Source organism: Mobula birostris, chromosome 11, assembly GCF_030028105.1.
Source record: "Mobula birostris isolate sMobBir1 chromosome 11, sMobBir1.hap1, whole genome shotgun sequence".
NCBI classification, from domain to species: domain Eukaryota; kingdom Metazoa; phylum Chordata; class Chondrichthyes; order Myliobatiformes; family Myliobatidae; genus Mobula; species Mobula birostris.
Window position 1 is genome coordinate 3,770,465 of NC_092380.1, and position 60,948 is coordinate 3,831,412.

Consider the following 60,948-nt stretch of genomic DNA (forward strand, 5'->3'; position numbering starts at 1 on the left):
TACATTATGTCCGTATCCCTCCATCTTCCTCACATCCATGTATCTATTTGAATGTCTCTTAAGAGCTTCTAATGTACTTGCTTCCACCAGCATACCAGGTAGCACATTCCAGGCAACAACACCACTCTGAATAAAAAACTTAACCCTCACATCCACTTTGAATCTACCCCCGTTTCACCTTCAATGCATGCCCTCTGGTATTAGACACTTCTACCCTGGGAAACAGATAGTCTCCGTCTACTCCATCTCTGCCTCTCATAATCTATAAACCTCTATCAGATCTCCTCTCAGTCTCCGACACTCCGGAGAAAACAACCCAAGTTTTTCCAGCCTCTCGTGCTAACACATACCCTCTAAGCAGGCAGCGTCCTAGTAAACCTCTTCTACACCCTCCCCAAGGCCTCAAAATCTTTCCTGTAGTGGGGCGACCAGAACTATATACAATACTCCAGGTGTGGCCTAGCGTCGGGAAGGAGGTACAGGAGCCTGAAGACACACACTCAACGATTCAGGAACAGCTTCTTCCCCTCCACCATCAGCTTTCTGAATGGACGTTGGACACTACCTCACTATTCTTTTTGCTCTCTTTTTGCACCGATTATTTAATGTAATGTTTTTGTTTCTAAATATATTTCTTATTGTAATTTATAGGTTTTTTTTGTGTACTGCACTGTACTGCTGCCACAAAATAACAAGCGTCATTGTATATGCCAGAGACGTTAAACCTGATTCCAATTCGCCTCTGCCCACTGCTCTAGATGCTCTGTTAACGATATACTAGGGAACCGAAACCCCCTCCCATTGCTTTAGAAAGGGTTCCTCAATCCGCCCGGAGGGCAGGATACACGCGGCCTCCCTGAGTGATGAGGGAGACAGCAGGGGTCGGCAGGGTTGGTAGTCAGCGACTAGTGGGAGTGGGGGAAGCGGCAGGCTGCGGCCACCCATTCGACGAGGAGCAAGATGCCTTCCCCTCTCCCCTCACCTCCCTCGCCTGCTCCACCCCTCCGCCCCTCCGTGACCCCCCCCCCCCCGGCTCCGACCGGAGCTGGCCATACCTTCATGTGCCAAAGTCCTAAGCCCAGGAATTCTCAGTAGCAAACAGAATACCAGCCATTCCTGACGATAGCAATGCCCAGAACTTATCACCGAGGAGATAAACGTTCTAGCCCCAGCACCTGATACAATCATTGCCAGATAAGAACCACTCATTTGTGAATTTTTTAAATGTTTTTAGATGATTGGATTTTCATTTTTTTCTTCTGTTATGTGTACCTCCTGTGTTTGTTGCCCTTCACTACGCTCCTACCCCACCCCTGAAGTTCCACGGCACCTTGGATTCCTTCATACAACTTCGCTTCCATCACTGCAAACCCCTCTCACTGTTTCCTCCTTCCAGTTTGCAGAACCAACCTTGTTCAGCTTGAACTAAGACCATCAGACCAAATGACATAGAAGCAGAACTAGGCCATTCGGTCCATCAAGTCCAGCATGGCTGATTTACTATCTCTCTCAACACCATTCTCCTCCCTTCTCCCCATAACCTTTGATGTCCTGACTAATCAAGAACCTATCAACTTCCACTTTAAATATACCCCATGACTTGGCCTCCACAGCTGTCTGTGATGATGAATTCCACAGATTCACCATCCTCTGGCTAAAGAAATTCTTCATCAACTCTGTTCTAAAGGGACATCCTTGTATTCTGAGGCTGTGTCCTCAGGTCCTACACTCCCCCACTATAGGAAACATCCTCTCCACATCCACTCTACCTAGGCCTTTCAATATTCGGTAGGTTTCAATAAGACCCGCCCCTTCCATCACCAGTGATGTTGTGGGGATGGAACTGGACTCTCCCACGGTGGTGTCTGAAAAGAGGATGCTGTCTAAGTTGCATGCCATCTTGGACAATGTCTCCCATCCACTACATAATGTACTGGTTGGGTACAGGAGTACATTCAGCCAGAGACTCATTCCACCGAGATGCAATACAGAGCGTCATAGGAAGTCATTCCTGCCTGTGGCCATCAAACTTTACAACTCCTCCCTTGGAGGGTCAGACACCTTGAGTCAATAGGCTGGTCCTGGACATTTCCTGGCATAATTTACACATTACTATTTAACTATTTATGGTTTTATTACTATTTAATTATTTATGGTGCAACTGTAACAAAAACCAATTTCCCCCGGGATCAATAAAGTGTGACTATGACTATGACTTCGTTCTCCTAAACTCCAGTGAGTACAGGCCTAGAGCCATTAAATGCTCCTCATACATTAATGCTTTTATTCCTGGGATCGTTCTCATGAACCTCCTCTGGACCCTCTCCAATGCCAGCACATCCATTCTTGGATAAGAAGCCCAAAACAGCTCACAATATTCTAGACCCAGTCTGACCAGTGCCTTACAAAGCTTCAGCATTACACTGACAAGAAAGTCTGCAGATATTGGAAATCCAAGCAACACACACAAATTACTGGAGGAACTCAGCAGACCAGGCAGCATCTAGAGTCGACGTTTCGGGCCAAGGCCCTTCAGCGGGACTGGAAAGGAAGGGGAGAAGTCAAAGCTAGAAGGTGGGGGGAGGGGAGGAAGAAGTACAAGGTGGAAGGTGACAGGTGAAGCTGAGAGAGGGGACAGAGCTGAAGTTAAGAGCTGGGAAGTTGATTCGTGAAAGAAATAAAGGGCTGAGGAAAAGGGACCACAGCAAATTCCTAATACATGTAAAATCTTCTTCTTGGGCCCTTAGCTCCCAATGGATGACTGCCCCCAGTGGACGGTAGTTTATCAGTGTTTCTGTAATCCATTCTACCCATACGGCTTCGCCAGAGCCCGGTTGGCCAGCCTTACCCAACATGAGGACATAGGGTTGGGCTTCAAGAGACAGTGAAATCGTGATTGGCAGATGTTGACATGGGAGATCTCTGGCAGTCCAACTATTGGCGAAACAGTATCCTGGACGAAACTACACCCTGAAGACAACAGAACACTCCAAGTAACCCCACAAAAAGATTATTGAAAAGCACAAGTCAGGAGATGGATAGAAGCAAATTTCCAGGTCACTGAATGTCCCTTGGAGTACAGTTAAGTCAATCATCAAGAACTGGAAAGAATATGGCACAGCTGTAAATCTGCCTAGAGCAGACCGTCCTCAAAAACTGAGTGACTATGCAAGAAGGGGACTAGTGAGGGAGGCCACCAAGAGACCTATGACAACTCTGGAGGAGTTAGCCAAGATGGGAGAGACTGTGCATACGGCAGTCTCCGGGTACTTCACCAGTTGCAGCTTTGCGGGACAGCGGCAAAGAGAAAGCCGCTGTTGGAAAAAAAAACTCACATGAAATAATGGTTAGAGTTTGCCAGAAGGCACGTAGGAGACTCTGGAGTCAGCTGGAAGAAGGTTCTATGGTCTGATGAAACCAGAATTGAGCCTTTTGGCCTTCAGGCTAAACTCTATGTTTGGCGTAAACCAAACACTGCACATCATCAAAGACACACCATCCCTACTGTGAAGCATGGTGGTGGCTGCATCATGCTGTGGGGATGCTTCACTGCAGCAGGCCCTGGAAGCCTTGTGAAGGGAGAGGGTAAAATGAATGCAGCAAATACAGGGAAATCCTGGAGGAAACCCTAATGCAGTCTGCAAGAGAACTGTGATTTGGGAGAAGGTTTGTCTTCCAGCAAGACAATGACTCAAGCATAAAACCAAAGCTACACAGGAATGTCTTAAAAACAAGAAAATTAATGACCTGGAGTGGCCAAGTCTTCAAGCCACTCCACCCAGCAATCCCCTGATTTAATCCTAGCCTACTCAAGGGACAATTTACAATGACCAATTAACCTACCAACTGATACATCTTTGGACTGTGGGAGGAAACCGGAGCACCTGGAGGAAACCCACGCAGTCACGGAGAGAACATACAGACTCTTTACAGACAGCTGCGGGAATTGAACTTGGGTCGTTGGTACTGTAGAGCCTTGCTCTAACCACTAGGTAACCGTGGATCTATTTCCAAATCAGGGATGGGACAGAGTCAGGCTAAAATTGACGGGACAAAACCAAGTGTATCTGAAACACGTGGTACCAACTCTCACCCAGCAGAACTGTACTTGTTCACCGTCTGTAACCTCAAGGCCCAACGTATCTCCTGCTTTCGCCAACAAGCCAGGAGACCAGCTCTGGTTCGATGAGGCATGTAGAAGAGTACCACACACAAAATGCAAGAGGAACCCAGCAGGTCAGGCATTGGAGCCGACGTCTCATCATTCCTGAAACATCGTCTGTTTATTCCCCTCCATAGATGCCGCCTGACCTGCTGAGTAACCCCTAGCATTTTGTGGGTGTTGCTTACGGTGGCACAGTATCATAGAAGTTGAGGCATTGCGTTACTGTGCCAGTGATTACCGACTGGGGTTCAATTCCCACTGCTGTCGGTAAGGGGTTCGCACATTCTCGTGCACGTTGAAACACAGAGTGAAATGTATATTTGTGTCAAATCAAGTTGTTAAGGATTGTGCAGGGAGCGGCCCACCAGTGTTGAAATGTTTCCGGTGCTGGCACAGCATGCCCGCAACACTCTAACCCTAATGCGTGAGGGAAGCAGAGTACCTGGAGGAAAATCACATCGTCAGAGGGACAATGTACAAACTCTCTATGGTCAGTGTCGGGGATGGAACCCAATCGCTGAACGCCAGCGCTGTAAATCGTTGCGCTAACGGCTATGCTACCATGCATCACTGAGTGTCTCAACGCAAAACGTCTTCACATCAATTAACTTCAGTGTATAGCATGGAGCGCAATGTTCCCCTTATTTTTATTTACAACCATTGCTCTGAGCAGGAAATTTTTACACGGCCTGAAAACTGCATGGCGCTTTGATAAAACATTAAATAAACGGTGGCACGCTAGTGTAGTGGTTAGCACAACGCTTTGGATCCAAATCCCACCACTGCCTACGAGGATTTGTACGTTCTCCCCATAACCACATGGGTTTCCTTCGGGTGCTCGGGTTTCCTTCCCACAGTCCAAAGATGTACCAGTTGGTTGGTCATTGTAAATTCTCCCCTGGTTAGGTTAGGATTAAATAGGGGGTTGCTGGATGTCGCAGCTCAAAGGACCGGAAGTGTCTATTCCGTACTGTATCTCAAAGGAAAGTCCCAGCTGCGTGGCTACAAAGGCTATGTGCACGGGAGCATTTCAGTTACCGTGCGGCCACACACCCACGCAGCTTAGGGGGAACAATGATGTAGGGTGGTACAAAAGTATAGAGGTCAAATTGACTTTTTGCAGACACTCAGTGAGGCCAAAGTTTTAGCTTTTTTTAAAATTCATGAAAGAAAAAATCGAAGTATAAATGGGCATTCTGCTTGAACAAGGTCTGAGCTGAGTAATGGAGGAATAGGCTTATAGTTAGAATGTTCAGCTGGAGTGAACCAAAATGTTCTTGCAGGATTGACAGTGATGAGTACAACCAATTGAAAAAGGACAAATCATCGTGTAGAGTGCACAACTGTACTGGAACTGGGAAATACTGCTGGTTAGCCCGTTTAGTTCTAAGGCTCACAGGCTGAGCATTGGTAATGATGGATATTTTAGTTGAGTTGTTCTCTGATCTGGCCAATTCATCTGCAAATGTTTTGTCACTGTAGGAGGAGATATTGTCAGAGTGTTGCTCATTTGTGGCATGTCCTCCAAATACTTGGCCATTATGTGTGTATTAATCAGCTGATTGGCCATCATTACAGAAACTCATTACAGATGTAGGGAGGAGATCTTGTTACTGATTGGTTGCGTGGCCAGCTCTGTGCATTGTCGTCTGGAGCTTTGTCCGCATTGGTTCAGACCACAACTCACGGGAGTTCGCCACGCAACTAATCAGCAATGAGGTACTCCCCCTACATCGTAATTGAGTTTCTGTATTGACGACCAATAAGCTGATTGATAAGTATATAAAGGCCAAGCATTCGGAGGACTCACCACAAGTGAACAGAGCACTGACGATGTCTCCTCGTGTGGTGAATTGCCAAAATCGGAGAACCACTCAACCCCACCATCGACCACCCGAGCTACACACTTTCTGAATTACGAAGATTTTTGTCACAGAGGCCTAGGGCACAGAAACAGGTCCTTCACCTCACCGGATCAACACTGACCCTCAAGCACTAATGAGCAGCACGGTCGCGCCCCCGTTCGCACAACGCTTTACAAGGTCAGCTCGAAGATCGGGGTTCAATTCCCACTGCCCGTCCGTAAGGAGATTTTACGTTCTCCCGGTGACTGCATGGGTTCCTCCGGGTGCTCTGGTTCCCTCCCGCAGTCTAGACGTGTACGGGTTAGGGTTAGTAATTTGTGGGCACGGAATGTTGGCGCCGGAATGTCGGCGCCGGGAGCGTGGCGGCCCTTGCGGACTGCCCTCAGCCCAACGCTCAGACTGTGCTCATCGTGGACAAAAACAAAGCATTTCACAGTACGTTTTGATGTTTCAAAGTACATGAGACAAATAAAGTTCATCTCATCTTTAATCCTACATTAACCTTCTTGTATTTTTTTCCCACATTCCCAGCAGCAGCGGACTGATTCCACCGCTCCCCTGCGCACTGCAGATAAGTTACAGTGGCCAATGAATCCAGCACTTGGTGGGATGTGGGAGAGAAACCCCAGCCCCCGAGAGAACCCACCTACAGGATGCAATGACTCACCAAGACCCCTCAAAGAGCATCTTCCAAAGCCACCACCTCCAGTGACAAGAAGGATAGGGGGAGCACAGAGAAGCGAGAATGTAATGCTGAAACTTCATAAGGCATTGGTCAGATAACGCTTGGAGTATTGCGAACAGTTTTGGATCCCTTTTAAAGAAGGGATGTGCTGGCATTAGAGAGAAGGTGTCTTGATGGAGTTTATGTGGGAGTCTAGGTTCAAAGTTCAAAGTACATTTATTATCAAAGTATGTATACTATTATACAACTGTGAGATTCATCTTCTTAGAGGCAGCCACAAGACAAAGAAACCCAGTAGAACCCATTGTAAAAGGGGACCATCAATCACCCAGTGTGCAAAAAGAAACAAATTGTGCAAGCAGTAGAAAGTAAGCAAATGGCATTCATCGAAAGTGAGTTCACAGCCACAAGGCCGGTCCGGAAACCTGTTAGTTGCAAGCCGCAGCTTCAGTTCAGCGCAGGGGTGAGTAAACCTCGCGGAGTAGTGAGCTGAACATTGGCCCATCCCTCGCCTCCGTTCCCAACACCCCAAACTTTTCAATCTGGCCTAGCACTTAAATCAGCCAAACCTCCAAACGCAAGGACACAGCCTTCGAAAAGAGGGACATCCATTTAGAACAGAGGTGAGGAGGAATTTCTTTAGCTGGAGGGTGGCGAATCTGTGGAATTCATTGCCACGGACGGCTATGGAGGCCAAGTCATGGGGTGTATTTAAGCAACACACACAAAATGCTGGAGGGACTCAGCAGGACAGGCAGCATCTATGGAAATGAATAAACAGTTGACGTTTCAGGTTGAAACTCTTCATCAGGACTGAAGAAAGAAGATGAGGAGTCAGAGTAAGAAGGGTGTATTTAAAGCGGAGGTTGATAGGTTCTGGATTAGTAGGGGGTGTCAAAGGTTATGGAGAGAAGGCAGTAGAATGGGGTAGAGAGGGAATACGAATTGGCCTCGTTTGAATGGCCGAACAGATCAATGGGCTGAATGGCCTAATTCTGCTCCTACGTCTTATGGTCTTAAAAGCATAGGGAACACCACTAGCTCTCAAAGTCTCTCAAGTCGCTCTCAAAGCCACATGGTCGAAGTCTTGGAGCTCGCTCCTTAATATTTTTGCGGGTATATCCACACCCAAAGGACTGCAGCAGCTCACCAGCACCATCTCGAGGGCAATTAGAGAGAGGAGCTGGGTTTGGTGAGGAACACAACCTCACTACTTGTTTATTTCTGGTTTTGCACTATTTATTTAACTTAACTATTTAATATATATACTTACTGAGATTCACAGATTTTTTCTATTATTATTATTATATATTGTATTTTACTGTTGACACCAAGAAAACAAATTTCATAACATACGCCGGCGATACTTAACTTGATTCTGATAATGAAAGGTCAATGAATTGAAACTATAGGCACAAGAGATTCGGCAGATGCTGGAAATGCAAATCAACACACTCAAAATGCCGGAGGAACTCAGTAGGTCAGGTGGCATCTGTGGAAAGGAATAAGCAGTTGGCATTTTGGGCAGAGGTGAAACATCACCTGTTTATTCTTCTTCATGGATGCTGTTTGACCTGCTGAACATTTCCAAATCTTTCTGTTTTACATCTATTTAGATTAGATTAGATTATGAGGACACGCAGTCCTCTTTTACTGTCATCTAGTAATGCATGCATTAAATGATACAATGTTCCTCCAGTATAATATCACAGAAATACAAGACAAACCAAGACTAAAAAAACTGACAAAAACCACATAATTATAACATATAGTTACAACAGTGCAAAGCCATACCGTAATTTGATAAAGAACAGACCATGGGCATGGTAAGAAAAAAGTCTCAAAGTCTCTCAAAAGTCCCACCATCTCACACAGACGGTAGAAGGAAGAGAAACTCTCTCCCTGCCACGAACCTCCAACGCCACACACTTGCCAATGCAGCACCCTGGAAGCACCCGACCACAGCCGACTCTTGAGTCCGTCTGAAAACTTCGAGTCTCCGACCAGCCCTCCCACACCGAGCACCGAGCACCATCTCTGCCGAGCGCTTTGACCCCGGCCCCGGCAACAGGCAACAGGCAAAGCTGAGGATTTGGGGCCTTGCCTCCGGAGATTCTCAATCGCACAGTAGCAGCAGCAGTGAAGCGGGCATTTCAGAAGTTTCTCTAGATGTTCCTCCGTGCTTCTCACATCTGTCTCCATCAAATCAGGATTGTGCACGGCCCCTATTTAACAAATACAATATCAGTTCGGAGCGGCCGCGCACGCTGCGTCATGCCACCATCTTCTCCTCCCCACCGATATTTTGGAAATTTACTGGGTTGCTTGACAGGAAGGAGAAGTCAGAAAAATGCACACCAGTCCTCATTGAGAGGGCAGCAGCGGAGAACGTCACGATGATAGCTGTCATCGTCTCTGACGATCTATCCTGGGCCCAACACATTGATGCAATTACAAAGAAGGCATACCAGTGGCTAAATTTCATGAGGTGAGCGGGCAGGAGTCCAATGCCAGGGAAAAAGCAAGCCGGCTGGCTCTCCCGTCCATTCCGCTCTCCAATGGACATTAAATGGACTATATCGGACTCCAATGAAATACTCGGCGGGAGTACAGAAACTGACGGAATCCTGGACACCGTCATTCGGCTGTTCATTTATGTAACAGTTTTTCCCCCAAGCCATCGGACTACCAACCAACTGCCCTCTACTGAGCCTATTGTCTTGTTTCTTATTTATTGTAATGCCTGCACTGTTCTGTGTACTTTATGCAGTTCCGGGTAGGTCTGCAGTCTAGTGTAGTTTTTGTGTTGTCTTACCTAGTTCAGTGTAGTTTTTGTATTGTTTCATGGTTCTGAAAAACGTTGTCTCATTTTTACTGTGTATTGTACCAGCAGTTATGGTCGAAATGACAATAAAAAGTGACTTGACTTGACTTGATTAGGAGTATGAGGAGATCGGGTATGTCACCAAAGTCACTAACCAGTGTACCGTGGAAAGTATCAGTTGGATCAGCACCTGGTATAGAGTCAATGAAGCACTGGGTCAGGAAAAACCTGCAGAGGGTTGTAAACTCAGCCAGCTCCATTATGGGTAGCAGCCTCCCCACCATCGAGGACATCGTCAAAAGGCGATGCCTCAAGAAGGTGGCGTCCATCATTAAGGACCCCCACCACCCAGGACATGCCCCCTTCTCATTAGTGCCATCAAGGAGGAGGTCCAGGAGCCTGAAGGCACACACATAACATTATCAGAAGAGCTTCTTCCTCTCCGCCATCAAATTTCTGAATGATCCATGAACCGATGACCTTAGAGTAGCTTCAAGTTTGGCACAACATTGTGAGCCCCAGGGCCTGAACTGTGCTGTAATGTCCTATGCTCCAACCCGTGAACACCTCCTCAATATCTTCCTCTCCTTATTCACTTCTTATCATAATTTAAAGACACTTTTATGCATCGCACTGCACCATTGCTGCAGAACAGCAAGTTTCACAACGTACTCTACGTCGGTGGGAATAAACCTGGTTCTGATTCTGATTCTATAAGCCATGAAGGAGGCTCTTACATAGAACATAGAACAGTACAGCACACAATGTTGTGCTGAACCAGCCAAAAAGTAAATAAAAGCCCCCCAAAAACTCACCTCCGCGAACTACAGAATGACCCTATCCCTCCATCTTCCTCACATGCATGAGCCTATCTGAACATCCCTTAAAAGCCTCCAATATATTTGACTTTACCACCATACCAGACAGCACATTCCAGGCATCCCCTCTCACATCCCCTTTGACCTTACCCCTCTCACCTTTAGGGCACACCCTCTGGTATTAGATATTTCTACCCTGGAAAACTTCCAAGAGGACCGAAACTTTGTCGTAGGATTTGGAGGCTTGCGTGTCTCAATGACCCGGAGAGCTATGTTGGCTGGAGTCAGGGCTTTATGCTTTGGCTCTTGGTGGGGTCACCCATAGCAAACAGGTCAAAGGGTAGAGGCCAGACTAAAAGAGGTCCACCAGCCCTCCAGGTTCAGGGGGTTCAGCTCTGGGCTAATAACCCCGACTGGTAAAACAAAATTTTTATGGAAACAGCAATGGAGACTCCTTCTGCATCGGAGTGTGATGGTATTCCTGAGTCTCCACTCGGGATTTTCATGACTGACAGGAGTGAAAACCAAGAGGAAGCTACTGACGCAATGAAGAAAGCCCTGAACACCACCAGAGATGGAGGACCTTCATTGCTGCCCTAAACGCCAGCAGTGTAACAGGCAGTAAGTACCCTGGGAAAAATATACTCCGTCTACTCTAACCAGGCCTCTTATAATCTTACAAACCTCTATCAAATCACCCCCAGCCTCCACCATTCCAAAGGAAACAACCCAAGTTTGTCCAACTGCTACTTAAGTCTTTCACACATAAGTTAAATAGCTTGTGTGTGAAATCAAAAACAGGCCACACCGAAGTGAGCAAACTTGGAAAATGTACTGGGAATTGTTTCTCTGTTATTCAAGACTGCATGTGAAATATGTCTGAACATTTCCTTAATCCGATACTCTTGCGGAATGTTTTTGACAAGGACACGATCTACTTAATTGGACCAGACTTTCCTGATTAGACATCATGTTCCATTTATTACATTAGAAATCAATAATAACGAGGACTAGTCATCAAAATAACATTGGACCATTACTTATATGGTTATCATATTAAAATTACTTCCTCATTTTAACAAATAATAGCAATTGGATTTAAATATTTGCACCAACAGAGTCATTAGATGTCTTTTATTGTATGTCGATTATCTTCATCTCCTGGGTCGGGGGAGTAAACCACAGCCCACTTCTAATCGCTGTTCTCTCTGCCTTGTTTTGGTGAATAAGCACTTTGACATTTGTGGTTTATCTAACCTTGACCTTCCAGGAGCAAGATAAAAGACAGTTTGCTTGTCAATTATGGGAGTGAATCAAAGAAGCAGCCTTTGAGTGAGTGGATATATCCGGTGATCTCAAGATCAGGAGAGTATATAGAGGAAGTTCGTTGGATCTTAGGAGTCAAAAGCATTAGCTGGACTGTTCCTCTCATAAGCGAGGTACCTGCTCCAGAAACACTGTAAGTAAAAATGTATTTTCTTCGTTTGGTTAGTGGCCACTTGTTAGGAACCTCCTGTACCTAATCAAGCAGCCGTTGAGTATTGTTGGACTTTTGCTGGTGTGGCCCCTCCACTTCAAGGTCCAACATACTCTTTGGAGAGAAGGAGGATGAGAGGAGACATGATAGAGGTGTACAAGATAATAAGAGGAATAGATAGAGTGGATGGCCAGCGTCTCTTCCCCAGGGCACCACTGCTCAATACAAGGGGACATGGCTTTAAGGTAAGGGGTGGGAAGTTCAAGGGGGATATTAGAGGAAGGTTTTTTACTCAGAGAGTGGTTGGTGCGTGGAATGCACTGTCTGAGTCAGTGGTGGAGGCAGATACATTAGTGAAGTTTAAGAGACTACTGGACAGGTATATGGAGGAATTTAAGTGGGGGCTTATATGGGAGGCAGGGTTTGACGGTCGGCACAATATTGCGGGCCGAAGATCCTGTACTGTGCTGTACTATGTTCTATGTTCTATGTTGTGCTTTCTGAGATACTCTTGTGCACACCTCTGTTGTAACACATGGTTATTTGAGTTACTGTCACCTTCCTGTCAGTCTGAAGCAGTCTGGCCATTCTCCTCTGACCTCTCTCATTAACCAGGGGTTTTCACCCCCAGAACTGCTGCTCATTGGATTTTCTTATGATTTTCACACCATCCTCTGTAAAGTCCAGAGACTGTTGTGTGTGAAAATCCCAGCAGATCAGCAGTTTGTGAGATGCTCAAACCACTGCATCTATCACCAACAATCACCCATAGTCAAAGTCACTTCGATCACATTTCTTCCCCATTCCGATGTTTGGTCTGAACAACAACAGAACCTCTTGACCATGTCTGCATGCTTTTTTGCATTGAGTTGCTGCCACAGGATTGGCTGTTTAGATATTTGCATTAATGAGCAGATGTACAGGTGTACTTAATAAAGTGGCCACTGAGTATACCTTTCTGCTGTGTGAAGCAGGGATCTGTGTACATTCCTCCAAGAGATGGGAAGAATCATGTTGGAAGGTTGAATTTGAAGGTAGAATAGAAGGTTAATAGCAGGATTCTTGATGGTGTGGAAGAACAGAGGGTTCTTGGGATCCTCATCCATAGATTCCTCAAAGTTGCCATGCAAGTTGATAGGGTGGTTAAGAAGATGCATAGTGTGTTGGCCTTCATTAGTTGGGGGGTTTGGGTTCAAGAGCCGTGAAGTAATGTTGCAGCTCCATAAAGCCCTGTTTAGATCTCACTTGGAATATTGTGTTCAGTTCTGGTCGCCTCATTATGTGAAGGATGTGGAACCTTCACAGGGGGTGCAGAGGAGATTTACCAGGATGCTGCCTGGATTAGAGACCCTGTTTTATGAGCGAGCTAGGGCTTTTCCCTTTGGAGTGAAGGAGGATGTGAGGGCTATGTGGGAGGGAAGGGTTAGATTGATCTGAGTAGGTTAAAAGATCAGCACAACACAGTGGGCTGAGGGTCTGTACTGTGCTGTAGCGTTCAATGTTCTAAAGCAGGCAGATCGGCTATGAGATTAAGTGAATAGTCCATTTTTCGGTTTACTTGGAAGGACGGCACAGAGAGAGGTTACATTAATTCCAAGTCATCATCATCGTCATTATGTGCTGTGTCGTACGACATGGGCGATCACAGTCTCATAGCCATGATTGCACCTGGCAAACTTTCTGCAGAAGTGCTCTGCCATTGCCTTCTTCTGGGCAAGACAGCTGAACCCAGCCACGATCAGTACTCTTCAGAGACTGTCTGCCTGGCGTCAGTGGCCGCATAACCAGGATATGTGATGTGCGCCAGCTGCTCATATGACCATCCACCACCTGCTCCCATGGCTTTTCATGACCATGATTGGGGCTAAGCAGGTGCTACACCTCCCCAAGGGTGACCTTCAGGCTAGCGGAGGGAAGGCAGTGCCTTACGCCTCCTTTAGTAGAGATGTATCTCCATCCCGCCATCCAAAAATTTCAAGTGCCCCTTTAAATAATTGTTTCGAGTCTTCTCAACACCTCTCTATAGTTGACTGAACTGTATCTTCATTTCAGGGCATTTAGGGCTGGGTGATAAATGCCATTGCATGAAGGAAGAACATTTTTAGAAATCTAGTTCAAGAAGTTGAGCAGTAAAATCAGCTGATTCATAATATTCCAAGAAATGGGCCAAGTTATTTATTGGCCTGTTCTAGACCTGGATCTGAATCCTAATCTGCCCGATTCTTGTGAAGATGGTTGGGTAATGGAGCAGGAAGGTGACTGCAAGAAAGTAGGAACAATTTCCAACAGTCTTGAGATTCTAATCGATTCTACCTTTGCAGGACCATGGCTGGGAGACCCTGGCTCAAAGTTCAGATCCTCCTGATGGTGGCTTTCATTCTCCAAGTGGCACAGTCCTTCCCGACAGCACGCAGGTGAGCACAGATCTTTCAACAGTATTCACGTTCCTCTCTTTCAAGGTGTTTTCAGAGACACAAAACTCCTTGGTGCTTCCACTCACTTTGCAGAATCTTACAGCACTGAAGGAGGCCATTAGGGCCACTAATGCCTGCACTAACTTCGTATTTTATTTAGAAATTTTTTTTCAAATTATACTTCATTCAAAAATAAATTATGTAGAAACATAGAAAATAGGTGCAGGAGTAGGCCATTCGGCCCTTCGAGCCTGCACCGCCATTCAGTATGATCATGGCTGATCATCCAACTCAGAACCCTGCACCAGCCTTCTCTCCATACCCCCTGATCCCTTTAGCCACAAGGGCCATATCTAACTCCCTCTTAAATATAGCCAATGAACTGGCCTCAACTGTTTCCTGTGGCAGAGAATTCCACAGATTCACCACTCTCTGTGTGAAGAAGTTTTTCCTAATCTCGGTCCTAAAAGGCTTCCCCTTTATCCTCAAACTATGACCCCTCGTTCTGGACTTCCCCAACATCGGGAACAATCTTCCTGCATCTAGCCTGTCCAATCCCTTTAGGATTTTATACATTTCAATAAGATCCCCCCTCAATCTTCTAAATTCCAACGAGAATAAGCCTACTTGATCCAATACAATAAACCATTCAATAACTTTCCATCCTTTACATACTTTCCATTATAGTCTGTACCTATCCATACTTATGGCCACCCACGTGGCACTCCAGTAGTTCAGCTTACCACATCATTGTTGAGGGGTATTCTCCCCGCCCCCGACCCCTCCCACTCCCGCGGGTGGAGAAACCTATACCATGGTCCTTCCCCACCGGGCCCTTGCGTTGGCTGCACCAGGTTTCAGTGCGTCCCTCAGCACGTACTCCTGCAGCCGAGAATGTGCCAGTCGGCAGCATTCTCCCACGGACATCTCCATGTGCTGGAAGATCATCAAGTTTCGGGCCGACCAAAGAGCGTCTTTCACCGAGTTGATGATCTGCCAGCAGCACCGGATGTTGGTCTCCGTGTGCGTACCCGGGAACAGCCCGTAGATCAGAGAGTCCTCTGTTACGCAGCTGCTGGGGATGAAACGTGACACTAGCCCGTCCACCCTCCTCCACACCCTCTTTGCGAACTGGCAGTGTGCAAAGAGGTGGGTCACAGACTCCTCCTCACTGCAGTCCTCCCGTGGGCAGTGGGGTGCGGAGACGACGTTCCGGGCATACAGGAGGGATCTGACTGGGAGGGTCCCTCTCACCGCCAGCCAGCGAGGTCCTGGTGCCTGTTGGTGAGATCTGGCGATGAGGCATTTTGCCAGATAAACTGGCAATTTTATTTATTTTATCTGTTTTATTTAGAAATACAGCAGGGTCACAGGCCCTCCAGGCTAATGAACCTGTGTTGACCAACTACACCAACTACACCTACAAACCCACACACCTTTGGAACGTGGGAGCAGCCAGAGGAGATCCAGGTGGTCACAGGGAGAACATGCAATCTCCTTAATGTCAGTGACAGAATTGATCCTAGGTCTCTGCATGGTAATAGTGTGAAAGAGCAGTCCTATCCGCTCTGTTCCACTTTGCTTTCTATGTAAATTGTCCAGTTCCTCCTTGAAAGCTGCTATTGAATCCGCCCTTACAGGCATAATGTTCCCAATTCTAAATACAACATGTACATAAAATATTGCTAAACGCATCTCCCCCATTTCACGCACATCTGCTCTCACTCCAACCTCCTGCCACCCCACTAGGAATAGGGTTCCCCTGGTCCTCACCTACCACCCCACCAGCCTCCAGGTCCAACATATTATTCTCTGTAACTTCCGCCACCTCCAATGGGATCCCACCACTAAGCACATCTTTCCCTCCCCCCCCCCACCGCTTTCCGCAGGGATTGCTCCCTACGCAACTCCCTTGTCCATTCATCCCCCCCATCCCTCCCCATCGATCTCCCTCCTGGCACTTATCCTTGTAAGCGGAACAAGTGCTACACATGCCCTTACACTTCCTCCCTTACCACTATTCAGGGCCCCAGACAGTCCTCCCAGGTGAGGCGACACTTCACCTGTGAGTCAGCTGGGGTGATATACTGCGTCCAGTGCTCCCGATATGGCCTTCTATATATTGGCGAGACCTGACACAGACTGGGAGATCGTCTTGCTGAACACCTACACTCTGTCCGCCAGAGAAAGCAGGATCTCCCAGTGGCCACATATTTTAATTCCACATCCCATTCCCATTCTGACATGTCTATCCACGGCCTCCTCTACTGTAAAGATGAAGCCACACTCAGGTTGGAGGAACAACACCTTATATTCCACCTGGATAGCCTCCAACCTGATGGCATGAACATTGACTTCTCAAACTTCCACTAATGCCCCACCTCCCCCTCGTACCCCATCCGTTATTTATTTATATACACACATTGTTTTTCTTTTTCTCTCTCTCCTTTTTCTCCCTCTGTCCCTCTGACTATACCCCTTGCCCATCCTCTGGGTTTTCCCCCCTCCCCCTTTTCCTTCTCCCTGGGCCTCCTGTCCCGTGATCCTCTCATATCCCTTTTGCCAATCACCTGTCCAGCTCTTGGCTCCATCCCTCCCCCTCCTGTCTTCTCCTATCATTTTGTATCTCGCCCTCCCCCTCCCACTTTCAAATCTCTTACTCACTCTTCCTTCAGTTAGTCCTGACGAAGGGTCTCGGCCCGAAACGTCGACTGTACCTCTTCCTAGAGATGCTGCCTGGCCTGCTGCGTTCACCAGCAACTTTGATGTGTGTTGCATAAAATATTCCCACTCCCACTCTCACAGTATATCTACCAATTATCTTGAGCCTCCTGGCACTGGGAGCAGCTTCTTTTCCTTTCCAACTATGAGCACCTTCATTCAAACTAACATGGTTGGAGATATGGTCGAGGCCGTGCTCTCTTCTCACTACTGCCACCGGGAAGAAGGTACAGGAGCCTCAGGACCCACACCACCAGGTTCAGGAACAGCTATTACCCCTCAACTATCAGGATCCTGAACCAGTGTGGATAACTTCACTCACCACAACTCTGAACTGGTTCCACAACTAATGCACTCACTTTCAAGGACTCTACAACTCTTCTCCACAGTATTATCTATCAGTTCATTTTTAAATTTCCACTGTTTATCTTCTCTTGCACGTTGGTTGTCAGTCTTTGTGTGTAGTTTTTCATTGTTTCTATTGTATTTTTAAAATGATCTCGTTGGTATATGCAGACATATATGTAATTTGATAATAATAAATTTACTTTGAATTGGCTTTGCACTTTGGGATCCGTTTGCATTTAATCAGATATCTGTTTGTCTTGTTCTCAATGGTACCGTCAGGAAGGAGGTACGTGCAATGATTCAGGAACAGCTTCTTCCCCTCTGTCATCAGATTTCTGAATGGACATTGAATCCATGAACACTACCTTGCCACTTATTTAATTTAACTATTTAATATATATATTTACTATAATTTGCATTTTTTCTATTATTATGTATTGCATTGTACTGCTGCTGCAAAGACAACAAATTTCACAGCACGATATTAAACCTGATTCTGATTTGATATAAGTCAGTGCATTGTGACCAGTCAATCTTGCTCCTGTTTACAAGCCTCCCCTCCCTCTAGTGCAAGTGTGCAACAGACATAGAAACATTAAAATCTGAACAGCTCTTCTCTTCCATCTCAGACACAAGAGGCACTCAGACAGTCTGTTCACCAGTGAATTGAGTAAAGTGAGGGGAAGGACTGCAGCTCGAAACTTTCTGAACTCGATACTGGGGGCCCAAACGAGGTAAGTATTCTGGAAAGATCCAGTAACCACAATTGGTAACAACACTGGCAGCTACCTCACCGGGTATCTGCTTGATTCTGAGGCAGGAGTTTCTAGATGGGGATTTGTTTCTAGATAGGAGTTTAACTTGTAGAACTGTCAGCAGTTTTGGGCCCCTTGACTAACAAAGGATGTGCTGACATTGGAGAGGGTCCAGAGCAGGTTCATAAGAATGATCCCTGGAATGAAAGAGTTGAAAGGGTTAAGTATGAAGAGGATTTGATGGCTCTGGGCCTGTATTTGCTGGAGTTTAGTAGAGTGAGGGAGGATCTCATTGAAACCTACTGAATTTTGAAAGGACTAGATAGAGGGGATATGAAGAGGGTATTTCCTATGGGGTGGGGAGGGGGAGAGTCCAGACCCAGAGGGCTGAACCACAGAATACAAGGATGTTCCTTCAGAATAGAGATGAGGAGGAATTTCTTTAGCCAAATCTATGGTGGATCTGTGCAATTCATTGCCATGGACAGCTGTGGAGGCTGTCGTTGGGTATATTTAAAGTGGAGGTTGATAGATTCTTGATTAGTCGGGGTGACAAAAGTTACGGCGAGAAGGCAAGAGAATAGGGTTAAGAGGGATAATAAATCAGCCATGCTTGAATGATGGGGCAGACTCAATGGGCCAAATGGCTTAATTCTGCTCCTATATCTTATGCCCTTGTGATGTTAGCAGTATCTCCCAGAGCTTTACAAACAATGAATTGTAGTGGGAGTGTAGTCACTGATATGATGTAGAGAAAACAGTAGCTAGTTTATACTGGGCAAAATATCATAAAGGTCACTGTAATAATGAACAAAGAATATGCTTTTCTTAGGTCAGTTAAGTGATAAGTATTGTTTAGAACATAGAGAAGATCTCCGATATCCTCCTCCAGATTAGTGTCATGAGATCATTTACATTTACAAAACAAAGTACGGAACTAAATCCGGATCCAGATCCGGGTCCAGATCCAGGTCCAGATCCAGATCCAGGTCCAGATCCAGGTCCAGATCCAGATCCAGATCCGGGTCCATATCCATATCCAGATCCAGGTCCAGATCCTGGTCCAGATCCAGGTCCTGTTCCATTTCCAGATCCATTTTCAGGTTGAGGTTCTGGTTCAGGTCTATATCTCGGTCCATTTATATATCAGGTGTACACCAAAGCATACAGTGAAATGCTCCATTTGCGTTAAAAACGATCACAACCTAAGCATCCGCTGGAGGCAGCCTGCAAGTGTCGCCACACATTCCGGCACCAAGATAGCTCAGCAGAACAATGGAGAACACAACAGGCAAAGCCGCGGAAATGTAGCGGTTAGCGCAACGCTATTACAGCTCTGGGCACCAGAGTTCCAAGTTCAATTCCAATATCCCCTGTAAGGAGTCTGAATGATCTCCCCATGGAATGCATGGGTTTTTTCCGGGTTCTCCAGTTTCTTCACACAGTCCAAAGGTGTACCGGTTAGTAGATTAATTTATCATCATCGTCATTATGTGTTGTATCATATGATGTATTCTTGGCAAAAGTACATTAATTGGTCATTGTAAATTGTCCCATGATTAGGTTAGGGTTAAACTGGGGGGTTATGGCTGGGAGGGCTGGGACTGCCTATTTCGTGCTGTATCTCTAAATAAAAATAAATACATACATAAGTAAACAAGACAACAACATCAGAACAAGCCCCGCCCTTCCTTCCCTCCCACCCTTGGGTTAACATCTCAATTACAAGATGACAAAAGTCTTTCCTCACATACCAATCAAACCTTTTCACTGGAGGGACTGGAGGAGGCCTCGAAACCAAAAATAAGAGGCAAGCAGGCAGAGCTGAATTAAAGCCCCGCTCCCTGGAAATGAGCACAACATTGAATGCAGTGCCAAAAGCGTTTTACAAGTTGGGGGGCGCGAGCTGAGACTGGTGGGTGGAGGAGATGCGCTTGACAATGTTGATAGGGTTCTGCTGCTTGAGAGTGCTCCCTCTGTGCAAATTGTCGGCCGTCCTTACCCACCTTGAGAACATGACCGCGCTTTCTCGGAAAGGTGAAAGGTGAAGAGAAGCTTGCTGAAAGTTAGAAGTTCAAAACTGCGGTGGCTCGAAACCCGCAATAAAAAAACAAACTCAGCAGGTAGGCAGTATCAAGTGGGTTTTCAGGGCAAGTTGTGTGTCTCCTGGGTACAATGGCTAATTGTAGCCTTTTAATCCCAGGCATTACTGATCCCGCAGTTGTAGAAATTTACAGCAACACACACAAAATACTGGAAGCACTCAGCAGGTCAGGCGGTATCCATGGAGGGGAATAAACAGTTGATGTCTCGGGCCAAGAATCTTAATCAAGACCGGCAAGGAAGGGGACAGAAGGAGGTGCGGGGAAAGGGGGTGGGGGTAGGAGCACAAGCTGGCGGGTGATAGGTGAGACCAGGTGAGGGCAGGGGAGGGGAGATGAAAGAGAATGATGTGAGAAGCTAGGAGATGAAAGGCAGCTTCTCACATTATTCCCTTTCTTGCCCCTTCTCCCAGCCACCTACCCTCCTCCTCATCTGGTAAATGGCTGAAGAAGGAAGAATCTGAGTAGGCCATGGAAGTTATATTTATTTATTTTGAGATACAGTGGGGAGTCGGCCTTTCCAGCTGCTCTCAACCCTATCTTAATTATGGAACAAAGGGCTCGATAGGGTGGATGTGGAGAGGATGTTTTCTATAGTGGGGGAGTCTAAGACCAGAGCACACAGCCTCAGAATAGAGGGGCATCCTTTTAGAACAGAGATCAGGAGGAATAGCCAGAGGGTGGTGGATCTGTGGAATTAATTGCCAGAGGTGGCTGTGGAGGCCAAGTTATTGAGGATATTTAAGGCAGAGGGTGATAGATTCTTGATTAGTCAGGGCATGAAGGGTTACGGGGAGAAGGCAGGAGATTGGGGATGAGAGGGAAAATGGATCAGCCATGATGAAATGGCAGAGCGGACTTGATAGGCCAAAAAGCCTAATTCTGCTCCTATATCTTATGCTCTTATGGTCTGATTTACAATGACCAAATGACCTACTAGCTGGTGAGCGTTTGGACTGTGGGAGGAAACCGGGGCACCCGGAGGAAACGTAAACATTGACAAAGAGAACGAACAGACTCCTTGCAAATGACATTGGAATTGAGACGCTGTGCTATGTTAGCATTGCACTAACCACTGAAGTCCATGGTGCCCTTGTGGAATAAAGAGAAAGAAACCAGAGGGAATTTATTCCCAGCTTTATATAGTTATTCAAATTTGATCTCCAGAATTACCCTGGTGGAATTGAAACCACTGTCACCAGATTAGTCTGGGTTCTGGAGTTGTTCGAGCACAAAAATGAGTCTTTAGATCTACAAGTCTATGCCAACTGTCAAGAACATTATCATACTCCACTTAAGTACCAGGACTTGGTACACACCCTTATACACCTGGTGGCCGCTGTATTAGGTACACCTGTACACCTGCCTGTTAATGCAAGTATCTAGTCAGCCAATCATGTGGCAGCAACTCAACACATAAAAGCATGCAGACATGGTCAAGAGGTTCGGTTGCTGGTCAGACCAAACATCAAAGTGGGGAAGAAATGTGACCTAAATGACTTCTGGCCATGGAATGATTGCTCGTTTGAGCATCTCGGAAGCTGCTGATTTCCTGGGATTTTCTCTAGCATTTACAGAATTTCGTCTGCCCCAAGTGACTGGTTTTAAGATGCCAGCAACCCGCCTTTGCCCCCTCCTCCTGTCAGTTGAAACGGTTCCACCTGACTTAGTAGCGAAGCCACAGGAGCTGAATGGTTTTCAGAGACTATTTGCGACGAATGCTGTTGGGAGCATTTAACAGGTAGTGGGGGCTTATCCACACGAAACCCCCTCCCGGTATGATGTTAAGTGTACACCTCAATGCAATTATACCTGGAATGGCTCCAGAGTATCCCAGAGAATCGGCAATCTACAGATTAACCCTTTGAGTGAAGTTTTTGCTCAATTTCAATGCTATTTTCAGTTCCACTGCCAGGAAGGTGAAGAGACATCTCAACCACTGGGACGACATGGCTCACCGTGGCCTTACCATCACCCTGCAGGACATGGAAGAATTCCTCTCAGCCTTCCGGTCTCCTGAAAGAGGGTGAGTGCACAATGATCCAAGGGAACTCCCTTCACCCGACCTTTGGAATGCCACCCAATCTGAGGTGACGTTGATCCAGGTTCCAATTCAATTATTTATCACACATCCGCCGAAGGGCGCCGTTTGCGTTAGCATCCAACACAACCTAAAGTTGTGCTGGGGGCAGCCCGCAAGTGTCGCCACGCGTTTCGGTGCCAACATAGCGTCCCCACAATGCTCAGCAGAACAACACAGAACCCCCCGAAAACGGTACACAACAAGCAACAGAACATGCCTCCCTCCTGACAACTCACTCACACATATACAAACCCAGGACAGGCCACCCTCAGCCACCAGTGGACTTGTGAATTCACCTCAGAGCGGTGCTGAAAGTTGATAGAGTGGTTAAGAAGGTGTGTTAGCCTTCGATAGTCGGGGAATTGAGTTCAAGAGCTGAGAGGTAATATTGCAGCTCTATAAAACTCTGGCTGGATCACACTTAGATTGCTGTGTTCAGTTCTGGCCATCTGATTATAGAAAGGGTTTGGTGGCTCCTAAGAGGGTGCAAAGGATTAGATTTAAGGCATCCGTTAGTCTTGCGAGACCATGGATCTGTGCCTGGAAAGTCTTCACTCTCCAGGGCACAGGCCTGGGCAAGGTTGTATGAAAGACCAGCAGTTGCCCATGCTGCAAGTTTCCCCTCTCCACGACACCGATGTTGTCCAAGGGAAGGGCATTAGCACCCATACAGCTTGGCACCAGTGTCGTCGCAGAGCACTGTCGGCTGGGGCTCGAACTCACGACCTTCAGATCGCTAGTCCAATGCCTTAACCATTTGGCCACATGCCCACTGAGGATTAGAGAACAGGCCTTATGAGGAGAGGCTGAGTAAGCTAAGCTTTTCTCTGGGGTAACGGAGGATAAGAGGCAAATTGATGACGTGTACAAGATTATGAGAGGGATAGATAAAGCATAAAGCAGCACATTTTCCCTTTTTCCTAGCCAGAGGACATCCAATTAATGTGAGCCGAGGAATGTTTAGGGGAGATGTCATAGATCGGTTCTTTTAGACAAAGAGTGATGGGTGTTTGGAATGCAGCATGGGTTGGTGGTAGAGGTTGACTCATTAGAGGTGTTTAAAAGACTCTTAGATAGGCAGATGGTTATAAGGAAAGTGGGCTATGTTCCCTCTAATTTGTATTGACCAGTGTGTGTAAATATCTTGAGCTGTACAATTTATTTTTGCCCAGTGACAACAACAGTGTGCACTGAATTTTAAATATAGAGGTATTCATTTTAACAGCTAGCAAAACACTGTCAATAAGGTCTTTGGTTTCCTCTGGGTTTGATTGCTCTCGTTCTCATTCATCTGTGCTCTCGCAAAACATACATAGCAGGCTTGTAGTGGGTAATGAGGGATGTTCTCACTGAAGTTTTTGCACACCGTCTATATGTAATTTGCTTGCTGAATGATGCTTTAAAAAGCAAAATTTCCAAATATAACTCCTCTTCTTCCTGCTTGCAAATTCTCCAGCAACCTTTCCATTACACAAGTAACACCAGTTTCTGTATTGGACATAAATATTTCTCGTAGCTGCACGTTCCTGACCTCGTGAGCTTTCGTTGTAGCAGTTTCTACTGTTTCATTAAGCCAATCCACTTTAAATGAACTCGAAGTATTTTTGAGCATCGTGACCTTTGCTTCTTTAGAATTCGACGTAGTGAACAATAATATCTTCAATAAAAACAGTATAAGTAAGCCAGTTCTAAAACCTGCAGACAAATCATTGCAAACTCCATGTTGTCAACACTGTTCGCATCAGAAACTGGAAAAGGAAATGCAATTGTGTACGGTTGTGAAATATACTTAACATGCCAACGAGATAGAGGGTGATAACCTTTTGTGTAAGGGTAAATTCCTTTGTGTGCTAGTAACAAAAGATGTGTGCACACACACACACACCTTCGAGGGAACATTGGTTATGGGCTGTGTAGGAGGAAAGGGTTTGATTGATCATCGAGTTGTAATGAGAGAGCCTTGGACAGTGGTGATCCCCAGGTGCACAGTAAGATCTATAATTAACTCAGAAACACAAGAAAATCTGCAGATGCTGGAAATCCAGAGTAACACACATAAAGTTTGGGAGGAACTCTGCAGGTCAGGCAGCATCTTTGGAAATCAATAGATAGCCGATGTTTCAGGCTGAGATCGTTCTTCAGGACTGAGAAGGAAGGGAGAAGATGCCAGAATAAAAATACGGGGGGAGGGGAAGATGAGATGTGAAGTCAGGTGGGTCGGAAAGGTAAAGGGCTGGAGAAGAAGGAGTTTGACAGGAGAGGAGAGTGGACAGTAGGAGAAAAGGAAGGAGGAGGTGACCCAGAGGGAAGTAAAAGACAGATGAGAAGAGGATAAAGGTCAGAGTGGAGAATAGAGGAAGCAGGAGGGAGATTTGTTTATCAGAAGGAGAAATCGATATTCATGCTATCAGGTTGGAGGCTATCCAAACTCAAAATAAACAAGACGACACAAAGAAAACCCAGAGGCAAAATCAGCAACAATAGTACTGGGAATGAAACTCTTACGATTGAGATCTGAGTGCTCAGCATGAACCCTTAAAGTATAGACTTCCCATGAAGGAATGTGGCAGGCAACAGTAACTAGCAATTTGAGTGTTAAATGGACAGTGGCCGCTCACCATACTCCGCGGAACTGGAGCACCGGAACCTGGATGCCTGCTGAAGTTCATTTGGGACTGTGACAGGAGCAGGTTTATATATGTTGGCAGAACGTCGTGGGCTGAAGGGGCTGTGACGTGTTGCTCAGTTTTATTTTTTGTTCTGTGCTCTATATTTGGAATGACCTGCCAGAAATAGCGGTTGAGACGAGTATGTTAGAAACATTTAAAAACCATTTAGATAAATCCATGGATAGGAGAGGCTTAGAGGGAGATGGGCCAAATGCAGCTGATGAGACTAGCTGGCTGGGCTTTATGGTCAGTACGGACGCATTGGGCCGAAAGGCCTGTTTCCATTCTATATGACCCTGGGACTCTACTGTGGATGTTTTCAAGCTTTTGTGTCTTTTGTAATCGATAGAGGGGGAAGAGAGAATGTCCCGGGATGGGAGGGGGACCTCGATTATGTCGACTGCTCTCCTGGGGCAGTGGGAAGGGTTAGACAGGGTCCATGAGGGGAGGCTGGCTGGTTTCAGTGATGTACTAAGCTGTGTCCACAACTCTCTGCAATTTCTTGGGGTCTTGGGCAGAGTGTTTGCCGTACTCAGCTGCGACATATCTGGAGAGGGTGCTTTCACTGGTGCATCCTGAGTGGAAAGGATTAGCAGACATACAGCCATCCCATCATTAGGCAATGCCCACAATGGAAGCTGTTATGAAGCCATAAGGAGAGGGAACCCCAGCCAAGCCAGGGCATTAAAGTCAGTGCCACCACTCCCACAACAACAAAGCTGACAAGCTCGGAACTGTCTGCCTCTGGGGTACAGTACGGTACACACAGCAAGGTGGACAAGTGGACAACACCTTGCAATAGGCCGCAAGCTAAAAGCAAGGTGCTAAACCCAGCCTCGCCATCCCAGCCAAACCCCAGCAGCGAGCTCTTTTGGATTTGCACAATGCAAACTTCCTTCCCTGATCACAAAACGTGTGATTCAGCTCTGGCCGGCTGAGTTTACTTCGTTGTGCGTAACCACACAATACAAACCAGCAGCATGACTAATAACACGCACTGCTAAATACGCTAATGCCACCTCATTAGTCACACACATTAACTATTTCTCCCTTTAATTAACTCTGAATGTCACACAAATTCAGGTTCCTGGGTGTCAACGTCTCTGAGGGTCTACCCTGGGTCCAACACATTGACGCAACTACAAAGAAGGCATCTCAGTGGCTTTATTTCAATAGGATTTCGAGGAGAATTGGTATATCACCAAAGTCCCTCAAAACTTTCTACAGGTGTACCATGGAGAACATTCTAACCATCTGGTATGGTGGGCAGTGGGTAGGGGCACTACACAGGATTGGGAAAAGCTGCGGAAAGTTTTAAACTCAGCCAGCTCCATCATGGGGCTCCCCAGCATCCAGGACGCGATGCCTCAAAAAGGCAGCATCCATCATGAAGGACCCCACCACCCAGGACTACCTGGAGATACACACTCAACATTTTAGGGACGGCTTCTTCCCCTGCGTCATCAGATTTCTGGACAGTTCATTAACCCATAAACACCACCTCACTATGAATCTATTGTTGTTGTAATTTGTAATAATTTTTATGTATTGTTCTGTACTGCTGTCACAAATTTCTTGACGTATGGCAGAGATGATAAACTTAACTCTGATTCTGAACTTCCTGGCCTGGTGGGAAGCAAACAAGATCCACCGTTTCATTCTCCAAGTAGACTTCCACTGAGACCCTAAACTGAAGCCTTCACTTCCCCTGATGTTCAGGACATTATAGAAAGCTCAGAGTTAGTGGAGGAAATTTTGATCTGACATCCTGTCCAGTCCTTATTGCAAAACCACTGTAACAGATTATGAAACCATATTACCTTGTTTCTTTGTGGGATCTATCTATTTCTCTAACTTCTTGATCATTGCTGCCCCCTCTCTATTCTTTCTTTCTCCATTCCCAATTTGGGTTCCCCTTTCACCTGTTCATTTCTCCTCACCCTGCCCATCATGTCCCGCTGGTGCCTCTCCTCCTTCCCTTTCTCCCATGATCCACTCTCCTGTCCTATCTGATTCCTTCTTCTTCAGTCTTTTACCTCTTCCATCTATCACCTGCCAGCTTCTTACTTCACCCCCCCCCCGCCCACCCACGTTCCCCCTCACCTGGTCTCACCCATCACCTGCCAACTTGTACTCGCCCTCTCCTTCCCCGCCCCAGCTTCTTATTCTGGCTTCTTCTCTTTCCTTTCCTGTCCTGATGAAGGGTCTTGGCCCAAAACACATTGAATGTTTATTCCTCTGCATAGATGCTGCCAGACCTGCTGAGTTCCTCCAGCATTTGGTGTGTGTTCTTCAAGATTTCCAGCACTGTCAGAGCCTCTTGGAGTGCTACGTTCAGTTTTGGGTGGCCCTGCTGTAGGAAAGATGCCATTGAGCTGCAAAGAGTTCAGAGGTGATTTAGGAGGACTTTGCCGGCACATGGGCGACTGAGTAATGGAGAGAGGTTGGCAGTTTGGGACTTCATTCCCTGGAGCACAGGAGACCTTACAGGCGTGCACAAAACCACCAGGGGCACCGATACAGTGAATGCACACAGTCTTTTTCCCCAGGGTTAGGGAATCAAGAACCAGAGGGCACAGGTTAAAGGGGAAAAGGTCAGGATTTAATAGGGAGCTAAGGGGTGTGGGTGAGTCCGCATTGGGAGTATTGTGTGCAGTTCTAGTTGACCTGTCTAATGTCAGTAGTGGGTGAATTATAGGAAGGTATTTTAAGGGACCAGATACATAAAGATTCAAAGCACATTCATTATCAAAGTATGTATACAGAATACATCTCTAAAGTCACATTTCCTGTACGACAACAGTGAAGGAGAACACCATGAAACACGTGTTATGTCCTGGCAGTCACCCTATAAATGGAAATCTCTCTTCACATTCCTTCTCATTTTCAGTGAAGCAGCTGAGCTCTTTGTGAGAAGACATGACGTACCCACAGAACCTAAGAGACAACACATCCCTCACCACAGAGCCCATCCCTGCATGAAATGGTTCTACATCTACTACCTGGCAAAGAGGTAAGTTAACAAAACGCGAGCAATGCAGACAGACAGCGGGTCAGGCAGCGTCTATGGAGGGAAACGGTTGAGGCTTCGAACCAAGACACTTTATCGGTACAGGAAAGGAAAGGGGCAGACACACACCAGAGTAAGAAGGTAGGGGGTGGGGGAAGGAATACGAGCTGGCAGGTGACAGGTGAGACAAGGCAAGGGGGAAGGTGGGTTGGTGATACGTTCTGGTAATGACGCCCTGCTGTTTGCTCTCCCCACTTCTCTTTCTCCCATTCCCGACCCTCTCACCCCTACTCTTCCCCTATGCCGCCTTCTTGACCTACCCATCGCCCCTTCCCCTGGTTCCTCACCTCCACCCGATTCTGGTGTTTAAAGTCAAGGTTCTTTCAGAAGCTGGGAACGAGGGACAAAATTTAATGCTTCACGATTGTTTTAAGAGTTGATAGAAAAGTGGAAAGTTGAGACAGGCAGGGACAGACGTCGACAACTTGAAGAGAGAAACGAAAGACAATGAAAGGGAAGATCTAAAAGATGGCGCCTAACAGAATACAGCCATTTTTAAATCCAGAGGTATGAAAAATCCATACAGAAGAATAATCCAATTAGAAAATACTTACTCAATACGGCCTTAAAATCAGCCAATGAGAAAATACTCATTCAGAATAAAGAAGCTGAGAAGCTTCCAGAATTATACTGTGCATAGTCAATAGAAGTATATTAAACTGTTATATAGAAACATAGAAAATAGGTGCAGGAGTAGGCCATTCGGCCCTTCGAGCCTGCACCGCCATTCAGTATGATCATGGCTGATCATCCAACTCAGAACCCTGTACCTGCCTTCCCTCCATACCCCCTGATCCCTTTAACCACAAGGGCCATATCTAACTCCCTCTTAAATATAGCCAATGAACTGTCCTCAACTGTTTCCTGTGGCAGAGAATTCCACAGATATATATATATATAAAGGTTACTTAGAATACAGACAGATAACTGACTATTAAACTACAAAGCAAATAATTATAATTAAACAGTTGGATCGAATACTTCCTTCCTTCTTTTCCAGGGCCCACTACCCTCCCAGATCAGATTCCCCCTTCTTCTGTCCCTTACCTGTTCCACCTATCTTCTCACATCGACCCATTTCCCCATCCCCTTTCTCCTTCCCCCTCACCTATCTCCACCTATCTCCGACCTCATTTCCACATCCCCTTCCCCCTCACCTACCTCCTCCCAGCTTGTGCTCCTCCCCTCTCACTCCACGCCCCCACACCTTCTCATCCTGGCTTCTTCCTCTTCCTTTCTAGTCCTGATGAAGGCTCTCGGCCCGAAACGTCGACTGCCTATTCCTCTCCGTAGAAGCTGCCTGACCTGCTGAGTTCCTCCACCATTTTGTGTGTGTGTTGCTGTGGATTTCCAGCATCTGCAGAATCTCTTGGCATATGAAAATCTTCATTGAGCACAGGCTTAAATTAATGATCTTTAACACTCTAAATATAAACACCCTGTTTCTGACTACCCCTCCCACACTATTCCAGAGTGTTTAAGGGAAGTGGGTGCTTGTCCCAAGAGAGAGATTAAGTAAACGCCAGGGTAGCATTGCGGTTAGAGCAGGTCGGGCCGTTCCGGACTTCAGAGTTCGATTCCAGCACCGTCTGTAAGGCGTCTCTGTACATCTCCCTGTGGAATGCATGGGTTTTGCCTGGGTGCTCCGGTTTCCTCCCACAGTCCAAAAATGTACCGGGTAGGTTAACTGGTCATTGTAAATCGTTCTATGATTAGGTTAGGGTTAATGAGGGTTGTTGGCCTGCTGGAGCAGCACAGCCTTGAGGGGCCGAAGATGCTATTGTTGTTGCTGTTGTTCCTTTCCGTGCCTTGTGGTGCATTGGGCGGCACCATTGCTGTTTCTTTAGCATTTTTGTCCGCTTTTTATGAAGCTGAGTTGTTAGCTCGATGCTTAACTCAGCGCGGGTGGAAAGCGTTCAGGGAGCCGGTCAGATTTGAACCTGCGACCACTTGCATCGAAGTCTGGTGCTGATGGCACTACATCACCGGCTGGCTAACTCCGTACTGTATCACTAAATAAAATAAATGAATGAATGACTAAAGAAAGAAAGAAATCGATAAATAAATAACTAATTAGATAAATGGATAAATAATAAAATAAATTAATGTAAGTTGTATGATGAAATACTCCAGGTGTGGTCTCACCAAGGCCTTGTACAACTGCAGTAGTACCTCCCTGATCCTATACTCGAATTCATAGCCAGAGGATTCGAGTACAGGAGCAGGGAGGTACTACTGCAGTTGTACAAGGCCTTGGTGAGACCACACCTGGAGTATTGTGTGCAGTTTTGGCCCCCTAATCTGAGGAAAGACATCCTTGCCATAGAGGGAGTACAAAGAAGGTTCACCAGATTGATTCCTGGGATGGCAGGACTTTCATATGAAGAAAGACTGGATGAACTGGGCTTGTACTTGTTGGAATTTAGAAGATTGAGGGGGGATCTGATTGAAACGTATAAAATCCTAAAGGGATTGGACAGGCTAGATGCAGGAAGATTGTTCCCGATGTTGGGGAAGTCCAGAACGAGGGGTCACAGTTTGAGGATAAAGGGGAAGCCTTTTAGGACCGAGATGAGGAAAAACTTCTTCACACAGAGAGTGGTGAATCTGTGGAATTCTCTGCCACAGGAAACAGTTGAGGCCAGTACATTGGCTATATTTAAGAGGGAGTTAGATAAGGCCCTTGTGGCTAAAGGGATCGGGGGTATGGAGAGAAGGCAGGTATAGGGTTCTGAGTTGGATGACCAGCCATGATCATACTGAATGGCGGTGCAGGCTCAAAGGGCCGAATGGCCTACTCCTGCACCTATTTTCTATGTTTCTATGTTTCTAAATGCCTTGACGATGGCTGGATGGAGGAGACTGTGGTTAGGAATTCTCAAACATGTTGCTGGATAAATCGAAGGAAGATTGGGCTGGAGGGAAAGACTGGAGAAGTACAAGTGAGATTTAGGGTGTCAGTGCGATGGAAGTTTGGAAGTCTAAGGGCCAATACAAAGACGAGGGGTCTTGCCCTTACCTGATATTGTTAGTTGTAACAACAGATCGTGGATCTTAAACATTAACAGTGTGCCCATCGCCGCAGATGATGCCTGAGTTATATCTGCTTTATATCAGGTGCCCAGCATCTGCAGAGATTTGTTAGCTGACAGATGTTTAATTAGATAATTAATGGCCAAGGAAAGGGCAGAACGGCCATGACTAAATTAAATTGTGGGACAGACTAGAAGGGCTGAATGTCGTCTTCCTTCTCCTTTGTTCCTACTAACCTGGGGCCATCTTATCCTGCCTTGCAGTATCTCCCCCGACAATTCCAATTTTCCGGTGGCAGCACTCCTGGATCGTTCCTGTGGAATCGTCCGCCGGGTAGTCGGAAACCTCCAAGCACAAGCCTTCCGGGTGCTGCAGTAACTAGGTCTGTGTGGCCTCCCACTATTGAAAGATCCACTGTCAGAGTAGAGCAAAACTAGCAGGTAGAATTGTCCACCAGTTGACAGATTTGGGTCCCATATCTAAGAAAGAATGTGCTAGCGTTGGAAAGGGTCCTGCAGAGGTTCACCAGAATGATCCCAGGAGTGAAAGGGTTAATGTATGAGGATATCTGGGCCTGTACTCACGATCTAGAAGAACGATGGAGAATCTCGATTTGAAACCTATCGAACATCAAGTGCCCTAGATAGAGTAGACGTGGAGAGATGTTTCCGATAGTGGGGAAGCCTAGGATCAGAGGGTACAGACACAGAATAAGGGAACATCCCTTTAGAACAGAGATGAGGAGGAATTTCTGTATCCAGAGGGTGATGAATCTGTGGAATTCATTGTTACAGATGGCTGTGGAGGCCAAGCCATTGGGTATGTTTAAAGCTAAGGTTGATAGGCTCTGGATTAGAAAGGATGTCACAGGTAAAGGGGAGAAGGCAGGAAGATGAGGAATGGAGAAATCAGCCATCATTGAAAGGCAGAGCAGACTTGATGGGCCAAATGGCCTTATTGTCTTATGGGCTAGACACCAGCTATACATTGTTCCAATCTGTGTGGCAAAATTGGTAGATACTGGCAAGACAGTTTTACCAACCTGGGTGGCGTAGTTGTCTAGACATTGACTAGGCATTTTTCTCTCTTGGGAACCACATTCGGCTCAATTCTGTCTAGACAAATTGACAACCTGGAGAGCAATGGATAAGGGGGTGTCAATGGAAATTGGGAACAATGGAGGGCAGGATTTGGATTTTGACTAAGTCTCTTTGGATTTTTCTCCAGGCACAGGAGAGCAGATCGGCAGCCCGTGGGATAAAGGCCAATCAGACGTAACTCGGTAACACACCTTCTTGCCCAGGTTATATCCTGTTCATCTCCCTGTCTCTTCTCCAACACCCGAAAGCTCGGCAAGGCAAGATGGGCCTCGTGTTAAATGCGGAACTGGAATGACATGGACAGGATTGGGGTGATGCCTGGTTATTCTCTGACTGTGCCTTGAGGGAGGGGAACAATGAATGATTGGAGCTCTTTGCCCTACTTATACCAAAGAGATCATACCAACTCTCACTATAACTGGATGTAAGCTTCTCCCATAGTCAATTATAGAAGTAATCTTGCCCTCTGCCCTTCCATTTTATTTAAGGTGTAGGGTCAGCAATTGTACTGCTTGTGCACGCTGATCTCTCCATAGGAGACTGGATATGTTCTTCTAAAGCCCTCACTCACTGTTCAATGATCCTGTCTCACCAGGGTTCCTGCAGATACCACAGGGAGACTCAGTCGCTGGTGGCGACACCATAAAGTGCAGGATAGGATTGTGCTTCTTCACGATGTCTCCAGTATCTTACACCCTCCAGCATTCACTATCTCAGACTACAAAGTGAATGAGGTTATTGGGGATATCTCCAAGCACTGATTTTTGTCCATTGTCCCATCCATCCCTTGATTTTCTTGGGAAATTGGGATCCTGTATTGAAACCACAAGGATCAGACAACTTCTTTAGATGTAGAAAGCTCTGTAGAAATTCCTAACTCTTGACAACCCAAGTTTTCTTTGTGATTCTGTTCTACTACATAGGATCAAGAATGCTTTGCCCCCACTTCAGTTCTCTGGGATCAGTAGTGATTGATGAAGCTGACGTGGGAACTGTAGGCTCTTGAGTTGTTTGGTGAAATAGGAGGGTGAGCTTGTGAGGGAAGGCACTGCTTCCACCATTTACACTGGCGACTCCCAACACATAGACTCTGAAGTTCCCACCAGGCCAAGTCATTGGGTATAGTTAAAGCAGAGGTTGATAGTCAGGGTGTCAAAGGTTACAGGGAAAAAGCAGGAGAATGGGGTTGCAAGGGATAATAAATCAGCCATGGTGGAATGTCAGAGCAGACTTGATGGACAGAATGGCCTAATTCTGCTCCTGTGTCTGGTGGTCTGATCTCCACCAGGAATGGTCATGTTGAGTCAGCGGTTCCCAGGAGTCAGTAGGAAATGTCAAGAAGGCTTTCAGGACATCCTTGAACCTGTTCTTCTGTTCACCTTGCAATCTCTTCCCACATCTGAGCCAGAAGTAGAGAATTTGTTTCAGGGTTCTGGAGTTGGGTGTGCCAATGAGGTGATATACCCAATGGAATTGACTGAATGTAATGCTGGTCTGGAGGAGGACAATGACATGGGTCACCATACCTTCCAGTGGATGTGAAAGATCGTGCAGAGGCAATGCTGGTAAAATCTCTCCAGTGCCTCGAGTTACCTGCTGTAGACAGTCTAGCTCTCAAAGTCAAAGTAAGTTTATTATCAAGTGCGTATATGCCACCGTGTACTACACTGATTCATTTTCTCACAGGCATTTACAAGAAAATACAATAGGATTTATGAAAACTATATAAAAACAAAGACAGACAAACAACCAATGTATAAAAGAAGATAAAATAAATTTAAATAAATAAATAGTAAAATCACTGGTGCATTTAGACGATTTAAAAGCACGTTTCTGAAAGGGAAGTTACAAGCTGCATATTTTACAACAGACTCAAAGGCATATAGAGGTGCAGGGATCAAAAACCCAAGAGTTTTATGCCGAACTGAAACTTTAGTCTTCAACCAGACTTCCCTCAATTGGCAAAGGTCACTGAATGCAATGGCAAACATCGTCATTGGTATCTGTTGTCAGTGAGTAGTGGCTTCTGAGATCTGGGATGTGGTCTACATTTTCCAGGGCTACATCGTTGTGGGCAACAGTTTTGTACAGTGGGAGCAGGCTAGTAGAGGACTTTGTCTTGTAGACTTGGAGTTCAGGCCAGTCAAAGTTCAAAGTAACTTTTATTATCAAAGTACATATATGTCACCACACAGAACCCTGAGGTTCATTTTCCCCTGGGCATAACTCAACACATCTATAGAATAGTAACTATAACAGAATCAAAGAAAGATCAACCAGAGTGCAAAAACAACAAACTGTATATATACAAAAAGAAGAAACAATAATAGTAAATAAAGAAGCCATAAATTTCGAGAGCATGAGTTGAAGAGTCCCTGAAAGTGAGCCCTTTGGTTGTGGGAACAGTTCAGTGATGGGGCAAGTGAAGTTATCCACGCTGGTTCAGGAGCCTGATGGTTGAAGGGTAATAACTGTTCCTGAACCTGGTCGTGTGAGTCCTGAGGCTCTTGTACTTTCTACCTGGCAGCAGCTGCATGTGGTGAGGGTCCCTGATGATGTATTCTGCTTTCCTACGACAGCATTTCATGCAGATGTGCTCAGTGGCTCGGAGGGCTTCACCTGGGATGGACTGGGCTGTATCCACTACCTTTTGTAGGATTTTCCATTGAAGGGCATTGGTGTTTCCATACCAGGCCGTGATGCAGCCTAACATAATACTCTCCACCACACATCTACAGAAGTTTGTCAAAGTTTTAGGTGTCATAAGGAAGTAGAGGCATTGCCGTGCTTCCTTCGTAATTGCACTTACGTGCTGGGCACAGGACAGGGCCTCTGAAACAGTAACACCCAGGAATTTCAAGTTGCTAACCCTCTCCACCTCTCATCCTCCGAAGAGGACTGGCTCAAGGACCTCTGGTTTTCCGTCTCCTGGATTCAATGATCAGCACCTTGACATTGAGAGAGAGGTTGTTGCTGAGGCAGCACTCAGCCAGATTTTCACTCCCACACACACTGATTTGTCACCACCTCCGATTTGGCCGACAACAGTGGCGTCGTCAGCAAACGTGAGTAAGGCAGGGCAGCTGTGCCTGGCCACACAGTCGTAAGTGTAGAGCGAGTAGAGCAGGGGGCTAAGCACACAGGCCTGTGCTGCTCCTGACAGAGATCGTAGAGGAGACGTGGTCGCCAATCCGAACTGACTGAGGAAATCGAGGATCCGAGTTCCCAAGGAGGTATTGAGGCCGAGGCCTTGGAGGTATTGATTAGTTTTCGGGGGATGATGGTATTGAATACCTAGCTGTAGTCGATGCTGTATGAAAGACCCTACACCAACATGAACCCAATGCTGCCCTTTAAACGGGCAGTGGCAGTGCCCATGATACTGCCACCTGCTGGCGGTGATGATTATCTCCTCCATAACATGTCCAGTCTCACTATATTAAGCATTTTAGCACATATTTATTTATTTATTGTGCATTTTTTTTTTCTGTATCACAGGAAGTTGTGGAAATGTAATGTGATTTTGACAATAGCCCAATAAAATGAATGTGAAAACAAATAAAGATTCATTTTGCGGAAGGTTCGTACGGGAATGTACAGGGACAGCGATCGCAGAAAGTCTGTGACAAACAACATACTGAGGTGGGCGGGGGGAGAGAGAATGAGGTATGTGAGAAAATATGTATGAAAAGAACGTATGGGGAGGAGTGTGTATGTGTGCAGTATGGTGTTAAACTGTCTGGGATATGTTATTATCTGCTAGGAAGCGGGGTGGGTTTCAATAACAACTACCCAGCCAACAAGGATATAATGGGCCGAATGGCCTCCTTCTATGCCGTGAGTTCTACGGCTGGATTTTGTGTCACTGCATTGAAACCTCGTTGCACTAAGGTTAAATCAGCTCCTGATTGAAACCTCGGAATTGAGCGTGTGGAATGATAGCGTAACGCTTACAGCCAGTGGGGTTCAATCTAGACTAGGACTAGAGGACATAGGTTAAAGGTGAAAGGTGAAGTATTTAAGGGGCATCTGGGGGAAACTTCGTGGTGCAAGCTGTCAGTGGAATTGAACTGACCGTAGACTTGGAACGGAGCTCACAACACGACCGCCGTACGCTGCACCGTTTGAGTGGTGCATGGGAGTTTAGGATCGTACACGGACGGGAAGGGTTTGGAGGGATATGGTCTGGGTGCATATATATGTGTGTGTACTAATAGTTAAGTTAAAAGAAGTGGTGCAAAATCAGAAATTTTTTTAAAAATAGACCATAGACCAATACAGTTTGGTACCAAGCAAACTCACAGGAGTTGCCAGTTATCATTGAACTCAGTGCAGGACTGCCTTAGGGATTCCAGCTCCAGATTGAGTTCAAGAATAGAGAGGTCATGTTGCAACTCTACAAATCTCTGATGAGACCACACTTAAAGAGTATTGTGTTCAGTTCTGGTCACCTCATTATAGGAAGGATGTGGAAGCTATGGAGAGGGTGCAGAGGAGATTTACCAGGCTGTTGCCTGGATTGGAAAACAAGTCTTATGAGGCAAGGTTAGCAGAGCTGGGACTTCTCTCTTTGGAGCATAGAAGGATGAGAGGGGACTTGATAGAGGTCTACAAGATTATGAGAGGCATAGATAGGGTGGATAGCCAGTACCTGTTCCCCAGAGCACGAATAGCAAACACCAGAGGGCATATGTACAACGTTAAGGGAAGGAGGTTTAGGGGAGACATCAGGGGTAAGTTTTTTAGACAGAGGGTTGTGGGTGCCAGAATGACTTGCCAGGGATGGTGATGGAGGCTAAACATTGGGGGTATTTAAGAGCCTCTTGGACTGGCACATGAATGAAAGAAAAATAGACGGTTCCGGGATTGTGTGGGTTTAGTACGTTTTTATTAATGGAATATATGGGTCAGCACAACATCGAGGGCCAAGGGCCTGCACTGTGCTGTAGTATTCTAGTGTCCAGTGTCTAGAAGTCCATGAGTTGACCTCAGGACCGCTACCCACCCTCCATCCCTCGCCTCATCGACACAAGGTCTGCCTGCAGCTCTTTCATCAGCTTCTCCCCGATTCCAGCAGCGGTGACACATGCTGAGGGAGGATTTAACGGAGGAGAGACAATGAAACGAAGCAGTACTGGTGTCTCGATTCCTTTAAAACCCATTGCGCCCAGTTCATGTTTTAATCAAAATAAATATTCAAAACGTAGGAGAAAACTTTGCAATATTTCAATTCCACTGCAGTTCTGAGTTCTGCGGCAGTGATGAAAATTCAGCAAGTTTCCCAGCAAAAAGAGCCACTTTTAGAAACATCTCCCTGCGGTCTGCGGGGCGGAAAAGGACCTTACTTCCGTCCACTGACCCGCAGCATGATCGACAGCGCAACACAGCCAATGGAGGCGCGGCTTTGCGCGTAGATAGCCATTGGGAGAGGGAGAAGGCGGAAGAAAACCGGAGCTACCGGCTTTTCCTTAAAGGGGCCACGGCCTTTACTACTCATTAAACGGAAAAGGCGGGATTGCATCCGGGATGTTGGCGCGGAGCGGCCGCCGGTGTGAGAAGGGGCTGTCCTCGGCTGCATTCGGCATTTTGCAAAGGCTTAGGTTTGCATTCGAGGTGAGGCGAGTGAACAGGAGGAGAATAAATTTCTAACCGTCCACATACCCAAAGCCCCAGAATGCGGCGCAGTATCCCAGTATCTTGATCGACCGATTCCCCCGTCCTCCACCCCAAATTCCTCCACCCCTCCCCGTCAACATCACCCCCCCACGCCCCTCCCCGTCCCGAACACCCCCCCTACACCCCTCCCCGTCACCATCACCCCTCCCTGTCCCCAACACCCCCCTACACCCCTCCCCGTCCCCAACACCCCCCTACACCCCTCCCCGTCCCCAACACCCCCCTACACCCCTCCCCGTCCCCAACACCCCCCTACACCCCTCCCCGTCCCCAACACCCCCTACACCCCTCCCCGTCCCCAACACCCCCAACACCCCTCCCCGTCCCCATCACCCCCCTACACCCCTCCCCGTCCCCAACACCCCCTACACCCCTCCCCGTCCCCAACACCCCCCCTACACCCCTCCCCGTCCCCAACACCCCCTACACCCCTCCCCGTCCCCAACACCCCCTACACCCCTCCCCGTCCCCATCACCCCCCTACACCGCTCCCCGTCCCCATCACCCCCTACACCCCTCCCCGTCAACATCACCCCCCCACGCCCCTCCCCGTCCCGAACACCCCCCCTACACCCCTCCCCGTCACCATCACCCCTCCCTGTCCCCAACACCCCCCTACACCCCTCCCCGTCCCCAACACCCCCCTACACCCCTCCCCGTCCCCAACACCCCCTACACCCCTCCCCATCCCCAACACCCCCTACACCCCTCCCCGTCCCCATCACCCCCCTACACCCCTCCCCGTCCCCAACACCCCCTACACCCCTCCCCGTCCCCAACACCCCCCTACACCCCTCCCCGTCACCATCACCCCCCCTACACCCCTCCCCATCCCAATCACCCCCCTACACCCCTCCCCGTCCCCTACACCCCCCTACACCCCTCCCCGTCCCCATCACCCCCCCACACCCCTCCCCATCCCCATCACCCCCTACACCCCTCCCCATCCCCAACACCCCCTACACCCCTCCCCGTCCCCATCACCCCCCTACACCCCTCCCCGTCCCCATCACCCCCCTACACCCCTCCCCGTCCCCAACACCCCCTACACCCCTCCCCGTCCCCAACACCCCCCTACACCCCTCCCCGTCACCATCACCATCACCCCCCCTACACCCCTCCCCATCCCAATCACCCCCCTACACCCCTCCCCGTCCCCAACACCCCCTACACCCCTCCCCGTCCCCATCACCCCCCCACACCCCTCCCCATCCCCATCACCCCCCTACACCCCTCCCCGTCCCCAACACCCCCTACACCCCTCCCCATCCCCATCACCCCCCTACACCCCTCCCCGTCACCATCACCCCCCTACACCCCTCCCCGTCACCATCACCCCCCCTACACCCCTCCCCATCCCAATCACCCCCCTACACCCCTCCCCGTCCCCAACACCCCCCTACACCCCTCCCCGTCCCCATCACCCCCCCACACCCCTCCCCATCCCCATCACCCCCTACACCCCTCCCATCCCCAACACCCCCTACACCCCTCCCCGTCCCCATCACCCCCCTACACCCCTCCCCGTCCCCAACACCCCCTACACCCCTCCCCGTCCCCAACACCCCCCTACACCCCTCCCCGTCACCATCACCCCCCCTACACCCCTCCCCATCCCAATCACCCCCCTACACCCCTCCCCGTCCCCAACACCCCCCTACACCCCTCCCCGTCCCCATCACCCCCCTACACCCCTCCCCGTCCCCATCACCCCCCCACACCCCTCCCCGTCCCCATCACCCCCTACACCCCTCCCTGTCCCCAACACCCCCCCGACACCCCTCCCCATCCCCAACACCCCCTACACCCCTCCCCGTCCCCAACACCCCCCTACACCCCTCCCCGTCCCCAACACCCCCCTACACCCCTCCCCATCCCCATCACCCCCCACACCCCTCCCCGTCCCCAACACCCCCCGACACCCCTCCCCATCCCCATCACCCCCTACACCCCTCCCCGTCCCCATCACCCCCTACACCCCTCCCCATCCCCAACACCCCCTACACCCCTCCCCGTCCCCATCACCCCCCTACACCCCTCCCCGTCCCCAACACCCCCTACACCCCTCCCCGTCCCCAACACCCCCCTACACCCCTCCCCGTCACCATCACCCCCCCTACACCCCTCCCCATCCCAATCACCCCCCTACACCCCTCCCCGTCCCCAACACCCCCCTACACCCCTCCCCGTCCCCATCACCCCCCCACACCCCTCCCCATCCCCATCACCCCCTACACCCCTCCCCATCCCCAACACCCCCTACACCCCTCCCCGTCCCCATCACCCCCCTACACCCCTCCCCGTCCCCAACACCCCCTACACCCCTCCCCGTCCCCAACACCCCCCTACACCCCTCCCCGTCACCATCACCCCCCTACACCCCTCCCCGTCCCCAACACCCCCTACACCCCTCCCCGTCCCCAACACCCCCCTACACCCCTCCCCGTCCCCATCACCCCCCTACACCCCTCCCCGTCCCCAACACCCCCTACACCCCTCCCCATCCCCATCACCCCCTACACCCCTCCCCGTCACCATCACCCCCCTTACACCCCTCCCCATCCCCATCACCCCCCTACACCCCTCCCCGTCCCCAACACCCCCTACACCCCTCCCCGTCCCCAACACCCCCCTACACCCCTCCCCGTCCCCATCACCCCCCTACACCCCTCCCCGTCCCCAACACCCCCTGCACCCCTCCCCATCCCCAACACCCCCCTACACCCCTCCCCGTCACCATCACCCCCCCTACACCCCTCCCCATCCCCATCACCCCCCTACACCCCTCCCCGTCCCCAACACCCCTACACCCCTCCCCGTCCCCAACACCCCCCTACACCCCTCCCCATCCCCATCACCCCCCCCTACACCCCTCCCCGTCCACAACACCCCCCCGACACCCCTCCCCATCCCCATCACCCCCCCCTACACCCCTCCCCGTCCACAACACCCCCCCGACACCCCTCCCCATCCCCATCACCCCCCCACACCCCTCCCCATCCCCATCACCCCCCACACCCCTCCCCGTTCCCAACACCCCCCTACACCCCTCCCCGTCCCCAACACCCCTCCTACACCCCTCCCCGTCCCCAACACCCCCTACACCCCTCCCCATCCCCATCACCCCCCCCTACACCCCTCCCCGTCCACAACACCCCCCGACACCCCTCCCCATCCCCATCACCCCCCCACACCCCTCCCCATCCCCATCACCCCCCACACCCCTCCCCGTCCCCAACACCCCCCTACACCCCTCCCGTCCCCAACACCCCTCCCTGTCCCCAACACCCCCCCTACACCCCTCCCCGTCCACAACACCCCCCCGACACCCCTCCCCATCCCCATCACCCCCCCACACCCCTCCCCATCCCCATCACCCCCCACACCCCTCCCCGTCCCCAACACCCCCTACACCCCTCCCCGTCCCCAACACCCCTCCTACACCCCTCCCCATCCCCATCACCCCCCCTACACCCCTCACCGTCCCCAACACCCCCCTACACCCCTCCCCGTCCCCAACACCCCTCCCTGTCCCCAACACCCCCCCTACACCCCTCCCCGTCCACAACACCCCCCCGACACCCCTCCCCATCCCCATCACCCCCCCACACCCCTCCCCATCCCCATCACCCCCCACACCCCTCCCCGTCCCCAACACCCCCTACACCCCTCCCCGTCCCCAACACCCCTCCTACACCCCTCCCCATCCCCATCACCCCCCCTACACCCCTCACCGTCCCCAACACCCCCTACACCCCTCCCCGTCAACATCACCCCCCCACGCCCATCCCCGTCCCGAACACCCCCCCACACCCCTCCCCGTCACCATCACCCCCCGACACCCCTCCCCGTCCCCAACACCCCCCCGACACCCCTCCCCGTCCCCAACACCCTCCTACACCCCTCCCCATCCCCATCACCCCCCCCCACACCCCTCCCCGTCCACAACACCCCCCCGACACCCATCCCCATCACCCCCCCACACCCCTCCCCGTCCCCAACACCCCCTACACCCCTCCCCATCCCCATCACCCCCCACACCCCTCCCCGTCCCCAACACCCCCCTACACCCCTCCCCGTCCCCAACACCCCCCTACACCCCTCCCCATCCCCATCACCCCCCCCACACCCCTCCCCGTCCACAACACCCCCCCGACACCCCTCCCCATCCCCATCACCCCCCCACACCCCTCCCCATCCCCATCACCCCCCACACCCCTCCCCGTCCCCAACACCCCCTACAACCCTCCCCGTCCCCAACACCCCTCCTACACCCCTCCCCATCCCCATCACCCCCCTACACCTCTCCCCGTCCACAACACCCCCCCGACACCCCTCCCCATCCCCATCACCCCCCACACCCCTCCCCGTCCCCAACACCCCCCACACCCCTCCCCGTCACCATCACCCCCCCTACACCCCTCCCCGTCCCCAACACCCCTCCTACACCCCTCCCCATCCCCATCACCCCCCCCTACACCCCTCCCCGTCCACAACACCCCCCCGACACCCCTCCCCATCCCCATCACCCCCCACACCCCTCCCCGTCCCCAACACCCCCTACACCCCTCCCCGTCCCCAACACCCCTCCTACACCCCTCCCCATCCCCATCACCCCCCCCTACACCCCTCCCCGTCCACAACACCCCCCCGACACCCCTCCCCATCCCCATCACCCCCCACACCCCTCCCCGTCCCCAACACCCCCCACACCCCTCCCCGTCACCATCACCCCCCCTACACCCCTCCCCGTCACCATCACCCCTCCCTGTCCCCAACACCTCCCTACACCCCTCCCCGTCCCCAACACCCCTCCTACACCCCTCCCCATCCCCATCACCCCCCCTACACCCCTCCCCGTCCACAACACCCCCCCGACACCCCTCCCCATCCCCATCACCCCCCACACCACTCCCCGTCCCCAACACCCCCCACACCCCTCCCCGTCACCATCACCCCCCCACACCCCTCCCCGTCCCCAACACCCCTCCCCGTCACCATCACCCCCCCACGCCCCTCCCCGTCCCCAACACCCCTCCCTGTCCCCAACACCCCCCTACACCCCTCCCTGTCCCCAACACCCCTCCCCGTCCCCATCACCCCTCCCCGTCCCCATCACCCCCCCTACACCCCTCCCCATCCCCATCACCCCCCTACACCCCTCCCCGTCCCCATCACCCCCCCTACACCCCTCCCCGTCCCCATCACCCCCCTACACCCCTCCCCGACACCATCACCCCCCCACACCCCTCCCCGTCACCATCACCCCCCCACACCCCTCCCCGTCCCCATCACCCCCCCTACACCCCTCCCCATCCCCATCACCCCCCTACACCCCTCCCCGTCCCCATCACCCCCCTACACCCCTCCCCGTCCACAACACCCCCCCTACACCCCTCCCCGTCCCCATCACCCCCCTACACCCCTCCCCGTCACCATCACCCCCCCCACACCCCTCCCCGTCACCATCACCCCCCCACACCCCTCCCCGTCCCCATCACCCCCCCTACACCCCTCCCCATCCCCATCACCCCCCTACACCCCTCCCCATCCCCATCACCCCCCTACACCCCTCCCCGTCACCATCACCCCCTACACCCCTCCCCGTCCCCATCACCCCCCCACACCCCTCCCCGTCCCCATCACCCCCCCACACCCCTCCCCGTCCCCATCACCCCCCCACACCCCTCCCCGTCCCCATCACCCCCCCACACCCCTCCCCGTCCCCATCACCCCCCCACACCCCTCCCCGTCACCATCACCCCCTACACCCCTCCCCGTCCCCATCACCCCCCCACACCCCCCCGTCCCCAACACCCCCCTACACTCCTCCCCGTCACCATCACCCCTCCCCGTCACCATCACCCCTCCCCGTCACCATCACCCCCCCCACACCCCTCCCCGTCCCCATCACCCCCCCTACACCCCTCCCCATCCCCAACACCCCCCTACACCCCTCCCTGTCCCCAACACCCCTCCCCGTCCCCATCACCCCTCCCCGTCCCCATCACCCCCCCTACACCCCTCCCCATCCCCATCACCCCCCTACACCCCTCCCCGTCCACAACACCCCCCCTACACCCCTCCCCATCCCCATCACCCCCCTACACCCCTCCCCGTCACCATCACCCCCCCACACCCCTCCCCGTCACCATCACCCCCCCCACACCCCTCCCCGTCCCCATCACCCCCCTACACCCCTCCCCGTCCCCATCACCCCCCTACACCCCTCCCCATCCCCATCACCCCCCTACACCCCTCCCCGTCACCATCACCCCTCCCCATCACCATCACCCCCCACACCCCTCCCCGTCCCCATCAACCCTCTCTGTCACCTTCACCCCCCTACACCCCTCCCCGTCCCCATCACCCCCCCACACCCCTCCCCGTCCCCATCACCCCCCCACACCCCTCCCCGTCACCATCACCCCCTACACCCCTCCCCGTCCCCATCACCCCCCCACACCCCTCCCCGTCCCCAACACCCCCCTACACCCCTCCCCATCCCCATCACCCCTCCCCGTCACCATCACCCCCTACACCCCTCCCCGTCCCCATCACCCCCCCACACCCCTCCCCGTCCCCAACACCCCCCTACACCCCTCCCCGTCCCCATCACCCCTCCCCGTCACCATCACCCCCTACACCCCTCCCCATCCCCATCACCCCCTACACCCCTCCCCGTCCCCAACACCCCCCCATCACCATCACCCCTCCCTGTCCCCAACACCCCCCTACACCCCTCCCCGTCCCCAACACCCCCCCGTCACCATCACCCCTCCCTGTCCCCAACACCCCCCTACACCCCTCCCCGTCCCCAACACCCCTCCCTGTCCCCATCACCCCTCCCCGTCCCCATCACCCCCTACACCCCTCCCCGTCACCATCACCCCCTACACCCCTCCCCGTCCCCATCACCCCCTACACCCCTCCCCGTCCCCAACACCCCCCACGTCACCATCACCCCCCCACACCCCTCCCCGTCCCCGTCACCATCACCCCTCCCCGTCCCCATCACCCCCTACACCCCTCCCCGTCCCCGTCACCATCACCCCTCCCCGTCCCCATCACCCCCTACACCCCTCCCCGTCACCATCACCCCCCTACAACCATCCCCGTCACCATCACCCCCCTACAACCCTCCCCGTCCCCATCACCCCCCTACACCCATCCCCGTCCCCAGCACCCCCCTACACCCCTCCCTGTCCCCATCACCCCCCCACACCCCTCCCCATCCCCTACACCCCTCCCCGTCACCATCACCCCCTACACCCCTCCCCGTCCCCATCACCCCCTACACCCCTTCCCGTCCCCAACACCCCCCCGTCACCATCACCCCCCCACACCCCTCCCCGTCCCCGTCACCATCACCCCTCCCCGTCCCCATCACCCCCCTACAACCATCCCCGTCCCCATCACCCCCCTACACCCCTCCCCGTCCCCATCACCCCCCTACACCCATCCCCGTCCCCAACACCCCCCTACACCCCTCCCTGTCCCCTCACCCCTCCCCGTCACCATACCCCTCCCCATCCCCTACACCCCTCCCCGTCACCATTACCCCCCACACCCCTCCCCGTCCCCATCACCACCCCCCACACCCCTCCCCGTCCCCATCACCCCCTCCACACCCCTTCCCGTCACCATCACCCCTCCCTGTCACCATCACCCCCCCACACCCCTCCCCGTCCCCATCACCCCCTACACCCGTCCCCGTCACCCCCCTACACCCCTCCCCTTCCCCGTCACCCCCCTACACCCCTCCCCTTCCCCGTCACCCCCCGTACACCCCTCCCCTTCCCCGTCACCCCCCTACACCCCTCCCCATCACCCCCCTACACCCCTCCCCGTCACCCCCCTACACCCCTCCCCGTCCCCTTCACCGCCCTACACCCCTCCCCGTCCCCTTCACCGCCCTACACCCCTCCCCTTCCCCATCACACCCCCACACCCCTCCCCGTCCCCATCACCCCCCTACACCCCTCCCCGTCCCCATCACCCCCCTTACACCCCTCCCCGTCCCCATCACCCCCCTTACACCCCTCCCCGTCCCCATCACCCCCCTACACCCCTCCCCGTCCCCATCACCCCCCTACACCCCTCCCCATCCTCATCACCCCCCTACACCCCTCCCCATCACCCCCCTACACCCCTCCCCGTCCCCATAAACCCCTACGCCCCTCCCCGTCCCCGTCACCCCCCCTATGCCCCTCCCCATCACCCCCTACACCCCTCCCTGTCCCCGTCAACCCCCCTACATCCCTCCCCATCACCCCCCTACACCCCTCCCAGTCCCCGTCACCCCCGTACACCCCTCCCCTTCCCCGTCACCCCCCCTACACCCCTCCCCTTCCCCGTCACCCCCCTACACCCCCCCTTCACAGCCCTACACCCCTCCCGTCCCCTTCACCCCCCTACACCCCTCCCCATCCCCATCAACCCCCTACACCCCTCTCCGTCCCCATCAACCCCTATACCCCTCCCCGTCCCCATCACCCCCTACACCCCTCCCCGTCCCCATCAACCTCCTACACCCCTCCCCGTCCCATCACCCCTCACTCCCCTACACCCCTCCCCCCCTCCCCATCTCCATCACCCCTTCCCTACACCTCTCCCCGTCTCCATCACCCATTCCTTCCCTTACACCCCTCCCCGTCTCCATCAACCCCCTACACCCCTCCCCGTCCCCATCACCCCCCTACACCCCTCCCCATCCCCATCACCCCCCTACACCCCTCCCCGTCTCCATCACCCCTCACTCCCCTACACCCCTCCCCGTCTCCATCACCCCTTCACTGGCCTATACCTCTCCCCGTCTCCATCACCCATTCCCTCCCTTACACCCCTCCCCATCTCCATCACCCCTCACTCCCCTATACCCCTCCTCAACTCTGTCACCCTTCACTCCCCTATACTCCTCCCCATCTCCATCACCCCTCAGTCCCCTATACTCCTCAACTCCGTCACACCTGCACCTCTCCCCGTCTCCATCACCCCTCAACTCCCCTACACCAGCCCCCGTCTCCATTATCTTCTCCCCAACCCTATTACTCCCCTAAATCCCTCCCTGTCACTCCCCTACACCCCTCCCCTTCTCCATCACCCCTCACCCCCTATACCCCTCCCCATCTCCATCACCCCTCCCTCCCTTACATCCCTCCCCGTCGCTGTCACCCCCCACATCCCTCCCTGTCGCTGTCACCCCCCCTACACCCCTCCCTGTCTCTGTCACCCCCCAATACCCCTCCCCGTCTCCGTCACCCCTCACTCCTCTACACCCCTCCCTGTCTCTATCACCCCTCCCTCCCTTACACCCCTCCTCGTCTCCAACATCCATCACCCCCTACACCTCTTCCCATCTCCACCACTCCCACCCTCCCTTACACTCCTCCTCGTCTCAGCCACCCCTCCCTCCCTTACGCCCCTCCCCGTCTCCGTCCGCCCAAGCCTGTCTCCATCACCCCTCCCTTATGCCCCACTCCATCTCTGTCACCTCCTCCCCAGCCTACATCCTTCCCCAGTGGCCACACATTTTAATTCCACATCCCATTCCCATTCTGACATGTCTGTCCACGGCCTCCTCTACTGTAAAGATGAAGCCACACTCAGGTTGGAGGAACAACACCTTATATTCCGTCTGGGTAGCCTCCAACCTGATGGCATGAACATCGACTTCTCTAACTTCCGCTAATGCCTCACCTCCACCTCATACCCCATCTGTTATTTATTTTTATACACACATTCTTTCTCTCACTCTCCTTTTTCTCCCTCTGTCCCTCTGAATATACCTCTTGCCCATCCTCTGGGTTCCCCCCCCCCCCCCCGTCTTTCTTCCCGGACCTCCTGTCCCATGATCCTCTCGTATCCCCTTTTGCCAATCACCTGTCCAGCTCTTGGCTCCATCCCTCCCCCTCCTGTCTTCTCCTATCATTTTGGATCTCCCCCTCCCCCTCCAACTTTCAAATCTCTTACTAACTCTTCCTTCAGTTAGTCCTGACGAAGGGTCTCGGCCCGAAATGTCGACTGTGCCTCTTCCTAGAGATACTGCCTGGCCTGCTGTGTTCACCAGCAACTTTGATGTGTGTTGCATCCCCATTTCTGTTTCTTTTGTCTATAAGACTCTCTCTCTTCCTGTGACCAATCTCTCTGATCCCTCCCTTGCCTCTCCCTATCCCTGTGGAACGCCCCCCCCCCCCCCCACCTGCTCTCAGTTCACGCTCACACTCTCTTGCACAGGAGCAAAGTTGGGGGAGGGCAGTCATTTCTTCGTCGTCTCCCAATCTCTCTGAATCCCCTCCCTATGTGTCTCAACTACCCCCCCCATCACTCAGAACCCCTGTCATCCAGTGACCCTCTGTCCTTGGGAACGCTGTCGAGTGAGCACGGACATTTCTACCATGCCTTCTCTCTAAACCCCACTTCCCTGTCCCTCTGTGTCCCACACTCCTTTCTGACACCCCACTACCCACCACTCTCAGTCAGCACTCTGTCCTCTATCAGGAACAATATTACGCGAATGCAGACATTTCTAGAGTGTCTGTCTACCTCACTAACCCCCCCCCCCCCCCGGCTCTCTGAGTCCTCTACCCCTTTCTGACACCCCACCACCCACCACTCTCAGTCAGCACTCTATCCTCCTCGGGAATGATGGTATGCGAACCCAGACATTTCTACAATGTCTGTCTACCCGCTGACCGCTCCCCCTGTCTTCCTGAGCCCTCTACTCCTCTCTGATACCCCACTTCCCACCACTCTCTGTCCTCTCCCTCAGGAGCAATGGTGGGCGAACACGGACACTTCTACGGCGTCTACCTTCTGCTGTGCAGAAACCCCAAGTTCCAGGGCCGCGTCTACATCGGGTTCACGGTGAACCCACAGAGGAGGGTCAGGCAGCACAACGCGGGCAAGCGCCACGGAGGGGCCTGGCGCACCAGTGGCAGGGGACCCTGGTGAGCATTACCCTCCCTGCTGGCTGATGATTGTGGGTGCCTCTGGTGGGGTGCTGGGGTGCTGCCGAAACCCAGTGAATCCACGAATCCAGGGGTCTCAATGTAGAACACACAATGTAGATCAGATAATCCAGGGGTTTGGAGTTTATATTTAGTAAAACAGGTCCCTGGGAGTGAGTTGCAGGCTGGAATCTAATCCAGGACTTCAGTGGTTTATGTACATAATAACAGATCCATAAGAGATTGGAGCAGATCAGACCATTTGGCCCATTGAGTCTACTGTCATTCCATCATGGCTGATTTATTATCCCTCTCAACCCCATTCTCCTGCCTCCTTCCCATAATCCTTGATGTCTTGCCTATCAAGAACCTATCAACCTCCGCTTTAAAATATGCTCAATGAGTTAGCCACCACAGTCATCTGTAACAATTCACCAACGTTTCGGGCCAAGACCTTTCTTCAGGATTGACAGTTCTCGGCCCAGAACCTTGACTGTTTATTCAGGCCTGACCTGCTGAGTTCCTCCAGCATTTTGTGTGTGCTGCTTTCAATATTCGACCGATTTCAGTGAGGTTTCCCCTCATTCTTCCAAACTCCAGCAAGCTGAGGCCTAGAGTCATCAGACACTCCTCATATGTTAACCCTTTCATTCATGGGATCATTCTTGTGAATCTGCACTGGACAATCTCCTATACCAGCACATCTTGGATAAGGGGCCTAAAATGCTCCAAGAGCAGTCCAACCAATGCCTTGTAAAGCTACACATTTCATCCTTGCTTTTATAACCTCATCCTCTTGAAATGAATGTTAACATTGTATTTACCTTCCTTACCACCGACTCAACCTGATTTTTGAATCCTCTCGCTGTTTAGAAAATAGTCTACGCTGGAAATAATGCGTGAGATGTGGACGATGGTTGGGTTCAGCTGTTCTCCGATCTTGGCAATTTACTTGCAAACGTTTCATCGCCGTGTGAGGAGACATTGTCAGTGCGCTTGTGATTGTGTTCTGTTCCCTGAACGCCTGGCATTCCCCTTGGTTTTCCACGAACAATTCTATAAAGGAACACATAGATCTCGATCCTATTTATAAGCCGATGCGGGCAAGATTCCAGAGCACAACAAACAAAGTTTGCCACACAGGCAACCAGTGACGGGATTTCTTCCCCATGTCACAGTTTCCGTAACAGCAACCAATCAGCTGATTGAAAAGTACGTAAAGGCCAGGCGTTCAGAGCGCACCCCACAATCACCAGCGCGCTGCTAATGTGTCCTTGCATGGTCACTAAACGTTTGCAAATGGATTGCCAAGATCAGAGAACAACTCAGGCCAGCCAACAGTCCACACCTTTATTCCTTCTACCAAAGTGCAAGACCACACACTTCCTTCCACTGTATTTCATCTGCCACTTCTCTGCCCATTTTCTCATTCTCCCGATCTAAGTCCTTCTGCAGACATTGCTTCCTCGACGATACCTGCACCTCCACCTATTTTAGTATCATCTGCAAGCTTGGATTCAAGGCTTTCAATTCTGTCATGGTATTGGGGTAAGGTATTGGTGTGGGTGGAGAGTTGGTTAGCAGACCGGAAGCAAAGAGTGGGAATAAACGGGACCTTTTCAGAATGGCAGGCGGTGACTAGTGGGGTACCGCAAGGCTCAGTGCTGGGACCCCAGTTGTTTACAATATATATTAATGACTTGGCTGAGGGAATTAAATGCAGCATCTCCAAGTTTGCGGATGACACGAAGCTGGGTGGCAGTGTTAGCTGTGAGGAGGATGCTAAGAGGATGCAGGGTGACTTGGATAGGTTGGGTGAGTGGGCAAATTCATGGCAGATGCAAATTAATGTGGATAAATGTGAAGTTATCCACTTTGGTGGCAAAAATAGGAAAACAGATTATTATCTGAATGATGGTCGATTAGGAAAAGGGGAGGTGCAACGAGACCTGGGTGTCATTATACACCAGTCATTGAAAGTGGACATGCAGGTACAGCAGGCAGTGAAAAAGGTGAATGGTATGCTGGCATTTATAGCGAGAGGATTCGAGTACAGGAGCAGGGAGGTACTACTGCAGTTGTACAAGGCCTTGGTGAGACCACACCTGGAGTATTGTGTGCAGTTTTGGTCCCCTAATCTGAGGAAAGACATCCTTGCCATAGAGGGAGTACAAAGAAGGTTCACCAGATTGATTCCTGGGATGGCAGGACTTTCATATGAAGAAAGACTGGATGAACTGGGCTTGTACTCGTTGGAATTTAGAAGATTGAGGGGGGATCTGATTGAAACGTATAAGATCCTAAAGGGATTGGACTGGCTAGATGCAGGAAGATTGTTCCTGATGTTGGGGAAGTCCAGAACGAGGGGCCACAGTTTGAGGATAGAGGGGAAGCCTTTTAGGACCGAGATTAGGAAAAACTTCTTCACACAGAGAGTGGTGAATCTGTGGAATTCTCTGCCACAGGAAACAGTTGAGGCCAGTTCATTGGCTATATTTAAGAGTGAGTTAGATATGGCCCTTGTGGCTAGGGGAATCAGGGGGTATGGAGGGAAGGCTGGGGCGGAGTTCTGATTTGGATGATCAGCCATGATCATAATAAATGGCGGTGCAGGCTCGAAGGGCCGAATGGCCTACTCCTGCACCAATTTTCTATGTTTCTATGTATCACTAATCATTAGAGCCAACCAGAGAAGGCTCCTTTTATTCCCAGTCTTTGCCTCCTGCCAACCAGCCAATGCTCTATCCATACTTGTGTCTTTCTTGTAATACCACGGGCTCTTATCCTGTTAAGCAGCCTCATGTGCGGTATCTTGTCAAAGGCCTTGTGAAAATCCAAGTGTACAACTTCCTCTGACTCTCCTTTGTCTATCATGCTTGTTATTTCCTTAAAGAATTCCAATAGATTTTCAGGCAAGATTTCTCTCTAAGGAAACCAGGTGGACATTGGCCTGTTTTCTTATGTGCCTCTAAGCCTCATCATTAATGGACTCCAACATCTACCTAACCACGGAAGTCAGGATAACTGGCCTATTGTTTCCTTTCTTCTGCTTCCCCTTAAGCATCTGCAATTTTCCAGTCCACAGGAACCACTCCAGAATCTAGTGATGCTTAAAAGATCATTACTAATATCTCCACAATCCTGTCAGCTACCCCAGGAGTGGGTTACAGGGTGTGAGCTAAACCAGGGCTTCAGGGGTTTATTATATAGAATAACAGATCCCTGGGAGTGGGTTACAGGCTGGGATCTAATCCAGGGGTTCAGGGGTTTCTATACGGAATAACAGATCCCTGGGAGTGGGTTACAGGCTGGGATCTAATCCAGGGGTTCATATACAGAATAACAGATTCCTGGGAAGGGTTGCAGGCTGGGATCTAATCCAGGGGTTCATATACAGAATAACAGATCCCTGGGAGTGGGTTACAGGCTGGGATCTAATCCAGGGGTTCATATACAGAATAACAGATCCCTGGGAGTGGGTTACAGGCTGGGATCTAATCCAGGGGTTCAGGGGTTTCTATACAGAATAACAGATCCCTGGGAGTGGGTTACAGGCTGGGATCTAATCCAGGGGTTCAGGGGTTTCTATACAGAATAACAGATTCCTGGGAGTGGGTTACAGGCTGGGGTCTAATCCAGGGGTTCATATACAGAATACCAGATCCCTGGGGGTGGGTTGCAGGCTGGGATCTAATGCAGGGGTTCAGGGGTTTCTATACAGAATGACAGATCCCTGGGGGTGGGTTGCGGCTCTCTTTGGTGCTTGGTTGGTAGCGATTGGTACTTCAGCCTTTTCTCGAAGGAGATTGTGTATGTTGTGGGAGGGGGATTTTTTTTGTGGGGGTGTTCATTGGGGGAAGGGGTATTTATTGTGGAGGGGTGGTTTATTATGGGGGTTGTATATTGCGGGAGAGGGTTTATTGAGGGGAGTATTGCTAGAGGTATAGTTTATTGGGGTTATTGTGGGTGGGGGTTTATTGCAGGAGGGGTGGTTTATTGGGGGGGTTATTGTGGGTGGGTGGTTATTATGGGAGGGATTTATTGAGAGGAGTTTATTTCCAGAGGTGTGGTTTATTGGGGGGGTTATTGCGGGAGGGGGTGTTATTTTGGGAGTAATCTGATCTTGTTCCATCTGTCAGGAGCCCTGGGGAGTGATGGCCCGTGGAGCATTATGCATTTCGCTCTCCCCCCGCAGGATAAATCTGACAAGGGTTGTTGGGGGGGGGGACAGGGTTTTTTTTTCCTGTGACAGTGGAGGGGGTGAGGGAGGCTCACTTGAACGGGTGGTGGGGAGAGAGGGGGAGGCTGATCAGACAGCGCTGTGCTCCTTGGCATCCAGAAGAACAAAAGGCGCCTCTTTGAAAAGGGACAGAAGATTCTCATGGGGGGGTAGGATGAGGGGCAGCTGGTGGGGAATGGAGAATAGAGGGAGATTGCCCACCTCCCCTGGCTGAGGAGCCTCCGCCCCCGCCCAGGGGCCTTGGTCTGAGAAGAAGGCAGGTCCGGAGATTGGGGTAGGGTTTCACCTCGAGGAAGTAATGAGTCCTTGTGTTTCTCCCCCCGGACCATCGCTGAGTTTGTTCCAGGGGTCCCTGGATCTGCTGGTGCTGAGGAGTGGGAATCAGCCCGTGTCTGGTTGGGGGAGGGAAGGGTGGAGAGGGGCCGAATGATCTCCTGCTGGCTCTGACTCATTTCCTCTCCCTCAGGGATATGGTGTTGATTGTCCACGGATTTCCCTCGGCAGTGGCTGCACTGAAGGTGAGGGGGGGGGAGTGATGGAGTGGGGGGGAGAGTAGGAGTGTGGGAGGAAGGTAGGGAGGGCGGAGAGCAAGGCAATGAGGGGTAGAGAAGGAAGGGAGAAAATACAGATGGGAAAAGGGGGAGAGAGAATGTGACAAGGGTGTTGGGGGAGTGAGGAAAGAGAGAGAGAACTGGAGGGAGGGAGAGTGTGGGGGGGTCACAGGGAAGATGTGAGTCAATAAGAGAGGGAGGGTAGAGGCGTGTGACCATGGGGCTGATTCTCCCTCCCTTGCTGATCCTCCCCTCCCCAAGGATCCAACCCTTTCCTCTTCCCTCAGCCTTTCACCTCAAATGCCACTCAACCCGACCTTGCCGACCCCTGACCTCTGACCCCACCAGCAATGCTGACCCCTGATCTGTGACCTCTCTCCCCTCCCCCCAGTTCGAGTGGTCCTGGCAGCACCCATCCAGATGCCGGCAGCTGGCGGGGGTGAGGGGCCGCAGCCGGGCGGAGGGCAGTTACCCCTTCCACCTCCGGCTGCTGTGGGAGCTACTGCGCTGCCCGCGCTGGGGGCGCTTCCCCCTCACCCTCCGCTGGATCCACCAGCAGCATCGGCAGGAGTGGCCCCCCGGCAGCGCGCCCCCACCCCACGTGGCCCTGGCCTTCGGAGAGGTGGGGGGCGGGCCGGCTGAAGAGGGGAGTGAGACGGAGACGGGGATGGAGATGTGGACTGGGACTGGAGGAGAGTGCAGCGTGTGTGGCAAACCGCTAACGGTGAGTGACCCCCGATGGTTGGGTGTGTTTGTCAGTGTGGGTGGTGTTACATGGGGAAGCCATCGATGGGTTGTTGTTGGGAGGGGTGTGTATTCTTGGGTAGGTCTTGCTGAATCGTGCTGTGAGTGTTTGCCTGTTGTAATGTTGGTGTTGGGTGTTGGGGTGCTGAGTGGGGTTGTGTTGAGATGCTATCTGTCTTCTGTTGGGGTCCTGTGTGGCATTGAGTTCATGTTGGGGTGCTATGTTGGTTTGTGTTGGGCGCTGAGTGAGGTTCTTCTCCATCTTGTTTTACGGTGGTTGGCACCCAGCTTGATGGTGCATTACCGCCACGATGAGTGGGATTGTGTTGAGGTGCTGAGTGGGGTGCTGTGTGGTGTTGTATTGGTGTTGGGGTGCTGTGTGGTGTTGTATTGGTGTTGGGGTGCTGTGTGGGATGGTGTTGGGGTGCTGTGTGGGATGTTGTTGGTGTTGGGGTGCTGTGTGGGATGTTGTTGGTGTTGGGGTGCTGTGTGGGATGGTGTTGGGGTGCTGTGTGGGATGGTGTTGGTGTTGGGGTGCTGTGTGGGATGGTGTTGGTGTTGGGGTGCTGTGTGGGATGTTGTTGGTGTTGGGGTGCTGTGTGGGATGTTGTTGGTGTTGGGGTGCTGTGTGGGATGGTGTTGGGGTGCTGTGTGGGATGTTGGTGTTGGGGTGCTGTGTGGGATGGTGTTGGTGTTGGGGTGCTGTGTGGGATGGTGTTGGTGTTGGGGTGCTGTGTAGGTTGGTGTTGGGGTGCTGTGTGGGATGTTGTTGGTGTTGGGGTGCTGTGTGGGATGGTGTTGGTGTTGGGGTGCTGTGTGGGATGGTGTTGGTGGTGTTGGGGCGCTGTGTGGGATGTTGTTGGTGTTGGGGCGCTGTGTGGGATGTTGTTGGTGTTGGGGCGCTGTGTGGGATGTTGGTGTTGGGGTGCTGTGTGGGATGTTGTTGGTGTTGGGGCGCTGTGTGGGATGGTGTTGGTGTTGGGGCGCTGTGTGGGATGGTGTTGGTGTTGGGGCGCTGTGTGGGATGGTGTTGGTGTTGGGGTGCTGTGTGGGATGGTGTTGGTGTTGGGGTGCTGTGTGGGATGGTGTTGGTGTTGGGGTGCTGTGTGGGATGTTGTTGGTGTTGGGGTGCTGTGTGGGATGGTGTTGGTGGTGTTGGGGCGCTGTGTGGGATGTTGTTGGTGTTGGGGCGCTGTGTGGGATGGTGTTGGTGTTGGGGTGCTGTGTGGGATGTTGTTGGTGTTGGGGTGCTGTGTGGGATGTTGTTGGTGTTGGGGTGCTGTGTAGGTTGGTGTTGGGGTGCTGTGTAGGTTGGTGTTGGGGTGCTGTGTAGGATGGTGTTGGTGTTGGGGTGCTGTGTGGGATGGTGTTGGTGTTGGGGTGCTGTGTGGGATGGTGTTGGTGTTGGGGCGCTGTGTGGGATGTTGTTGGTGTTGGGGCGCTGTGTGGGATGGTGTTGGTGTTGGGGCGCTGTGTGGGATGTTGTTGGTGTTGGGGTGCTGTGTGGGATGGTGTTGGTGTTGGGGTGCTGTGTGGGATGTTGTTGGTGTTGGGGTGCTGTGTGGGATGGTGTTGGTGTTGGGGCGCTGTGTGGGATGGTGTTGGTGTTGGGGCGCTGTGTGGGATGTTGTTGGTGTTGGGGCGCTGTGTGGGATGGTGTTGGTGTTGGGGTGCTGTGTGGGATGGTGTTGGTGTTGGGGCGCTGTGTGGGATGGTGTTGGTGGTGTTGGGGCGCTGTGTGGGATGGTGTTGGTGGTGTTTGGGCGCTGTGTGGGATGTTGTTGGTGTTGGGGCGCTGTGTGGGATGGTGTTGGTGTTGGGGTGCTGTGTGGGATGGTGTTGGTGTTGGGGCGCTGTGTGGGATGGTGTTGGTGTTGGGGTGCTGTGTGGGATGGTGTTGGTGTTGGGGTGCTGTGTGGGATGGTGTTGGTGTTGGGGTGCTGTGTGGGATGTTGTTGGTGTTGGGGTGCTGTGTGGGATGTTGTTGGTGTTGGGGTGCTGTGTGGGATGGTGTTGGGGTGCTGTGTAGGTTGGTGTTGGGGCGCTGTGTGGGATGTTGTTGGTGTTGGGGCGCTGTGTGGGATGGTGTTGGTGTTGGGGTGCTGTGTGGGATGTTGTTGGTGTTGGGGTGCTGTGTGGGATGTTGTTGGTGTTGGGGTGCTGTGTGGGATGGTGTTGGTGTTGGGGCGCTGTGTGGGATGTTGTTGGTGTTGGAGCGCTGTGTGGGATGGTGTTGGTGTTGGGGTGCTGTGTGGGATGGTGTTGGTGTTGGGGCGCTGTGTGGGATGTTGTTGGTGTTGGGGTGCTGTGTGGGATGTTGTTGGTGTTGGGGTGCTGTGTAGGTTGGTGTTGGGGTGCTGTGTGGGATGTTGTTGGTGTTGGGGTGCTGTGTGGGATGGTGTTGGTGTTGGGGTGCTGTGTGGGATGTTGTTGGTGTTGGGGTGCTGTGTGGGATGGTGTTGGTGTTGGGGCGCTGTGTGGGATGGTGTTGGTGTTGGGGCGCTGTGTGAGATGTTGTTGGTGTTGGGGTGCTGTGTGGGATGGTGTTGGTGTTGGGGTGCTGTGTGGGATGGTGTTGGTGTTGGGGCGCTGTGTGGGATGGTGTTGGTGGTGTTGGGGCGCTGTGTGGGATGGTGTTGGTGGTGTTGGGGCGCTGTGTGGGATGTTGTTGGTGTTGGGGCGCTGTGTGGGATGGTGTTGGTGTTGGGGTGCTGTGTGGGATGGTGTTGGTGTTGGGGCGCTGTGTGGGATGGTGTTGGTGTTGGGGTGCTGTGTGGGATGGTGTTGGTGTTGGGGTGCTGTGTGGGATGTTGTTGGTGTTGGGGTGCTGTGTGGGATGGTGTTGGTGTTGGGGCGCTGTGTGGGATGTTGTTGGTGTTGGGGCGCTGTGTGGGATGGTGTTGGTGTTGGGGTGCTGTGTGGGATGGTGTTGGTGTTGGGGCGCTGTGTGGGATGTTGTTGGTGTTGGGGTGCTGTGTGGGATGTTGGTGTTGGGGTGCTGTGTAGGTTGGTGTTGGGGTGCTGTGTGGGATGGTGTTGGTGTTGGGGTGCTGTGTGGGATGGTGTTGGTGTTGGGGTGCTGTGTGGGATATTGTTGGTGTTGGGGTGCTGTGTGGGATGGTGTTGCTGTTGGGACACCGCTGTGTGGGTGCAGACGGGGCGTCTCTGGGACTGTGCTGTTGGGGGGGTTGCTTGGTGGGCTGGGCAGCTGGTGCCTGAATCCAACTGATCCCAGTTTCTTTCCCTCCCACCACCAGCAGGAGGATGGGGTGCTGGTCTCGTGTGTCCACCCCTGGTGCACAGCACAATCCCACATCATCTGCCTGGCTCAGAGATTCCTGCAGGGAGACCCTGAGCAGCTGCTGCCCCTCGAGGGGGTGTGTCCAGGGTAGGCATCCACCTCGCCGTCCCACCCCACCAGACGTCTGTCCGCCTCCCCCCACCCTGCTCACTTGTCTGCCCCTCTAACCTCTGCCCTTTGATCCCAGCTGTGGTCGGTCATTTCTTTGGGGGAACCTGATGCGACACATGAGCGAATCGCGCAAAGACAGAGGGACTGTCTGCCCTTCGGAGCCCCCTCAGCAGGTGAGTGTGAGAGGAGGGGACCGGGGGAGGAGGAGGTGGAGAGGAGGTGCCTATAGCTCTGATCCCCCCTCCTTGGGGTGTGAGTCTCCCGCTCTCCCTCTGATCATTTCCTCCCTCCCTCTTGGCACTGTCAGAGGGTTTGAGGCAGAGAGCTTGATCACCCTGTGTTGTCAGCACCACCCCCTTCCTCGGACATATCAGTACTCACCCCCCTCCTTTCCTCCTCTCCCACTAGTAGATCTTCAGGCTCCTGTAACTCCCTCCTGATGGTAGTAGCGAGAGGAGAGGAGAGCATGTCCTGGATGGTGAGGCTCCTTACTGATGGATGCCATTGAAAATGTCCCTGATGGTAGGGACGGATGTGGGGCTGACTGACTCCACTCTGGACGGTGGGGAGGGACGGAGGGGTGTCAAGTCCAGTCACTTTTTATTGTCATTTCGACCATAACTGCTGGTACAGTACACAGTAAAAATGAGACAATGTTTTTCAGGACCATGGTGCTACACGAAACAATACAAAACACTACACCGAATGACATAAAACAACACAAAAACTACACTAGACTACAGACCTACCCAGGACTGCATAAAGTGCACAAAACAGTGCAGGCATTACAATAAATAATAAACAAGACAATAGGCACAGTAGAGGGCAGTAGGTTGGTGTCAGTCCAGGCTCTGGGTATTGAGGAGTCTGATGACTTGGGGGAAGAAACTGTTACATAGTCTGGTCGTGAGAGCCCGAATGCTTCGGTGCCTTTTGCCAGATGGCAGGAGGGAGAAGAGTTTGTATGAGGGGTGTGTGGGGTCCTTCATAGTGCTGTTTGCTTTGCGGATGCAGCGTGTGGTGTAAATGTCTGTAATGGCAGGAAGAGGAGCTTACTGTCCACTCTGCCGTGTCACCTGTAGTTTACTCTTCTGCTCACTGACTCATGACCCCTCTCTCTTCCAGGATCACTGGGCAGATCTCCTCAGTATCTGAGCCTCAGGAAGCAAAGAGACGACCTGCTGGAGGAACTCAGCTGTTCGAGTGGAGACTGTGGGTGGGGTGTCAGGAACCGTCGATGGGTGTTGTCCAGACAGGAAGGACTGAGAGCAGGGGAAAGGGGGCATTGAAGAGAAATTTCGTTTCTGTGGTCTCCTGTAGCTCTAGCAACATCTTTGAGGAAGGGTCCTCCAGTGGGAGTTGGGTGGAGGGTCTCCCAGTGGGTTTTAGGTCAGGGGTCCCCCAGTGGGTTTTGGGTGGAGGGTCCCCCAGTGGATTTTGGGTGTAGGGTCTCCCAGTGGGAGTTGGGTGGAGGGTCCCCCAGTGGGTTTTAGATCAGGGGTCTCACAGTGGGAGTTGGGTGGAGGGGCCCCCAGTGGGAGTTGGGTGGAGGGTCTCCCAGTGGGAGTTGGGTGGAGGGTCCCCCAGTGGGTTTTAGGTCAGGGGTCCCCCAGTGGGAGTTGGGTGGAGGGTCCCCCAGTGGGTTTTAGGTCAGGGGTCCCCCAGTGGGAGTTGGGTGGAGGGTCTCCCAGTGGGTTTTAGGTCGAGGGTCTCACATTTGGTGTCTGAGTGTTGTGGGAGTACTGGGCCAGAGAGAGAGACCAGGGGTCAGTTGAGTAAAATCCCTTTGTCAGTCCCTGTGCCAAACCACTCACTCTCCAGGCCCCAGTCTGTCCCTGACCAACCCCATCAAATCACCACAGCCATCTCTGTCCCCTACACTCCTACTTTCTCCATGCCTCCTCCCTCCCATCTCTGTGTCTCTCCCATTTATACCAGAAATTCAAGTGTCGGGGCAGAAGTGAGTGCTGTTGCTATTTTTAAGAAGAAGGTGCTTGGGAAGCTGAAAGGTCTGAAGGTAGATAAGTCACCTGGACCAGATGGTCTACACCCCAGGGTTCTGAAAGAGGTGACTGAAGAGATTGTGGAGACATTAGTAATGAAACATTACAATATATGGTACACTTTGGTTGTTTGTCAGTGTTTGTGTGTAGTTTTTGATTGATTCTATTGTATTTCTTTGTTCTACTGTGTATTTGTTCCCACAGGAAAATGAATCTCAGGGTGGTATATGGTGACATACACATACTTTGATAATAAAATTTACTTAACAAACTTTGATCTTCTGTGAATCTAGGATTTGGTACGGTTCCGGTGGACTAAAAATTTGTGAATGTCACTCCACTCTCTCGGAGGGAGGGAGGCAAAAGTTAGGAAATTATAAGTCAGTTAGCCTGACCTCAGTGGTTGGGAAGATGTTGTAGTTGGGTATTAAGGATGTGGTTTTGGGGTCCTTGGAGGTGCATGATAAAATAGGCACTGTCAGCGCGGTTTCCTTCAGGGAAATGTGATGCCTGACAAATCTCTTGGAATTCTTTGAGGGGAGTAACAGCCAAACCACATCTGCTCAACATACCCATCTCCTTGACAAAGGAGTCAGTGGGTTGGATTTTCAGAAGGTCCTTGACAAGGTGGCACACATGAGGCTGCTAAACAGGGTAAGAGCCCACGGTATTACTGGAAAGATACTAGAATGGATAGAAGATTGCTGATTGGCCGGAGGCAAAGAGTGCAATAGAATCAGGTTTATCGCAGCATCTTGTGCGGTGAAATTTGTGGCTTTGCAAGATGTTATATTACAAAATAAATAAATTACAGTATATACTAAAGGAATAGCGAGGAAGTGTTTATGGATCGGTTGTCCATTCAGAAATCTGATGGCAGAGGGGAAGAAGCATGTTCCCTAGTCACTAATCTTCAGACTCCTGTGCGTCCTCCTGGTGGTAGCAATGAGAAGCGGAGGTGGGTGGTGCTGAGGGTCTTTACTGATGGACGCCGCAGCTGCCTCTGGAAGGTGAGCTCAGTGGTGGGGAGGGTTGTGACCATGTGGAGTAGACTGTGTCTACAGCCCTCTGCAGCCTGCTATGATCCTCCCCACCAGGGGGCGATGTACCAAATCAGAGTCCTCTCCACGGTACATCTGTAGACGTTTGCCACAGGCTTTGGTGACATGCCAAGTCTCCTCAAACGCCTAATGAAATATGGCCACTGATGTTCCTTCTTCATAATTGCATCAGTATGTTGGGCC

The 60,948-nt window shown here is 51.5% G+C and overlaps 1 protein-coding gene across 2 annotated transcripts; it reads left to right on the forward strand.

Annotated features, from left to right (window-relative positions):
- Positions 1 to 37,626: 37,626 nt before the first annotated feature.
- slx1b (SLX1 homolog B, structure-specific endonuclease subunit) lies at positions 37,627 to 59,950 on the forward strand. 2 transcript variants are annotated; one of them, XM_072272975.1, is made up of 7 exons: positions 37,627 to 37,742; positions 48,577 to 48,754; positions 53,461 to 53,512; positions 53,937 to 54,269; positions 57,547 to 57,677; positions 57,778 to 57,874; positions 58,827 to 59,950. In XM_072272975.1, the coding sequence occupies exons 2-7, from the start codon at positions 48,582 to 48,584 to the stop codon at positions 58,854 to 58,856; spliced, it is 816 nt and encodes a 271-aa protein (XP_072129076.1). In that variant the 5' UTR covers positions 37,627 to 37,742; positions 48,577 to 48,581; the 3' UTR covers positions 58,857 to 59,950. The 2 variants fall into 2 exon arrangements, with proteins under 2 accessions (XP_072129076.1, XP_072129077.1); XM_072272976.1 differs by having other exon boundaries at positions 57,550 to 57,677.
- The last annotated feature ends 998 nt before the right edge of the window (positions 59,951 to 60,948 follow it).

What these genes read in the sequence shown, in the direction of transcription:
- slx1b (XM_072272975.1), top strand. Translation starts at nt 48,582, where the DNA reads ATGGTGGGCGAACACGGACACTTCTACGGCGTCTACCTTCTGCTGTGC. An exon ending in ACCAGTGGCAGGGGACCCTG is followed by an intron (nt 48,755 to 53,460) that starts GTGAGCATTACC and finishes CCTCTCCCTCAG; the next exon opens with GGATATGGTGTTGATTGTCC. An exon ending in CTTCGGAGCCCCCTCAGCAG is followed by an intron (nt 57,875 to 58,826) that starts GTGAGTGTGAGA and finishes TCTCTCTTCCAG; the next exon opens with GATCACTGGGCAGATCTCCT.